This window comes from Mobula hypostoma, chromosome 4, assembly GCF_963921235.1.
Source record: "Mobula hypostoma chromosome 4, sMobHyp1.1, whole genome shotgun sequence".
In the NCBI taxonomy this organism is placed as follows: Eukaryota; Metazoa; Chordata; class Chondrichthyes; order Myliobatiformes; family Myliobatidae; genus Mobula; species Mobula hypostoma.
In genome coordinates, this window is record NC_086100.1 from 86,521,980 (window position 1) to 86,594,068 (window position 72,089).

Sequence of the window (72,089 nt, forward strand, 5' to 3'; positions counted from 1 at the left end):
AATACTTCAAAATTACAAATGATTTCTAAAACACAAAGAGTTTGGAAAACACAGATATATTCCTATGAGCTAAGAAGACTGGAGATGAACAGGTCATCCGTCACAGAAATCAAAGGCAGAGGAATTGTTTCTAGTTCACACCATGTTTCTGTCATTCTTTGTGTTCTTTGACCATTCCTAACAAGCCTCACTGCTCTCCATTATTGCCACTTAGTTGCCTTTACACATGTGATTTTTTTTCACCTTTTTATACAAATGGTCTAAAAGCTTTTGGGGACAGAGTTCCCAAACTCCCAAAATCAATGCTATGAATGCTGACTTCTGAGTACACAAATCTCCCAACTATTGATAAATCAGGTATTTGATGCGTGAAGTGATAGCATCAACCTGGTCTGCAAATATTTAGTTATATAGTTGATAAAGGTCAATTAACATAACCCCGTAGGATTTCTCTGCATCAGTCAGCCCCATATGACATATAACAATTGCAGCACAGAAACAGGCCCTCTCAGCCCTTCTAGTCCATGCCGAGTGCTTACTCTCACCTAGTCCCACCAACCTGCACTCAGCCAATAACCCTCCATTCCCTTCCTGTCCATATAGCTGTCCAATTTAACTTTAAATGACAACATCGAACCTGCCTCAGCCACTTCTGCTTGAAGCTCGTTCCACACAGCCACCACTCTCTGAGTAAAGAAGTTCCCCCTCATGTTACCCCTAAACTTTTGCCCTTTAACTCTCAACTCATGTCCTCTTGTTTGAATCTCCCCCACTCTCAATGGAAAAAGCCTATCCACGTCAACTCTATCTATCCCCCTCATAATTTTAAATACCTCTATCAAGCCTCCCCTCAACCTTCTACGCTCCAAAGAATAAATACCCAACTTGTTCAACCTTTCTCTGTAACTTAGGAGATGAAACCCAGGCAACATTCTAGTAAATCTCCTCTGTACTCTCTCAATTTTATTGACATCTTTCCTATAATTTGGTGACCAGAACTGCACACAATACTCCAAATTTGGCAGTTCTGGTCACTGAACTGTGGGCCAACAGCCTGCGCTCTATAGACTGTTGTTTGTTTGCGAAGCTGTCCTTTTAACTTCAGACTGATTATTACTTGCCAATTATATTAAGAACCAAAGACTGGCTCCTATTTATGACAAGAATTTTGGGTGGAGATTTACTTTACTCAAAAAACAACTCCGGTCTTTAGAAGTGTTAGCTACTGTGTCAGAAAGCTGAGCTTGGCAAAAAATTCCCTGGCACTGGACAGTGAATGTCCATCACAGTACAAACTAATGTGTATTGGGTACTGGGGGAATGCCACATCCTAACTTCTATGGTCTATGCCCCAACCTATACAGACAAGCATGCCACGTGCCTTCTTCACCATTCTATCCACCTGCGCTACCAGTCAGGAAGCTGTGGACTTGAAGCAAAGTACACTCTGTTCAATAACATTTATCAGCACCCTAGTTTTTGGTATATATGTGCTACCATTATCTGACATTACAAGATGCATCACCTTTTACTTGATGGGATTAAATTCCATCTGTCAATGCTCCATCCGATTTTCCAAGTAACCTGTAACTTGCTGTAGACTCAAGTCAACTTTCCTCATCATTCACATGCATGTATTGCTGTACTCTACCAACCACAACACAATCCATAAAGTAACTCTCAATGTATTTTAATTAGCATTGAATCCAATTCACAGCAGAATCCTGCTTAAGAGAAGGCATTAATTCTTGACAAACTTCGTCATTTCCAGATCACATGCTGACTATTCTTTCTTTTCCCAAATGACTGTTTATAGAAATAAAATAATGGTATTGGAAAATCTATACTAAGATTTTCCAGACTTTCTTAATCTTGTATTGTAAGGACACGACCCACCCAGCCAACACACTTTTCGTCCCTCTTCCCTCTGGAAGAAGGCTCAGCAGCTTGAAGACTCATATGGCCAGATTTGGGAACAGCTTCTTTCCATCTGTGATAAGACTGCTGAACGGATCCTAACCCGGATCTGGGCCGTACCCTCCAAATATCCGGACCTGCCTCTCGGTTTTTTTGCACTACCTTACTTTCCATTTTTCTATTTTCTATTTATGATTTATAATTTAAATTTTTAATATTTAGTATCGATTTGTAATCCAGGGAGCGGGAAGTGCAGAATCAAATATCGCTGTGATGATTGTACATTCTAGTATTAATTGTTTGATGACAATAAAGTATAAAGTAAAGTATTGAGCCTTCAGGTAAGCATTACTAAGTTTTGCCTCTTTTGAATCTTTAGTCATCGCTTTCTAAACTCAATGTACCTAAAAGAGTCTTTAGATTTTCGTAACTCAGTGCCTGGGGCAGGGACTGGGTTTTCAAAGACTATTATCTTAAAATGTGCACAAGCACAGTCACAAAATCCTCCAAGAAAAATTAATTAATTGACGTTCACCTAATTTTTCCTCACATTAAATTTTGGGTAGAAATTGGGCTTGCTTCCTTTTGTTTTGGAAAATAAAAAAATATGTTCAGTGTTAATTTGAAAATTTCACATGCTGTGCTATTTGACATCAGCAGGCAAATTCGGAAAATCCCAATAAAAGATCATTGGCTCTACCTCTTTCCTTCTCATAGGTTAATCCCACCTGATTTGGGAGAAAAGTAAATTCACACTGCTTTGTCATTGTAAAATAGCAGTCAGTCTTTGTGACTTCCAATTTACCTTTTAGATTAGGTTAATCTAATGCAGAATCAACAACACCACAATTGCCCCAAAACCAGTTAATTCTGTTTGAATATGTCAAACTTCTGCACCTAGAATTTAGAGATACAGTATTTATCGGAAGAATCAACGGGCATATTGTTATCTGTGGAGAGGGATTGCAAATCATTGAATGACATGTTCTTGTGCATGAAATACTAAAAATTAATACATCACTCAAAACATTTACTGGAGCTATTTAGTACCATTGTGGAAATCATTTCCCTACTTCTTGAAAAATTAATTCAGATCAATGAATTGATTCAGCTGAATATAAAAGGAAGGCAATAAAGACAGAGGAACTGCTGGAGAACAAACCCAATAAACTGTTAGGTTTTTCAACGAATAGAAATAAAACTGAACTGGAAATAGAACTGAGGAAATTTGTCAACAATCATTGATTGCAGGCTTCTTCTCTGCACCCTTCTCATCATTGGAGGGTTTTAAAAGAAGCAGTTGAAGAGATAGGAGAGCCTTAGTAACATGTTAGAAACCTGAGTCCCAAAAATAGAGTGGCAGATTGGAAAACTGCAAATGTGATTCCCTTATTTAAAACAGGGAGAGACGAAAGACAGGTAATTATAGACCAGTTCACTGATGTTGGCAAGATGCTGGAGTCTAAAACCAAGGAAGAAATATATAGCAAGATTAAAAAGTTTAATACAATCAAACCAATTCAACACTGCTTCAAGAAAGAAAAATCAAGTTCAACAGATTTGCTGGATCTTTTTCAGGATGGAGCAGGTAAAATTGACGGAGGGAAATCTGCAGAAGTAATTTTTTTCTAAACTTCCAGAATACAATTGTTGTGAAGTCACATGAAATGTTGGTGCATATGTAACGCTCAGCTATATTGGCTCATATATGTCTAGGGGAAATCCCGCCCAGCACCGGCCTGAATGCTTCCCACTGAGTCGGTTGCTGTACCACTGCCACCCAAATCAATCCTAAACATCAATCATCAGCCAGCACACACAGTACGTTTTACCAAGTACACTTTATAGATATTACTAAGTCTATGAAATTAATATAAATTCGATACAGAAAAGGAAGTAATGGGAAAAAAAAGGCACCAGACTTATCAAAGTCCAAGTTCTTCGTGCACCAGTTGGAGCTCAGGACCTTTCTTCTTCACCCTGCGACCCCTCGGACCACCTCAACCGGCCGCCTGGGACCAACAACGGTGGTCGACCAGACGCTCCACACGAGTCCGTCTCCGTCTCCTCTCCTTGCTGAATGCCCTGCTCGGGGTCCGACCCCATTAGCGGACATCACAGCACCCAGTCCATCCTCTGTCTCTCTCTCCCGCCTTCTGCCCCAAAACCCCGTGCATACAATGTCTTCAAATACACCAAAAACATAACAACTATCTCAATTGGTTCGTAACATATTCTTATCACACTCTAAACCAAAACAAGCTACTAGTGCAAGAACTTTCTCAGCGTTTAACATAACAAAGAAGCATTCCCAAGTATAACATAACAAAGAAGCCATTTTAATTAGCCTACGCAGTAATATAAAGACGAAATCCCCTTACACTCTCCCCCACCAAATAAAGTCATGTCCTCATGACTTCTAAATAACTCGCCAACCAGTCCTGCAGACACCCAACACACACATACACAAATACACACAGTGACAGTGCTCCCCGAACAGTGGACCTTACGCCCGTCCCATGGACGCAACATAGGCCAACCTATCTAGGAGCTTCTTAACCCTCTGAGACCTCCGTACCCCTTCACCTAAACCCAAAAGGCTCAGACACTACTAGGGATACCTCCGGCCTGCTTGCCAACTCCTCTCTCAATCAAGCCACCATTACAGCTCGGAGCCCCCTGTCCCGTGTCCAGGGTCCCGCTTCTTTTCCTTCCTGGTTCTGCCGTAACTCAGACTGCCCACAGCTAGCCCTCCCCACTACACCTGACTCAGTGGGAGAAGGGCCAAAGGTCTCTTCCTCAATCACGGGGAAGGTAGCGAAAGGCAGCATGTACCACATGTGCAGCACATCATCCTTCAAAACCGTATTCTTCCTCATCCCCTCGATCAGTAGCTACTGTTTGAGTTTCTCCACACTGAAACATTTAGCCGGGACTACCCCTTCAGCCTCCTGCAGTCGAGACGTCAGCTTCTTCGGCGACACCTTTAACTCTCGCCACAGTCTCAGCAGTTCTGACTCAGGGTTCTTGGCCATCTCCATCTGGGACGCAGTTACCCCACCAGCTTCTCCCACCCTGACCTGGAAAGCAGCAGTTAAAGGATGTTCAGCCTCCAGTGTTTAATTCCTGATGACGTCTTCCAGGTCAACTTTCAGCTTTTCCACTTCATTTAAACTCGCGATAGTCATTTTCAGGTTCGTTTCAAGTGTCTGCCTCCCTTTTCCGAGATCCGTCCTCCATTTCTTCACCTCCTCAGGAGTGTGATCAAACTCCCCTCCCTGGGCTCTCGGTTTTCTGTTGGCCTTATTCAGAACACTTCCTTGATCTTCCCCAACTTGTAAGTCTTCCAATCTTTTCTGAATCAACGACTTGAGTTTCTGCTGATCCCTTCAAAGCTGGGTCATTGTTTCTTCTCGTTGGATTAATTCATCAGTACATGACTGCAGGGTCGGCTCGGAATTCCGTTGCTCCTTCTCCACGTTGACGAGCGTGAATTCCAAATCTGCAATGGTCGTCCCACAAGTGCGGCACTCAGTCTCCGGCCGGCATTTCTGAGCACTCAGGTCAGCGGTGCAAATCTCTCCCCTGTGTCTCATTCAGCTTGACGACATGCGTTTCCATCCCCAGGTCCACCACCATCTGTTCCAACACCAGGAAGTTCAACTGGGGTGTCGGGTCATTTTTCTCACATTGCACCAAACTCCTCCGGCCAAAAACTCCTCCACATTTGACACTTCGCTTCGGTCGCCCGGGCTCAGCCACTCGCCTCGCTTCATAGTCCCCCCAGGCGAATCCAAGCTCGAGGCGGTCATCCACATACGCCAAAACTCCACACACCTTCACTTCCCCCATGGTCTTCCTCATGCCCCACGGGAAGGATGCAGCGGCTCCAGATATGCCCTTGGCATCTTTTCGGATCGGAAGAATCGGGAACTAATAACGGCCGTCTTCGGCTCGACAGCTGCGCTCCTCGGGATCTGGGAACATCCACTCCTCAGATCCAGCACATTAAACCACGTTGCATAATCCACACACACGCTGCCTCCATCTTCCACAGAGCCAGGGTCCAGTTGCCGCGATCTCTCTGACTGAGGTGTCTTCAGCGGTCAACTCCCCTCCCTCGTGGTAGTCATAAAAAAAGAGCTCAGGGCATTGGAGGAACTGTGTTAATATAGATAGTAAACTGAGCAGCTGACAGGGGTCAGAGGGTTGAAGTATTGGTGCCTTTCAGACTGCAGGGATATATAACTACTCAAGCGCTCTTGACCCTCGTTTATTCACTATCTCTATTGATGACTTGGAGAAAAAGGTATGAGTAAAGTGTTCAAGTTTACTGATAATATCAAGATAGATGGGAGGACATGTTGTGATGAGAATATTCTGATGCCTCAACACGGTAAACATAGACTGAGTGAGTGATGAAAACCAGGCAAATGAAAGTGTAAGGCGGTGCACTTTGATTGGAAGAATCAAAGGGCAGATTGTTATCTGTGGAGAGGGGTTGCAAATCATTGAATAACAGATGCTCTTGTGCATGAAATACTAAAAATTAGCATGTTTGCACTGTAGTTAGGTGCAAATCCTTTATTACTAGATGGGACTTTAAAAATAATAAAGTATCTTTACAATTGTATAGAGAGTTAGCAAAGCCACACTTAGAGAACTGTGTACAGCTGGAGCTCCCTAAAGGAATATACTAGCACTGAAGTGAGTCTAGACAAAATTCCCAAGGCTAATCCCAGGATAAGGTTACACTATTGTCAATGGTTTAAGAGATTAGTTTTGTATTCTTTGGAGTTTAGATAACTTTAGGGTGATCTTACTGAAACATCCTAAGGGAATATGCCAAGCCAGATATTGAGGTATTTCCCTGAATGAGAGAACCTCACATGAGAGGACATGGTTACTAGGTGCTAGGCTATCATTTAAATCAGAGGTGCATAGGAAATTATTCACCCAGAAATGTTGGATTTTTGTATTTCTCTATCTTGGAGCATTATGGGAATAGATCAGTCATTTGAAAAGGGATTGGATAATTTTTCAACAGTCAGGGAATTGAGGACTATATAGAATTGGTACTGGACAGAAATGGGGCCTGGGGTCGATGAGTCGTGATTATATTGACTGGAAGGCAGGTTTAAGGGGCCAAATGGCCTAATTCTGCTTCTACATTTGTGTACACTTAAACCATGTAAGTATTAGGAGCAAGAGAAGACCCTTTGGCCCTTTGAAGCTGTTCTGTCAATCACTAATATAGAAACATAGAAACATAGAAAATAGGTGCAGGAGTAGGCCATTCGGCCCTTCGAGCCTGCACCACCATTTATTATGATCATGGCTGATCATCCAACTCAGAACCCCGCCCCAGCCTTCCCTCCATACCCCCTGACCCCCGTAGCCACAAGAGCCATATCTAACTCCCTCTTAAATATAGCTAATGAACTGGCCTCAACTGTTTCCTGTGGCAGAGAATTCCACAGATTCACCACTCTCTGTGTGAAGAAGTTTTTCCTAATCTCGGTCCTAAAAGGCTTCCCCTCTATCCTCAAACTGTGGCCCCTCGTTCTGGACTTCCCCAACATCGGGAACAACCTTCCTGCATCTAGCCTGTCCAATCCCTTTAGGATCTTATACGTTTCAATCAGATCCCCCCTCAATCTTCTAAATTCCAACGAGTACAAGCCCAGTTCATCCAGTCTTTCTTCATATGAAAGACCTGCCATCCCAGGAATCAATCTGGTGAACCTTCTTTGTACTCCCTCTATGGCAAGGATGTCTTTCCTCAGATTAGGGGACCAAAACTGCACACAATACTCCAGGTGTGGTCTCACCAAGGCCTTGTGCAACTGCAGTAGTACCTCCCTGCTCCTATACTCGAATCCTCTCGCTATAAATGCCAGCATACCATTCGCCTTTTTCACCGCCTGCTGTACCTGCATGCCCACTTTCAATGACTGGTGTATAATGACACCCAGGTCTCGTTGCACCTCCCCTTTTCCTAATCGGCCACCATTCAGATAATAATCTGTTTTCCTATTTTTGCCACCAAAGTGGATAACTTCACATTTATCCACATTAAATTGCATCTACCATGAATTTGCCCACTCACCCAACCTATCCAAGTCACCCTGCATCCTCTTAGCATCCTCCTCACAGCTAACACTGCCACCCAGCTTCGTGTCATCCGCAAACTTGGAGATGCTGCATTTAATTCCCTCATCCAAGTCATTAATATATATTGTAAACAACTGGGGTCCCAGCACTGAGCCTTGCGGTACCCCACTCGTCACCGCCTGCCATTCTGAAAAGGTCCCGTTTATTCCCACTCTTTGCTTCCTGTCTGCTAACCAATTCTCCACCCACACCAATACCTTACCCCCAATACCATGTGCCTTAAGTTTGCACACTAATCTCCTGTGTGGGACTTTGTCAAAAGCCTTTTGAAAATCCAAATATACCACATCCACTGGTTCTCCCCTATCCACTCTACTAGTTACATCCTCAAAAAATTCTATGAGATTCGTCAGACATGATTTTCCTTTCACAAATCCATGCTGACTTTTCCGATGATTTCACCGCTTTCCAAATGTGCTGTTATCACATCTTTGATAACTGACTCCAGCAGTTTCCCCACCACCGACGTTATCCTAACCGGTCTATAATTCCCCGGTTTCTCTCTCCCTCCTTTTTTAAAAAGTGGGGTTACATTAGCCACCCTCCAATCCTCAGGAACTAGTCCAGAATCTAACGAGTTTTGAAAAATTATCACTAATGCATCCACTATTTCTTGGGCTACTTCCTTAAGCACTCTAGGATGCAGACCATCTGGCCCTGGGGATTTATCTGCCTTCAATCCCTTCAATTTACCTAACACCACTTCCCTACTAACATGTATTTCGCTCAGTTCCTCCATCTCACTGGACCCTCTGTCCCCTACTATTTCTGGAAGATTATTTATGTCCTCCTTAGTGAAGACAGAACCAAAGTAAATTGGTCTGCCACGTCCTTGCTCCCATAATCAATTCACCTGTTTCTGTCTGCAGGGGACCTACATTTGTCTTTACCAGTCTTTTCCTTTTTACATATCTATAAAAGCTTTTACAGTCAGTTTTTATGTTCCCTGCCAATTTTCTCTCATCATCTTTTTTCCCCTTCCTAATTAAGCCCTTTGCCCTCCTCTGCTGAACTCTGAATTTCTCCCAGTCCTCAGGTGAGCCACTTTTTCTGGCTAATTTGTATGCTTCTTCTTTGGAATTGATACTATCCCTAATTTCTCTTGTCAGCCACGGGTGCACTACCTTCCTTGATTTATTCTTTTGCCAAACTGGGATGAACAATTGTTGTAGTTCATCCATGCAATCCTTAAATGCTTGCCATTGCATATCCACCGTCAATCCTTTAAGTGTCATTTGCCAGTCTATCTTAGCTAATTCACGTCTCATACCTTCAAAGTTACCCCTCTTTAAGTTCAGAACCTTTGTTTCTGAATTAACTATGTCACTCTCCATCTTAATGAAGAATTCCACCATATTATGGTCACTCTTACCCAAGGGGCCTCTCACGACAAGATTGCTAATTAACCCTTCCTCATTGCTCAAAACCCAGTCCAGAATAGCCTGCTCTCTAGTTGGTTCCTTGACACGTTGGTTCAAAAAACCATCCAGCATACATTCCAAGAAATCCTCTTCCTCAGCACCTTTACCAATTTGGTTCACCCAATCTACATGTAGATTGAAGTCACCCATTATAACTGCTGTTCCTTTATTGCACACAAGTATATCAAGGCTGATCTACTTCAGTTCTTTTTTCCTGCATTATCCCCATGTCCCATAGTTCCTGTATATTCAGAAATCTAGCAATTTCCATTTTGGAGTAACCCAGTGACCAAGTATCTTACAGCCCTTTGTAGAGAGTTCCAAAGACTTGCCGCCCTTGCGTGAAGAAATTTCTCCCCATTTCCATTCTGAGTAGCCTATTCATTATTGAGACAGTGATCTCTGGTTCTCAATCTACATTCAACATACGTTAATCCTGCAAAGAATTATGTAGGTTTTAATCAGATCAGTTTTCATTCTTCTAAACTCTGGAGTACGCATACCCAGTCTGATCAATCTGTGTTCAGTCTGCAAAAGTTCAGAAACTGGTCTTGTGAATCTTTGATACACTCCCTCTGTAGCAAGACTACCCAACTTTTCTGTAGGTATGGAGAGAAAAACCATACAGAATACTTCAGCTACAGGTTCACCAAGGCCTTAGAAAATTATTTAAATTATGTGCAAAATCATCACACCATTAAAAAGTTCCTTATTAAAAATAATTGTATTAATATCTGCAGAAAATATTTATTCTTTTGTGTTTTGGTTAGAATTTTTGTCTCAAAAACTTAAATCCTGAAATATAGAAACATAGAAAATCGGTGCAGGAGTAGGCCATTCGGCCCTTCGAGCCTGCACCGCCATTTATTATGATCATGGCTGATCCTCCAACTCAGAACCCCGCCCCAGCCTTCCCTCCATACCCCCGACCTCCGTAGCCACAAGGGCCATATCTAACTCCCTCTTAAATATAGCCAATGAACTGGCCTCAACTGTTTCCTATGGCAGAGAATTCCACAGATTCACCACTCTCTGTTTGAAGAAGTTTTTCCTAATCTCGGTCCTAAAAGGCTTCCCCTCTATCCTCAAACTGTGGCCCCTCGTTCTGGACTTCCCCAACATCGGGAACAATCTTCCTGCATCTAGCCTGTCCAATCCCTTTAGGATCTTATACGTTTCAATCAGATCCCCCCTCAATCTTCTAAATTCCAACGAGTACAAGCCCAGTTCATCCAGACTTTCTTCATATGAAAGTCCTGCCATCCCAGGAATCAATCTGGTGAACCTTCTTTGTACTCCCTCTATGGCAAGGATGTCTTTCCTCAAATACAGCACATCCCTTCGGACAACTTAGAAACAATGCAATGGTCAGGAGTTCATCATCTGTTAATTTTAATGATAAATTTTTAAATCCTCACTCCAGGAAACATTTGATTCCTTTAAATCACTTGCAGACCAAAACATAATTCATAAATTACAATGGAAACAATGACAGAACTAAACCATCCAATGAGACTGCAAAGGGTTAATAGCTTTCAGCTCTTACCAGACTGTGACTGAAGGCGAACAGAAACAGCAGATACTGTATAAAGATGCTGCCTCAAGAAGGGAATATCTATCATCAATGATCCCTACAATACAGACCATGTCTTATTTTCACAGCAACGATCTGGCAGGAGGTACAAAAGTCTGAAGCCTCACACCACTAGATTTACGATTCAACCACTTGGTTCCTGAACAAACTGGTGAAATCCTGATGACTATACTATCAAACAACACACATAAAAGTTACTGGTGAACACAGCAGGCCAGGCAACACCTCTACGAAGAGGTACAGTCGATGTTTCGGGCCAAGACCCTTCGTCAGGACTAACTGAAAGAGCTAGTAAGAGATTTGAAAATGGGAGGGGGAGGGGGAGGGGGAGGGGGAGATCAAAAATGATAGGAGAAGACAGAGAAAGCAGGATCTCCCAGTGGCCACACATTTTAATTCCACGTTCCATTCCCATTCTGATATGTCTATCCATGGCCTCCTCTACTGTCAAGATGAAGCCACACTCAGGTTGGAGGAACAACATCTTATATTCCGTCTGGGTAGCAGACATCCCACCTCTCCCGGAAGTTCCGGGAGTCTCCCGCATATTAATAGCAGCTCCCTGATGCCTGCAAATTACATACAATATCCCAGAAATGAGAGGGAGAGCAGGAGCGAGAGGGAGCAAGAGAGAGACCACATGTCATGGTCCAGATCGGGGTCCCTTTAAATTTACTTTGTTTACGTTACGATCCGCACCGTTGACTCCCTGTTTCCCTTTGGTTCCCTGATTTCCCGTGTCCCCCGGCTTTGGTATTGGAGGCAATTTACTCTTGACTGAACTGGTAGTTTAGTCTCCGGCTTTCAGCCGTTCGGCGTGAGAGCGTTTGCAAAGTCACCAAAGGTACGGCATGCCAATGTCATCTGGCCGGAGCAAGCCTAGTCTCTGCCCGAAGCGAGTGCCGGTGATTCGCCTTTCCTCACCGGAGCAACCCTGTCAAGTTACCTCGCCGAAGCGAGCCTGCAAAGTTTCCTCACCGAGGTGGGTCCATCAGGTAACCCGCCGGAGGGAATCAAGAACCGCTGTCTACTGTTCCCAGGCCAAGTCGAGAGCTCACCACTACCAGGAGGCTCCAAGTCAAGTCCTGGCTCCGGGGGCATTCAAGTACCAAGTCAAGTCCTGACCCTGGCCGCATCCAAGTTCCAAGTCAAATCCTGGTCCTGGCGGCATCCAAGTTCCAAGTCCAGTCCTGGCCCTGGCGGTTTGTGATTCCTGTCCTACCCCCCCGTCTGAATCCCTTTTCTGCCCCTCTCGTCTGCACCTCGGTCTAGTTCTATTGCCGGAGCTAGATAGGTACTGTCTGGTGTTCTTTCGTGTTGGTCTTGTCTTGTCCTCGCCTCCGTGGGGTAAGTCTGGCCGTCTTGCCGTTGCCCCGCGGGGGGGTCATGTCTTGTCTGGTTCTCGCCTCTGTGGGGTAAGTCTGGTCGTCTTGCCGTTGCCCTGCGGGGGGGTCATGTCTTGTCTTGTCTTGTCCTTGCCTCCGTGGGGTAAGTCAGGCCATCTTGCCGTTGCCCCGTGGGGGGTCATGTCTTGTCTGGTCCTCGCCTCCGTGGGGTAAGTCTGGTCGTCTTGCCGTTGCCCTGCGGGAGGTCATGTCTTGTCGTGTCTTGTCCTCTCCTCCGTGGGGTAAGTCAGGCCGTCTTGCCGTTGCCCCGCGGGGGTCATGAGTCCCGGCCCTATGTCCTGTACCCAAGGAGGGGTCCCGACTCTGTGTTCTGTGTATGTGTCCCTGGTTCCATGTACCTGCTCTCCCAAGACCGAGGCTCTGTTTTTCCATGTTCTTCCTCTCCCTAGCCCATGTCATATCCATGCCTGATGCTGGGGTCCGAGCCCAGGGCAAGACCTAGGTACTGGGTCCTTGCCCAGTCCCTGGCTTGGAGTCCATACCCTAGCCTCTTCATGTTGCCGCTAGTTCTGAGATCCAATTCCAAGTCCTAGCTCAGACCCCTAGTCCCAGCCTAGTCATAGTCCTGAGTCCTTGTCCAGTTCGCTATTCCTGCTTCTACTTTGCTCTCCCGGTATCGAACAATAAACTAAATCTAAGTAACCTCACAAGATGTGTCTTGCATTTGGGTCCACCCTTGCTCCCAAAGCCCACCATTGTGACACCACGAGAGCGAGAGAGCGAGCAAACATGCGAGAGAGAGAGCGACCACGAGAGAGAGAGAGAGAGAGAGAGAGAGAGAGAGAGCGAGCGAGAACACGAGCGCGCGCCCCATGGGAGAGTATTCCAAAAAAAATATAAAACGTACATCACCCCAGACTACACTAAAGTGTATCCCTGCCTAATAGGGGTCAAAAATAATGACAGTGTTTCTTGCTGCACTGTTTGCAACAGTGACTTTTCTATTGTCCATGGTGGGTTAAGACTATAAAAGACATGTTGAGGTGAGTTTAACGGGTGTCATTCGTTCATTAGCATAGCTAACGTTATTTTAACTAGCTGGCTAGCTGCTAAGGAGCTACTCTATTGCAAACATCCCACCTCTCCCGGAAGTTCCGGGAGAATCCTGCAAATTGATGGTGCTACCTCCCTGAAATGAGTTTTTGCGGGGGGGGGGGGATGTCTGGGGTAGCCTCCAACCTGATGGCATGAACACTGACTTCTCTAACTTCCGTTACTGCCCCACCTCCCCCTCGTACCCCATCCATTATTGATTTATTTATTAAAAACTGTCCAGCTCTTGGCTCCATCCCTCCCCCTCCAGTCTTCTCCTATCATTTTGGATCTCCCCCTTCCCCTCCCACTTTCAAATCTCTTTCAGTTAGTCCTGACGAAGGGTCTCAGCCCAAAACTTTGACTGTACCTCTTCCTATGGATGCTGTCTGGCCTGCTGCGTTCACCAGCAATTTTTATGTGTGTTGCTTGAAATTCCAGCATCTGCAGATTTCCTCATGTTTGCATCACTATACTATCATTACTTCTACCATTTCGCACTAAAATTGACTTTTTTTATTCTATGTTCTTTCTGGTTCATAAATTATGTTTAAATTAAGCTTTTCTGCAAATGTTACTTTTAAACGATATGCATGTGATCCTGCTGCCAGGAAGTTTTTCATTGCATCTGTGCATTCATGTATTTTGCACATGACAATATACTCAACTTTGATTTTGACTGTGACTTTGATAAAGATAAACCTTCCACAATTATGTTTGTCAAGTCGGATTTCTGTTTCTTCTTTGAACATGTGCAGCTTCCCCACTTGAAAGAGACTGAATGCGTCTACCCGAAGGTTTTTTTTTAACTGCTCAGGCAGTGGGCTCCATCCACTCAATGACCAAACGACTTATCCATTTTCCTCCTTTTATTTTTCACAAGTGCAACAGTTTGATAGTTCCATCAGCCACTAGTCACTAGTTATTAGACTTAGTCATAAGACACTAGTCATCAGTTGAAAAAAAACTGGCTACCTCTCTGGACTTTGTAGACGGATTCCGACCTGCGGCTCTCCGCTCCCCGATGGACAGTTATGTTCTCAAACCGGGCGCGCCTTCCCGACCTTCCCGAGCTCTTCTTAAACCGCGTGCCATTTCGCAGAAGCGCCTGCGCACGATGTTCCCCATGCCGTGAAGCTGGCGCTAACCCAAAACGCAATGACAGCAGTGCTCTTTTCCATGAAACAGTCTCTCAAGTTATTTAAAGTTCAGCATCTTACCACAAATTCCAACGGTGCTCCCGGACTGCCGCTGTGATGCTGCCGGGCCCCCTCCGATGTTCCGGGCAGAAGCAGCGCTCAGGCAGTGGGTTCCATCCGGTCTATCAGTGGATTCTTCCGATTACTTTTTCCAGAGCCTGCCGGCCCCGACGCTAGCAGGCATGAACTTTCAATTGCGGCGCCTGCCATTGATCTCGGCGGCTCCAACACCTCCGGGCATATTCAAAACCCGGACTCCAGCAACGACCATGGACACATTCGAAATGATTACGCAACCACCAACTGCGACTCCAGCCTTGAACTCCAGGCCGGGTCTTTATGTGCTGCTGTTGTGACTCCCGTCTCCCCTTCCCCCACCACCACTCCGCAGCCCCGTCTTCCTCAGATCCCACCGTCAACTCCTGGGCCCTCAGAGGCTCCATCTTCCTCTCACCCCAACCCTCCCCTCTCCACTGACACCCCCAGCCTCCCCCCTCCCCCCTCTGATCCCAGCCCTCATCCGAGCCGGGTCTTTACCATCCCCTCCGACCTTCAACTGTCGGAGGCAGAGCGCTCTGTTCTCAGTAAGGGCCTCACGTTTGTCCCCCTTCGCCCACACCTCAGCGAGTTCCGTGTTCGCCACGATGCGGAACTTTTCTTCCGCCGTCTCCGTCTCCGAGCCTACTTCTTCGGCAAGGACTCTTCCACCCCCACCGATGACCCCTTCTCCCGTCTTCAACCCTCCTCTTCTTCATGGACACCCCGCTCTGGTCTTCTGCCTGCTCTGGATCTCTTTATTGCCAACTGCCGACGGGACATCAACCGTCTCGACTTCACCGCACCTTGTCCCCATTCCAACCTCACTCCTTCGGAACGCTCTGCTCTCCACTCCCTCCGCACTAATCCTAACCTTATTATTAAACCCGCTGATAAGGGGGGTGCTGTTGTAGTCTGGCGTACTGACCTCTACCTTGCCGAGGCACAGCGACAACTCGCGGATACCTCCTCTTATTTACCCCTCGATCGTGACCCCACCAAGGAGCACCAGGCCATTGTCTCCCACACTATCAACGACTTTATCCGCTCAGGGGATCTCCCATCCACTGCTACCAACCTTATAGTTCCCACACCCCGCACTTCCCGTTTCTACCTCCTACCCAAGATCCACAAACCTGCCTGTCCTGGCCGACCTATTGTCTCAGCTTGCTCCTGCCCCAACGAACTCGTTTCTGCATACCTCGACACTGTTTTATCACCCCTTCAATCCCTTCCGACCTATGTTCGTGACACTTCTCACGCTCTTAAACTTTTCGATGATTTTAAGTTCCCTGGCTCCCACCGCTTTATTTTCACCATGGATGTCCAGTCCTTATATACTTCCATCCCCCATCAGGAAGGTCTCAAAGCTCTACGCTTCTTTTTGGATTCCAGACCTAATCAGTTCCCCTCTACCACCACTCTGCTCCGTCTAGCGGAATTAGTCCTTACTCTTAATAATTTCTCCTTTTGCTCCTCCCATTTCCTCCAAACTAAAGGTGTAGCTATGGGCACCCGTATGGGTCCTAGCTATGCCTGCCTTTTTGTTGGGTTTGTGGAACAATCTATGTTCCGTGCCTATTCTGGTATCTGTCCCCCACTTTTCCTTCGCTATATCGACGACTGCATTGGCGCTGCTTCCTGCACGCATGCAGAACTCGTTGACTTTATTAACTTTGCCTCCAACTTTCACCCTGCCCTCAAGTTTACCTGGTCTATTTCCGACACCTCCCTCCCCTTTCTAGATCTTTCTGTCTCTGTCTCTGGAGACAGCTTATCCACTGATATCTACTATAAGCCTACTGACTCTCACAGCTATCTGGACTATTCCTCTTCTCACCCTGTCTCTTGCAAAAACGCCATCCCCTTCTCGCAATTCCTCCATCTCCGCCGCATCTGCTCTCAGGATGAGGCTTTTCATTCTAGGACGAGGGAGATGTCTTCATTTTTTAAAGAAAGGGGCTTCCCTTCCTCCACTATCAACTCTGCTCTTAAACGCATCTCCTCCATTTCACGTACATCTGCTCTCACTCCATCCTCCCACCACCCCACTAGGAATAGGGTTCCCCTGGTCCTCACCTACCACCCCACCAGCCTCCGGGTCCAACATATTATTCTCCGTAACTTCCGCCACCTCCAACGGGATCCCACCACTAAGCACATCTTTCCCTCCCCCCCTCTCTCTGCATTCCGCAGGGATCGCTCCCTACACAACTCCCTTGTCCATTCGTCCCCCCCATCCCTCCCCACTGATCTCCCTCCTGGCACTTATCCGTGTAAGCGGAACAAGTGCTACACATGCCCTTACACTTCCTCCCTTACCACCATTCAGGGCCCCAAACAGTCCTTCCAGGTGAGGCATCACTTCACCTGTGAGTCGACTGGGGTGATATACTGCGTCCGGTGCTCCCGATGTGGCCTTTTATATATTGGTGAGACCCGACGCAGACTGGGAGACCGCTTTGCTGAACATCTACGCTCTGTCCGCCGGAGAAAGCAGGATCTCCCAGTGGCCACACATTTTAATTCCACATCCCATTCCCATTCTGACATGTCTATCCACGGCCTCCTCTACTGTAAAGATGAAGCCACACTCAGGTTGGAGGAACAACACCTTATATTCCGTCTGGGTAGCCTCCAACCTGATGGCATGAACATTGACTTCTCTAACTTCCGCTAGGCCCCACCTCCCCCTCGTACCCCAGCTGTTACTCCTTTTTATGCACACATTCTTTCTCTCACTCTCCTTTTTCTCCCTCTGTCCCTCTGAATATACCTCTTGCCCATCCTCTGGGTCACCCCCCCCCCCGTCTTTCTCCCTAGGCCTCCTGTCCCATGATCCTCTCGTATCCCCTTTTGCCTATCACCTGTCCAGCTCTCGGCTCTATCCCTCCCCCTCCTGTCTTCTCCTATCATTTTGCATCTCCCCCTCCCCCTCCAGCTTTCAAATCCCTTACTCACTCTTCCTTCAGTTAGTCCTGACGAAGGGTCTCGGCCTGAAACGTCGACTGCGCCTCTTCCTATAGATGCTGCTTGGCCTGCTGCGTTCACCAGCAACTTTGATGTATGTTACTTTTAAATTTTATTTTCTTTTGCCTCTAAGTCCCAATACTTTCTAGAAACATACATCAAAGTTGCTGGTGAACGTAGCAGGCCAAGCAGCATCTGTAGGAAGAGGTGCAGTCGACGTTTCAGGCCAAGACCGTTCGTCAGGACTTTCTAGAAACTCTAGTTTGACTTGACAATGTTCCAGGAAAAGACACACCCATATTTACACATTCTCAATTCATAGATTCCCTTCACTGATCAGTTTTGGTGCCTGTTTTGGTTGTTATTTTAAATTTTGTAGCAAGGGGAAAACACTTGAAGGTCATTCTCTTTGGAACATGGTAACTTTTCTTTCTATTCCACTCATGCAAAGTGGAGTCTCCATTTTCTCTAAAGTGCACAGGCAGCTATTTTAGCATTATACATCTGTGCATTTTAACAATAAAGAATGACATTCAACGGTCCCCTGGTTACATTCTCCCCTGCATAAAGGTAAGCGCCCTTGATTACCCGCTCGCTGTAAAGATACTTTTAACCTCTTTGACGGCTTCTCTGAATAGAACTGAACTTAGACTAGCCAGTATTTGTGACACTGCTGCAGGATTTATGGAGGTTACATCTAAAATGGACCTTGATTTGTGTTGTGGGTTAGAGTGCTGTCTGGTATTTATTCTTTTACTCCTGCAGGGTGCTACAACAGGAAGACTAACAACGTCTGACCCTGTATCAATAGTCACAGGCCCTACTGGCTCAATTCCAGAAGTTTTGCTGTCAAGGCTAGGGTCGAGATTATGTACATCCTGTTCTGACACATCTTCTCCAAATACTTTATACTTTATTGTCGCCAAACAATTGATACTAGAATGTACAATCATCACAACGATATTTGATTCTGTGCTTCGTGCTCCCTGGAGTAATGGATAGTAAAGTGGGGATCAACACCAAACAGTAGGTAACAAGGGGAACATCCAGTGGTTGCGTGAGGTGTCATATTATATGCATTCAGTAATTCGAGTAGATGCTCTGGCCACCTGAGTTTCTTTTCTGGGACAATGCACGCAATAAAATGTGCATCGTCCTGTTTAAAACCTCATACTGAGCATTGCCAGTAGGATGATGGGGTGTAGTACAACTTTTCTTTACCCCATACAGTTTGCAAAGCTCAGTTATGACCTCACTTTTGACGTTTCGGCCCTGGTCAGAATGCAACCTCTCAAGAATACCGTAATTCATAAACCATTCCCTCAAGAGCAGCTTTGCTGTGGTATCCGCCTTTTGATCCCGAGTTGAGAATGCTTGGGTGAATTTTGTAAAACGTCTGTGACTACTAAGACATTCTCATGCCCATCAGCTGCCAGCCCAAGCACAGTGAAATCTACAGTGACAACTTTGAGCAGCCTAGAAGCAAGAAATGATTTCATGGGGGCACAGATCTTAGGGGGTGGCATTTTAGTTAACACACAACGTGGATCAGGGGTCCCCAACCTTTTTTGCACCGTGGACTGGTTTAATATTGACAATATTCTTGTGGACCGGCTGATTTGAGGTTGGGGGAGGGGGGTTCAGGTGGGGTTGCTAACTTTCTCACTCCCAAATAAGGGACAAAAGTAGCAGTCAAATACGGGACACTTGTGTTTACCCCGAGAAAGACTACCATGACCATGAAGCCTTGCCTGGGCACCAGTGCGCATATGCGTGATGTGCGCATGCGTGTACGTGCTGATTTTTTTTCTACAAATCGGTTTTGGCTTAATCTTCCCAATTCTGTTAAGTGAACCTACGCTGTACATACATTACAGGTATTTCTACTTTATATAGGCCGTGTATTTATCATATCATTCCTGCTTTTGCGACATGTTAGTGTTATTTTAGGTTTTATGTGGTAGATGGTATGATTTGGTAGGTTATTTTTTGGGTCTGGGAACGCTCAAAATTTTTTCCCATATAAATTAATGGTAATTGCTTCTTCACTTTATGCCATCTTGGCACGAAAGGTTTCATAGGAACGCTCTACCTTAGCAGGGGAAATAAGGGATAAGGGCGGTCCCATATGGGACAAACCAATTGAGCCCAATATACGGGATGTCCCAGCTAATACGGGACAGTTGGCAACCCTATGTTCAAGTTCAACAGTGCGTGACAGGGAATGAGGAAAGGTGCAGCTGACTGATATCGTTTCATATTGCCAAATCATATCGTTTCCTCGTGGCCGGGTGGTTGGGGACCACTGACATGGACAATTTCTGATCCAACATGCCACATCCTCGTGCATGCCCACCCAAAAACATCTGCTTCTCAACAAATTCAGAGTATGCTCTATGCCTTCATGGCCCAGAGAGTCATGTAATACCCTAATTTTACTCCTCAAGTGGTAGGTAGCAGAAGCCAACAAAACTCCCCATGCTTCTCATCCTCAACACACAATACATTAACCCTTTACACTCCCTGATCCTGTCTCAATGCTTTAACAGAGACAAATCTGGCTTAGGTAGAGCTCTACGTTCCTTGCCATTCAGCTTTCTCTTCCTGTCCCATAAGTTTCTGAAGACACTTAACACAGGGTCTTGCTGCTGAAAAGTGTACAAGTCCCCAGAAGAAAAGTTTGGGGTGTTTCCTTGCATCGGGCCACTTACACCACTGGTACCAGCTTCAAGAGCTCAAATTTGCTTAACATTACAGTTTTTAAGACTGGCTGTTACCAGAGCTGGATCAAGAGTAGAGCCGTGATTGATCAAACTACATATCACCATGGACCCATCAAACCCAGCATCCTCTGAGATAGGCTGAGACACCCCTCCAAATGGCTGCCTAGACACAGCATCAGCCATAGTTAGATTGCTGAGCCTCTGGCTAGGATCTTTATGTCCTTGTTGTCCACGGGAATGGTACCAGAGGATTGGAGGGAGGCGAATGTCGCCCCTTGTTCAAAAAAGGTAGTAGGGATAGTCCAGGTAATTATAGACCAGTGAGCCTTACATCTGTGGTGGGAAAGCTGTTGGAAAAGATTCTTAGAGATAGGATCTATAGGCATTTAGAGAATCATGGTCTGATCAGGGACAGTCAGCATGGCTTTGTGAAGGGCAGATCATGTCTCACAAGCCTGATAGAGTTCTTTGAGGAGGTGACCAGGCATATAGATGAGGGTAGTGCAGTGAATGTGATCTATATGGATTTTAGTAAGGCATTTGACAAGGTTCCACACGGTAGGCTTATTCAGAAAGTTAGAAGGCATGGGATCCAGGGAAGTTTGGCCAGGTGAATTCAGAATTGGCTTGCCTGCAGAAGGCAGAGGGTGGTGGTGGAGGGAGTACATTCAGATTGGAGGATTGTGACTAGTGGTGTCCCACAAGGATCTGTTCTGGGACCTCTACTTTTTGTGATTTTTATTAACGACCTGGATGTGGGGGTAGAAGGGTGGGTTGGCAAGTTTGCAGACGACACAAAGGTTGGTGGTGTTGTAGATAGTGTAGAGGATTGTCAAAGATTGCAGAGACATTGATAGGATACAGAAGTGGGCTGAGAAGTGGCAGATGGAGTTCAACCCAGAGAAGTGTGAGGTGGTACACTTTGGAAGGACAAACTCCAAGGCAGAGTACAAAGTAAATGGCAGGATACTTGGTAGTGTGGAGGAGCAGAGGGATCTGGGGGTACATGTCCATAGATCCCTGAAAGTTGCCTCACAGGTGGATAGGGTAGTTAAGAAAGCTTATGGGGTGTTAGCTTTCATAAGTCGAGGGATAGAGTTTAAGAGTCGCGATGTAATGATGCAGCTCTATAAAACTCTGGTTAGGCCACACTTGGAGTATTGTGTCCAGTTCTGGTCGCCTCACCAGGAAGGATGTGGAAGCATTGGAAAGGGTACAGAGGAGATTTACCAGGATGCTGCCTGGTTTAGGGAGTATGCATTATGATCAGAGATTAAGGGAGCTAGGGCTTTACTCTTTGGAGAGAAGGAGGATGAGAGGAGACATGATAGAGGTGTATAAGATATTAAGAGGAATAGGTAGAGTGGATAGCCAGCACCTCTTCCCCAGGGCAACACAAGAGGACATGGCTTTAAGGTAAGGGGTGGGAAGTTCAAGGGGGATATTAGAGGAAGGTTTTTTACTCAAAGAGTGGTTGGTGCGTGGAATGCACTGCCTGAGTCAGTGGTGGAGGCAGATGCACTAGTGAAGTTTAAGAGACTACTAGATAGGTATATGGAGGAATTTAGGTATATAGGTATATTAAGTATATAGGTATATGCAGGCTTCACAGCTTAACAGGTGAGAAGACACTGAAACATCTCAACCCAAGCAAGGCTGCAGGACCGGATGGTGTCAGTACCAGGGTGCTCAAAGCCTGTGCCCCTCAGCTATGTGGAGTACTTCGTCATGTATTCAACCTGAGCCTGTGGCTCTGGAGGGTTCCTGTACTGTGGAAGATGTCCTGCCTCGTCCCTATGCTGAAGATGCCGCGCCCCAGCGGCCTCAATGACTACAGGCCGGTGACATTGACCTCCCACATCATGAAGACCCTGGAGAGACTTGTTCTGGAGCTGCTCCAGCCTATGGTCAGGCCACACTTAGATCCCCTCCAGTTCGCCTACCAGCCCCGACTAGGAGTTGAGGATGCCATCGTCTACCTGCTGAACCGTGTCTACGCCCACCTGGACAAGCCAGCGAGCACTGTGAGGGTCATGTTTTTTGACTTCTCCAGTGCGTTCAACACCATCCGCCCTGCTCTGCTGAGGGAGAAGCTGACAACGATGCAGGTGGATGCTTTCCTGGTATCATGGATTCTTGATTACCTGACTGGCAGACCACAGTACATGTGCTTGCAACACTGTGTGTCCGACAGAGTGATCAGCAGCACTGGGGCTCCACAGGGGACTGTCTTGTCTCCCTTTCTCGTCATCATTTACACCTCGGACTTCAACTACTGCACAGAGTCTTGTCATCTTCAGAAGTTTTCTGATGACTCTGCCATAGTTGGATGCATCAGCAAGGGAGATGAGGCTGAGTACAGGGCTACGGTAGGAAACCTTGTCACATGGTGTGAGCAGAATTATCTGCAGCTTAATGTGAAAAAGACTAAGGAGCTGGTGGTAGACCTGAGGAGAGCTAAAGTACCGGTGACCCGTTTCCATCCAGGGGGTGAGTGTGGACATGGTGGAGGATACGAATTGACAATAAACTGGACTGGTCAAAGAACACTGAGGCTGTCTACAAGAAGGGTCAGAGCCGTCTCTATTTCCTGAGGAGAATGAGGTCCTTTAACATCTGCCGGATGATGCTGAAGATGTTCTACGAGTCTGTGGTGGCCAGTGCTATCATGTTTGCTGTTGTGTGCTGGGGCAGCAGGCTGAGGGTAGCAGACACCAACAGAATCAACAAACTCATTCATAAGGCCAGTGATGCTGTGGGGATGGAACTGGACTCTCTCACGGTGGTGTCTGAAAAGAGGATGCTGTCAAAGTTGCATGCCATCTTGGTCAATGTCTCCCATCCACTACGTAATGTACTGGATGGGCACAGGAGTACATTCAGCCAGAGACTCATTCCACCGAGACGCAACACAGAGCATCATAGGAAGTCATTCCTGCCTGTGGCCATCAAACTTTACAACTCCTCCCTTGGAGGGTCAGACACCCTGAGCCAATAGGCTGGTCCTGGACTTATTTCATAATTTACTGGCATAATTTACATATTACTATTTAACTATTTATGTTTCTATTACTATTTATTATTTATGGTGCAACTGTAACGAAAACCAATCTCCCCCAGGATTAATAAAGTATGACTATGACTATGACTATGACTGTTAAGGTGGGGGGTTATATGGGAGGCAGGGTTTGAGGGTCGGCACAACATTGTGGGCCGAAGGGCCTGTAATGTGCTGTACTATTCTACAAATGTTTGTATGTTCTATGTTCTATGTTTCTCCAACCTGGATGATACTGAACATCAAAGTCAAACACTGGCAGCTATGAGATCCACCTCTGCTCAATTGCTCCAAATCTGGCAGTTTTCAAGTGGGATAATGGCCTATTGTCAGCAATTACAGTGAATTTGAAACCCAGTAAGTAACTATGAAACTTCTCTACTATGGCCCACTTAAGTGCAAGCAGCTCTAATTTTATGCTGTTATAATTCCTATCATTCTTTTCGGCATTTCTCAATCATTGGCTTGCATATGCAATAACCCTCTTTGTCTCTCTCGATGTTGCTGATATTAACCCTCGTAGTCCACGACTGCGTGCATTGGTCTCCGCTATGAAAGACTGTGTGAAATCGGCAAAGCCAAGGATAGGTGAACTGGTCAGTTTCTCTTTGAGCAAGTCAAAGGCAGTTTGACATTCTTACGTCCAAGACTGTTTTAACAGCTGCTTTGTTTTACTAGGACTCTGTGCACTAAGGCACAAATTCACTACATTACGCAGCGGACCTGCAAACTTTGAGAATCCCTGAATGAACCCCATCTATAATAACTACAAAAGCCAAGAAATGATCTTAAGTCTTTGACTGTAGATGGTACTGGCTATTGCTGAATAGCCGAGACCTCCAGATCTTTGCCTATCCCCTGGTGTCCAAAGAACTTAACCTCTGACTGCAGAAAATGTCATTTTTCCAATGTCACTTTCAGATCAGTCTCCTTGAGATGCTGAAGCACAGTGTCAAGCCTCTCCAAATGTTCCTGGAAAGTCTATGAATACCCCAGAGTATCATCCAGGAACACAAGCATAATTTGGAAGACTAAATCATTCATGGTTGCCTGCATGAGTCTTTGAAAAGTTGCCGGCCCATTGCAGACCCCCAAACAGCATCTGAAGATATCCTTATAGACCAAACGGGGTCAAAAAAGCAGTCTTATGCCTATCACACTCCTCTACCTCCACTTGGTGGTACCACTCGCAAGGTCTATCGTTGAGAAAAACTGCGCTCCCAGCAGAGCATCAAAACTCTCATCAATACATGGGAGCAGGAACATGTCACTTTAGTCTTAAGATTCAGTCTCCGATAATCTACACACAGTCTTATGCTACCATCAGCCTTCCATACCAACACTACAGGTGGGGCATATGCACTATTGCTTTCCTGAATCACATCCTTCTTCAACAACTTTGAGATGTGCTGTTTCCCTTCAGTGTACTGAATGGGTGGAACATGACAGTATAGCTGTGAAATAGGCTCATCATCCATTAGAACATAGAACAAAAAAATCTATAGCACATTACAAGCTCTTCGGCACACAATGTTTTGCGACCATGTAACCTACTCTAGAAACTCCCTAGAATTTCCCTACCACATAGCCCTCTATTTTTGTAAGCTCCATGTACCTATCTAAGAGTCTCTTAAAAGACCCTATTGTATCTGTATCTACCACTGTCACTACCAGTGCATTCCACACTCACCACTCTCTGTGTGAAAAACTTACCCCTGACATCCCCCTTGCACCTACTTCCAAGCACCTTAAAACCATGCCTCGTGTTAGCTGTTTCAGCCCTGGGAAAAAGCCTCTGGCTATCCACATTATCAATGCCTTTCATCATCTTATACACCTCTATCAGGTCACCTCTCATCCTCCATCACTCCAAGGAGAAAAGGCCAAGCTCACTCAACCTCCTCTGCACTCTTACTATAGTATCCACATCCTTCTTGTGGTCAGGTAACCAGAACTGAACACAGTACTCCAAGTGGGGTCTGACCAAGGTCTTATATTACATCACAGCTCTTGAACTCAATCACACAGATGATGAAGGCCAACACACCACACACCTTCTTAACAACACTGTCAACCCGCGCAGCAGCTTTGAGTGTCTTAAAGACATGGATCCCAAGATTTCCCTGGTCTTCCACACTGACCGTTAATATTATATTCTGTATTCAAATTTGACCTACAGAAATGAACCACTTCACACTTTTCTGGGTTGAACTTCATCTGCCACTTCTCAGCCCAGTTCTTCATCCTATTGATGTCCCACTGTAATCCCTGACAACCCTTCGGACTATCCACAACACCCCCAACTTTTGTGTCATCAACAAACTTACCCACCCTTCTACTTCCTCATCCGGAACATTTATAAAAATCACAAAGAGGAGAAGCCCCAGAACAGATCCCTGCGGAACACCATTGGTCACTGTCCTCCATGCGCAATACAAGTCATTTACAACCATCCTTTGCCTTCTCAGGAGAAGCCTATTCTGGATGCACAAAGCAAGGTCTCCCTGGATCCCATGCCTCATTACTTTCAGAACGAGCCTCACATGGGGAACTTTATCAAATGCTTTACTGAAATCTGTATACACTATATCAACTGCTCTACCTTCAACAATGTGTTTTGTTACATCTTCAAAGAATTCAATCAGGTTTGTAAGGCATGACCTGCCCTTGACAAAACCGTGCTGAATATCCCTAATCAGATTGTCTCTCCAAATGATCAAAAATCCTGCCTCTCGGGATCTTCTCCAACAACTTGCTCACTACTGAAGTAAGACTCAAGGATCTATAATTTCCTGGGTTATCTCTGTTCCCTTTCTTGAATGAAGGAACAATGTTTGCTACCTTCCAATCCTCTGGTACTTCTCCCATCCCTATTGATGATGCAAAGATCATTGCCAGAGGTTTGGCAATCTCCTCCTTCAGTTCCCACAGTAGCCTGGGGTACATCATGGAGGTCATTGATCAGTGGTGTTCCACAGAGATTTTCTCTGACATCCCTGTTCTTTGTGATTTTTAAATTGAATGATAGGTTAGTAAGTTTGTAGATAACTCAAAGGTTGGTGGTGATGTGGATAAGGTCAGTTAGTGGGTGCCGTCCCGAATCTGGGGTTGGCGGCTATGCACCTCCATCTTCTTCGATCTTGTGACAGCACCGCGTAGAGCCTCTCCTCCAGTTTGTTCTCGCTGGCCGCCTTGGCACTACCCACCGCCGCCCCCGCTGAACTTGAGCCCGAGGCCGTGTCGGCCTCCAGCCGCGGCCACTTCTTCGAGCTCAGCCCTTCCTCAGGCGGAGGCCTTGGGCAGGTCCAGGCACACGGTGCAGCACCCAAGTTCATCATGTCTCTTCTAACTAGGTGCATAACATACGATTTGTAGATACGTGGTGAGGCTTTAATCTCTTCCACAGAAGATAGCCATTGGCTCACAAGGAGTTCATCCACCCTTTGTCAGGTCTTGTATTTTTTTAGTCCTGCTGGGTGTCCTCACACCCTCCTCACCAGACTAAGTCCAGATAAGGTAGGAGGTTGCTAAAGGTTACAACGAGATAGTGATAGGATGCAGAACTGTGCTTAAAAGTGGCAGATGGAATTCACTCCAGAAAATTGAAAAGTGATTCACTTTGGAAGGTCAAATTTGAAGGCAGAACACTGAGTTAATGTCAGGATTCTTAGCAGTTTGCAGAAACAAAGGGATCTTATAGTCCACATTCATAGAATGCTTAAGGTTGCCATGCTTGTTGATAGTGTGATTAAGAAGGCTTATGGTTGGCCTTCATCAGTCAGAAGATTATCTTCAAGAGCAACAAGGTAATGTTGCAGCTCTATAAAGCCCTGGTTAGACCACACTTGGTATATTGTGCTCAGTTCTCGTTGCCTCATTATAAGAGGGATGTGAAAGCTTTAGAGAGGGTGTAGAGAAGATTTACCATAATATCGCCTGAATCAAGAGAACTTGTCTTTTGAGGATAGGCCGAGTGAGCTGGAGCTTTTCTCTTTGGAGCAAAGGAGGATGAGAGGTAACTTGATAGACCTGTACAGGATGACAAGAGAGATGGGTTGATTGGATAGCCAGAGATTTTTTTTTCTTTCCAGAGTGGAAATGGAAAATTCAAGGGAGCATAATTTTAAGATGATTGGAGGAAATTATAGTGTCAGAGTTAAGTTTCTTTTTTCACACAGAGAGTGGTGGGTGCAATGAATGTGCTGCCAGCAGCAGTGTTAGAGGCAGATATTAGGGATATATTTTTGAGACTTTTTGGTAGGGACATGGATGATAAAAAAAATGGAGGGCTATGTGGGAGGGAAGGGTTAGATTGATATTGGATTAGTTTTAAAGTGACACAGCATTGTGAGCCAAAGAGATTGTATTGTGCTGTCATGTTCGGTATTCTAGGAGAGAATCCCCTGTTGTATTTTGCATTTTCCATAAAATGGTTAGTAGGTACTCCCAGAATACTTGATCTAAAAAAAAAGAAAAATCAAGTAAATTTGGAATGTTTTACTGGGTATTGCTGACTTAAACACATCCATTTGGGGCCTTGGCACTCCTTAGTATTAACCCTTTACGGGGGAGCTCATTTGCTGTTCCTGCTGGATGTGCTACATGAGACTGTGTTTTATAGCTCTCAGTTCTCATTTCCTTCCACTGCATTATTAGCTTTGGTTAGTTTTGACTACAATTTTAAATAAAAATGGTGTATTTTGTTGACATGACAAGTTCAGACAAACCTCTGGTGATTTGTTTTGCACACTCAAGGCAAGTGTTCATATGAGCACTACCGTTGCATATTTAATTAACTGTGCTCCACTTCTGCCTCATTGCCTTTGCTCTGTCCCTATTCAAGAGACATAATCTTAGAGACAGAATTTATGAGTTTTTGGGGAAGCATAGTCTGGTTAGGGGATTATCAATATGGTTTTGTGAGGGGTGTGTCACGCACAAGCCTAATTGAATTCTGTGAGGACATGACAAAACACATTAATGAAGGCACACACCAAAAATCCTGGTGAATGCAGCAGGCCAGGCAGCATCTCTAGGAAGAGGTACAGTCGACGTTTTGGGCCGAGACCCTTCGTCAGGACTAACTGAAAGAAGAGATAGTAAGAGATTTGAAAGTGGGAGGGGGAGATCAGAAATGATAGGAGACAGGAGGGAGAGGGATGGAGCTAAGAGCTGGAAAGTTGATTGGCAAAAGGGATACAAAGCTGGAGAAGGGAGAGGATCATGGGACGGGAAACCTAGGGAGAAAGAAAGGGGAGGGGATCCCAGAGGATGGAGAGCAGGCAAGTAGTCAGAGGGAGAAAAAAGAGAGAGAGAAAAAAATGGGGGAATGAATGAATGAATGAATAAATAAATAAATAAGGGATGGGCTACGAAGGGGAGGAGAGGTATTAATGAAAGTTAGAGAAGTCAATGTTCATGCATCAGGTTGGAGGCTACCCAGATGGAATATAAGGTGTTGTTCCTCCAACCTGAGTGTGGCTTCATCTTGACAGTAGAGGAGGCCGTGGATAGACATATCAGAATGGGAATGGGATGTGGAATTAAAATGTGTGGCCACTGGGAGATCGTTTCTCTGGCGGACAGAGCGTAGGTGTTCAGTGAAACCGTCTCCCAGCCTGCGTCAGTTCTCGCCAATATATAGAAGGCCACACCGGGGGCAGTGGACGCAGTATATCACCTCAGCCGACTCACAGGTGAAGTGTCGCCTCACCTGGAAGGACTGTCAGGGGCCCTGAATGGAGGTGAGGGAGGAAGTGTAAGGGCATGTGTAGCACTTGTTCCGCTTACAGGGATAAGTGCCGGGAGGGAGATCGGTGGGAAGGGATGGGGGGGGGGGGAATGGTCAAGGGAGTCACATAGGGAGCAATCCCTGCGGAAAGCGGGGGGGGGAGGGAAAGATGTGCTTGGTGGTGGGATTCCGTTGGAGGTGGCGGAAGTTACGGAGAATTATATGTTGGACTGGGTGGCTGGTGGGGTGGTAGGTGAGGACAAGAGGAACCCTATTCCTAGTGGGGTGAGAGCAGATGTGCGTGAAATGGGAGAGATGCATTTGAGAGCAGAGTTGATGGTGGCGGAAGGGAAGCCCCATTCTTTAAAAAAGGAAGATTTCTCCTTTGTCCTGAAATGAAAAGCCTCATCCTGAGAGCAGATGCGGCGGAGACGGAGTAATTGCGAGAAGTGGTTGGCATTTTTGCAAGAGACAGGGTGGGAAGAGGAGTAGTCCAGGTAGCTGTGAGAGTCTGTAGGCTTATAGTAGACATCAGTAGATAAGCTGCCTCCAGAGATAGAGACAGAAAGATCAAGAAAGGGGAGGGAGATGTCAGAAATAGACCAGGTAAACTAGAGGGCAGGGTGAAAGTTGGAGGCAAAGTTAGTGAAGTCAACAAGTTCACTATGCATGCAGGAAGCAGTGCCAATGCAGTCATTGATGTAGCGAAGGAAAAGTGGGGGACAGATACCAGTATAGGTTTGGAACATGGATTGTTCTACAAAGCCAACAAAAAGGCAGGCATAGCTGGGACCCATATGGGTGCCCATGGCTACACCTTTAGTTTGGAGGAAGTGGGAAGAGCCAAAGGAGAAATTATTAAGAGTAAGGACTAATTCCGCTAGACGGAGGAGAGTGGTGGTAGAGGGGAACTGGTTGGGTCTGGAATCCAAAAAGAAGTGAAGAGCTTTGAGACCTTCCTGCTGGGGGATGGAGGTATATAGGGACTGGATATCCATAGTGAAAATAAAGTGGTGGGGCCCAGGGAACTTAAAATCATTGAAAAAAATTCAGAGTGTGAGAAGTGTCAAGAACATAGGTGGGAAGGGATTGAACAAGGGGGGATAAAACAGTGTCGAGGTATGCAGAAATGAGTTCGGTGGGGCAGGAACAAGCTGAGACAATGGGTCTACCTGGACAGGCAGGTTTGTTGATCTTGGGTAGGAAGACGAAACGGGAAGTGCGTGGTGTGGGAACTATAAGGTTGGTCGCGGTGGATGGGAGATCCCCGGAGCTGATAAAGTTGATGATGGTCTGGGAGACAATGGCCTGGTTCTCCTAAAGTGGGGTCATGATCGAGGGGTAAATATGAGGAGGTATCCACGAGTTGTCGCTGTGCCTCGGCAAGGCACAGCTGTGGATATATGGAAGGAATATGGAATTTTGTAAGGGAATCGATAAGGTCCCCACTGATAGGCTCATTAAGAAAGTCAGGAGGCATGGGATCCAGGGGAACCTGGCTGTGGATTCAGAATTGGCTTGCCTATAGTAGGCAGAGGGTGATTGCAGGTGGAGTGTATTCTGCATGGAGCTTGGTGAGCAGGGGTATTCTGCAGGGATCTGTTTCAGCACCTCTGCTACTTGTCATTTTTCTAAATATCTTAGATGAGGAAATATAAGGGTGGTAAGTTTGCATAAGACACAAAGATTGATGTGAATAGTGCAAGAATGTTGTTGAGGTTTATAACAAGATAGTAATAGGATACAAAGCTGTGCTGAGAAGTGGCAGATGGAGTTCAAAGATCAAAGAACATTTATTATCAAAGTATTAATGTATTATATTTATATATATTGAGATTTGTCTCCTTACAGACAGCCACGAAACAAAGAAACCTAAAATAACCCATTAAAAAGGTCCCAATGTGCAGAGAGAAAAAAAACAAATTGTGCAAACAGTAAAAGTAAGCAAATAACATTCAGAACAAAAGAGAGTCCACAGACATGAAGCCCAAAGCAGCCAGAGCAGGCCATGGCCTCAGGTTCAGTTCAGCGCAGAGCCAAGTAAATATGAGAGAACAGCAAGCAGAAGCAGCCCGACTCTCACCTTGTCACAACACCCTGCCTTCCCAATCCATCTGGCCATAATTGTCCAAACATCGGGTCGTTCCTTGCACCAGGACCCAGACTCTGTCACATCAATATACTCAGGGCATGGGCCCCACTGCCATGTTTCAGCCCTACCTGAGCTGTATTTTCGATGTACTTAGATGTATTTTTTGTTTTGTTTAGCATCAGCGAGTGACCGCTGGGCTTCTCCGGTGCCATCCTAAACCAGAAACGAATCTAGCAAAGTGATTCACTTTGGAGGGTCGAATTTGAAGGCAGAATAAGGGTTACTGGCAGGTTCCTAGCAGTGTGGTGGAACCGTGTTGTCGGTGTCCACATCCATAGATCCCTCAAAGTTGCAGTGCAAGTTGGTAGAGTGGCTAAGAAAGCACATGGTGTGTTTGTCTTCATTATTTGGGGGGGGGGGAGGTTGAGTTCAAGAGCCATATGGTAATACTGCAGCTCTATAAAATCCTAGTCAAACCACACTTCGAGTATGGTGTTCCGTTCTGGTTGCCTCATTAAAGGAAGGACGTTTAAACTTTAGAGAGGGTGCAGAGGAGATGTACCAGGGTGCTGCCTGGATTGGAGAACATGTCTTGTGAGGATAGGTTGAGCTAGGTAGGGCTTTTCTTTTTGGTGCAAAAGAAGATGAGAGGTGACGTGATAGAACTGTACAGGGTGATAAGAGTGGCTAGCCAGTGATTTTTTTGCCGATTGAAAATGACCAATAGAAAGAGGCATAATTTTAAGGTAATTGGAGGAAAGTATAGGGCAAATGTCAGAGGTGAGTTGTTCTTTTTTTTAAAACGCAGAGTGTGGTGTGTGCACTAAACATGCTTCCAGAGGTAGTGTTAAAGACAACTACATTAGAGACATTTAAGAGACTCTTAGTTAGGCACATGGACAATAGGATAATCAAGGGCTATGTGGGACGGAAGGGTTAGAATGATCTTAAAGTAATTTAAAAGATCAGCACAGTATCGTGGCTGAAGATCCTGTACTGTGCTAGAACGTTCTATATTCTATGAGACGACCCCTGATATGCTCTGCAGTTCCCACAAAATGATCAGAACATTCTCCTGGAACAGTTGATTTAAAAAATAGAAAACCAATTACATTCATAATGTTTTACTGGGTATTATTAGCTTCCTCCTATCCATTTGGTATCTCAGCACTCCTCATTATTAAGCCCTTACTGCAGAGCTCCTTGGCTGTTCCAGTTGGATGTGCTACTTCCAAGAGTTACAAGATATCTATGCCTAGGCAGGAATAGAAGGCAGGGTCATGCCCTTAAGACTGTAAGAGCAGAATTAGGCCATTTATCCCGTCCACTCTGCTCCGCCATTCGATCAGGCCGATCCTTTTTTTCCTTCCTCAGCCTTCTCTCCGTAACATTTGATCAGTTCTGCATTAAGTACACCCAAAAACCTGGCCTCCACAGCTGCCTGTGGTAACAAATTCCATAAGTTCACCACCCTCTGGCTAAAGAAATTTCTCCACCTCTTTATTTTAAATGAATGCACCTCTATCCTGCAGCTGTGCACTCGTCCTAGACTCCCCCACCATGGGAAGTCATGTCCTTCCTTTCTATCTCCATGAGTGTACAGGATCTGTGCACCATCATTCAGTGTTTCATACAGCGGTGGTTTTTCAACAATGATGAAGATCTGTGAGCTTCTGCATATGAGTGACTGGACCACTCTACCCATTTTTATCAATGCTGTATTTCAAAGTCTAGTGTCCACAAAATTATGGAGACACTGATGTTTCAACTCAATGCAAAGAAAAACTCTGACTACATTTTTAAACAGAGGCTCTCGGGTAGGGTGGGAGTGGATTGATGGGAAGCTGGGTGGAAATTTTAGAACCATCGGGAATGCTACGTAGTCTCACAGGTATGTGCAAACTCGATACAAGCAATACTGGAGATGACGATTGAACCAGCATTGTTGGAACTGAAAGGCAGCAGCTCAAGTGCTGCATTCAATTCCACTTGCTCTTTGAGAGATGTGCAGAAAATATTGCCTGCAATATTACAAATTGTAGGAAATGTAAATTCATTGAATCTAAATTGCCCAATAGAAACCAATTCAGTTCATGTTAGTTGACATTACTGATACAAAATCAGATCTTAACATTTGTTGCACCTCTTATTTTTCTGATCCTCAGGATTCTTCTGGGGTTCAAGAATGGTGAGCAGTCTTAATTTTTAATGATCGTTTATTTTAAAGTTTAAACAAACATACAAATACAAAGCAAATTAAGTGAAGAGCTAAAGGATCTTGAATCCATCACCTTTTTTAATCCAGCTTACAGAAAATTATTTAGATATAAATAAACCAATTAATGAATAACCAACAAACTATTCTCGGGCTTCCAGCTGGGTACAGATATTGATTATAACTGATGTTTTGATGACAAACCCTGTCATCTTCATCAGGCATGACTAGTCCAGTGGTACTTATACCCCCGTAGTCTGTCCCTCCTGATTGGTTAGTCCTCATCCAATCAGGTTTCTACTCCCCCACCTTGTTTACAATTAAATTCCTGTTCTTACTTACAGCGCGTCCTTTGTCTTTGTTAAAATTCTTTTCTTCTAATTTTGTTTCAATGGCTTCCTTTACCAGACAGTCTCAAAAGCCACTGGCACGGCACAGTAGTTTTGTGCCAAAGTCAATCCTATGGCCATTGCGAATGCAGTGCTCTGCTACCACCAATTTCTCCAGGTAGTCAAATGGATACTTCTACTGTGCTACTTGATGTGGGTTTCCTCTATGCGTACCACCTGGCTGATATACACTGCTCCGCATTCTCAGGGATTCTTGTAAACACAGCCAACCTGAATCACAAGTCCTCTTTGGCTTGCATAAGCTGTGATTTGAGCTTCCTCAGGGGTTTGTGGATGGTATTAATCCAGTATTTCTTCAGGATACTGGCGATCCTTCCAGAAACTGGAAGCACAGGAGCTGTATCCATTTGTAGCAAAGGGCCCCTATTGTATTTGCCTCCGTCTCCACCCCAGGCAACATATTCTAAACTCTGTGTAAAAATTACTAATCTCACCTTAAATACATAGTCTCTGGTATTAGATAATTCAACCCTGGGAAAAAGACACTTGCTCTCTATCTAGGCCTCTTGTAGCCTCTGTTCGATCTCGCCTCAATCTCAGCCAACCCAGAAAAATAGAAGTTTGTCCAACCTCTCCTTATAGCAAATTCCCTCTAATGCAGGCGGCATCCTGGCAAACCTCTTCTGTACCCTCTCCAAAGCCTCAACATCCTTCCTGCGATGTGGTGAACTGAAATGAATGCAATGCTGAGAATGTTCTTCTGGTGGAAAATATTGAACTAGATGCAGGGAGATAAATAGTGTAATTTCACAATATGGGATTACCATGGAAGCCTGAGAGAGCAGAAGCTAGAATTCTCTGCTCCTGAGAGATGCAGTTGGGCTATTAAAGGCTGAGCCAGACTTGCATTTAGGAAAGTTCAGGATTTTGGCAGTCAGGTAACAATAAGATCATCTGAGAATCTTATTAAATGCTGGTACAGATTTGGGGGAAATCACAGGGCTTTGTGATTTTGTTATATTTTAACTGCAGCTTTCAAAATTAAACCAACATCAGTGCCCTAGGTAAGGGTGAGTCTGTACGAAATGACAAAAGTTGCAAAAGAAACCCAACAACATGCTGCTGGGACTCATAGGAAGCAAATGGTCATATTGGTGTTTAACTGGCTTAAAAAGTTTTTTCTTTAACAGATCACTTGGAGAGTGGAGGTTTATCAGATAAACTCTTTCCCCGGTGCCCACTTTATCTCATGACTATTTAATTAGATGCAATATCTCAGACAAGAAATTCTCCAAACCATTTCTTTAATGAATTAAGTTTCTGTTTGTAGTTGGACAATGCGTCTGAAAAAAGTATTCTATTAATGACCCACTTCCAGTAACCAGTTTTCTTTTCTCGCCAGAATTCATAAAGTTCCAAACATGTACTCCATATGTAGCTGAGAAAGTATGCTCTATATTCTCCTTTTCCCAGGCAACATAGAATCTCTCCCAGCTTGAATATGGTATTGGGTAGAAACGATTCCTGGTCAATAAAGAGATGCCATTGCATGTATTGCCAGCGAAAGCAGCTAGGTCAACAGTGTTGCACCATTTGTTCAGCACCCGAGTTATCAGTCGTGGACCTTGCTGACCCCAAATACCTCCATCGTAACTGGCCACAAAATCTTCCAAGCAATTCCATATAAAACCATGGTGCTTCTGATGGAAACCCAGTGCCGCATTATTGTAATATCCTGTGCTCTCTAAGCATGTGAAGTTAGCAAACAGCAAAGGCGTTAATGATATTATGTCTGTATCCAGGTAGATGCCCCCGTATTTCCAGAGCAGTGCTAATCTGCAGCCATCAGCAAGCACATGGGCCCAATACTTCTCCTCTTCTGGATTGGCCTGTAGGATAAGGGACAGGGTAATATTAATTTTCACATTTAAATAGTGGCTTCCTTATTCTGTAGCCTGATGCAAAAGCTCCAGGTTTCATCTAATCTCATGCTGGACTAATGGATGATCCAAATTCACAGAACTACCAGGGCTAAGCATTCAGTATGAGCTCACAGGTGAGTGACACAGTGGAAAGAATATGGGCTTCTGACCACATTGATTAGAGTCTGAATACTTAACGTGGGGAAACAGAAACAATAGAGAGCCTAGGTTTCTTACCTCATCTCATTTTGAGGATTGGATACAACACTTCAATCAGACTTACTGCCCTTTGTTGTAGTGACAAGCAGTAGCCTTCTCACTTTAGCATCCAAGTTTCTGGAAGATCACAGCAGGGGTATAACAAAACCCATCAGCAAAACCAAATCAGCAATAATACCCAGCAAGTGGTCAGCAGTGAAAGATGACAAGAGCAGCCAGTGAGGACCAGAGTCAGTGAAAAGCAACTCTGAGGGCTCCAGCCAAGAGAGTGAAGATGGTGCTATCACCACCCACAAGTTGCGACAGGAGGATGGCCTTCATGAAGGGCAGAGAATCATGCATTCCACGAACTCAGTGAAGACGCCTATGACTGGTCCCAAATGTAATGCATAGAGAGACACAAGGGAGACGGCAGATGCTAGAAATCTGGATCAACATGTACAGAATGTAGGAGGAACTGATATTGCCTGACATGCTGCAAATTCCTCCAGCATTTTGTGTGTGTTGCAAAGGAATTGGAATTTGTTTATTATTGTCACATGTACCAAGATGCAGCGAAAAGCTCGTCTTACATACTGTTCACACAGATGAAATCATTATACAGTGAAATGAGGTAGAACAAAGCAAAGCAATAACAGAAGGCAGATAAAGTGTAATGACTACAGAGAAAGTGCAATGCAGATAAGATAGTCATAGACGTAGTTGTAGTCATATTTTATTGATCCCGGGGGAAATTGGTTTTTGTTACAGTTGCACCATAAATAATAAATAGTAATAAACCATAAATATTTAAATAGTAATATGTAAATTATGACAGTAAATTATGAAATAAGTCCAGGACCAGCCTATTGGCTCAGGGTGTCTGACCCTCCAAGGGAGGAGTTGTAAAGTTTGATAACCACAGGCAGGAATGACTTCCTATGACGCTCTGTGTTGCATCTCGGAGGAATGAGTCTCTGGCTGAATGTACTCCTGTGCCCACCCAGTACATTATGTAGTGGATGGGAGACGTTGACCAAGATGGCATGCAACTTAGACAGCATGCCAAGCATAAAAAGGTGCAAGATCATAACAACATATTCTATGAGGTTTTAACGCACTAGGGAACCAATCAATATTCCAACAGCAGCAAGGTAGAAGCTGCCCTTGAGCCTGGTACAGGCTTTCTGGATTTTGTATTTTCTACCAGATGGAAGAGTGGAGAAGAGAGAATGTCTGGGGTGGGTGGGGACTTTGATAATGCTGGCTGAGTCACTGAGGCAGTGAACTGTGTAGACAGTACATGGAAAACAGCTTGGTTTCTGTGGTGGGCTGAACTGTGTCAATAAATCTGCAGTTTCTTGCTATCATGTGCAGAGCAGTAGCATATCAATATATTATCTATCCAGAAAGGATGCTTTCTATGATGCATAGATAATGGCAACTTTTTTTGTGTGTACACACACACACACACGTGTGTGAGCGCGCCCCCCCCCCCCAGGTCAGACATCATCTACGGAAATGAACAAACAGTTAACATTTCAGGCCGAAACACTTATTTAGGACTGAAAAGGAAGAAGGAAGATGCAGGAATAAAATGGTGGAGGCGGGGAGGATAGCTAGAAAGTGATAGGTGATGCCAGGTGGGTTGAAAAGTTAAGGGCTTGAAGAGAAGGAATCTGATAGGAGGGGAAACTGCACAATAGGAGAAAGGGAAGGAGGATAGGCAGGTGAGAAGGGATGAAAGTTCAGTGTGGGACACAGAAGAGAAGGGGAGGGAAATATTTTTTACTGGAAGGAGAAATTGATATTGATGCCATCAGACTGGAGGCTACTTAGATGGAATACAAGGTATTATTCTTCCACCCTGAGGGTGGCTTCATCTTGGCACAAGAGGAGGCCATGGACCGACATGTTGGGATGGGAATGGGGATCGGAATTACAAATCTTTTGCCACCGGGAAGTTTCGTTTTTGGGAGATGGAGCGGAGGTGCTCAACAATGCGGTTCCCCAATTTACGACAGGTCTTACCAATGGAGAGGTCGTCACTTTGGAAGCACTAGTCACAATAGATGATCAGTTAAAGATGCAAAGTTGTGTGATGCCTAGTTGTGTATTTGATATTTCAGTAGTATTTAAGTAACATTGTTTGATATTGTTTGACGAGCCTTCAGCCCCCGTGTAGGTGGAGCATGGCCACAACACACTAGGTAGCTCTTAACAGTCCTAGGCAGATGTCCTCTTTGTGTCAAAGGCATTCATAGTCAGATCCACAACCTCTTCATGTCAAAGACTGCAGAGTGAAGTTCCAGCCATCAGGAAGCGGTCAGCATGAAATGTCCTACCAATTCCGCGGGACAGGCACTCTGGAGACTGCCGGGTGACGGTCAAGGATCTTTTTGCTCCCATACATGGAAAGGCTGAGCTGTGTGGGGAGGCATCCCAAACAATGAAAGGATGTATCAACACAGGGTCTACTTGAGTAGTTTGGTGCTACGTTTTCATGTTTTTGTAAGGTTCACACTACTGAATGAACAACCATAATTGTAAAAGTTTGGCATTTATTTTTCTCTTGTGTATAGTTTAAATTATGATTGAAGTCTAGTTTTGTAATAATAAAACAATCTATAGTAGTAGTTACCTTGAATGTTAGGCAGACAGAACAATTTCTGCAGGTATTAGGTTTTTAATTTTACAGCAGAAAACAGAAAACCATGGACAACTCTTCACCACACTTCAGCTTGTTTAGCCCAATCACACCAGGTTACTGAGCAAACCCTACAATTGTCATCAGTTTATTTTTGTTAATATTTTGCAGGTGCTCTACTTTTCAAATAACTTACTTATTGGAATTAATAAATCATAATTTTGGTTACCTTTTGATACCAGCTTTCCAATGGGGTGTCTTCAAATAGCTCAATGGGATTCAAGGGTAGAATGACAACATTCTTCATCGAAGAGAGTAAATGGATGCCTCTATACTCAGTCTCCGGATACTGGCTCAAGTTGCCACTGAACCCCTTCATGAAGTAATAGATTGGTTTGTCTGGGTTTAGACGAGCAGCAGACTCCACTGAACACATCGCCAACGGCATTGGCTTTAAATTGTCAGTTGATTCCAAAAACATAATGCCAGCTTTGAACGTTTTGTTGGGAATCACGGCATCAGGTTCCTTTGTTACCTGAGGTAGTTTCAAGTTGTTGCTGTTAGCAGACTGATAGTATTTGTAGTACATGTACAGAGTACTACAAATCACCAACGCGAGGACGACCAGACAGCCCTTATGCAAGGAAAGCATGATCCGAGTCTGAAATATCTCCTTCAAGGCTCCTGAGAAACAAATTGCAGGATAAGTATTCAAACTGAATCACATTACTTACAGAAACACTTACCTGTTGCATGGAAGACCATTTGGTGCTGGCTTTTTGCAAGAGTAATATGACCTCTCACCATCATCACAGACCCCTGCAAGTTCGTTCTTCTCAGATATTTATCCATCCCTTTCTGCATGCACAATAGAATTGACCTCCATGTTGTAGCCAGTAGTCAACTTCAGACACTAAACACCTACTCTGGGAAAGCATTCTTCGTTCTAAACATAGTTAATAATTGTACTGAAGTTAATAAGAGTTTCTGCATTTCCATTGCAAGAACATGGAAAACTTTTTGCTGATCTCTACAAAACTCATTATTTCCGCAGGGAATAATGAGAAAGAGAAACCAGGAGCCCCTACACCTACTGTCCGTCATACAATTGAAACTAACAGTATTTGAGTTGACATTAAAGTGATATAGGTAAAAACAGAGTCAGCCAACACAGATCATGTTATTGATAGTTCAGATCCAATACATTTGGTGAAGCTTCTGGGAGAACAAACAGCTACAGTCACAGGCTTATATAAGGTTAAGGATTATATTGTTCCTCAAATGGCACTTCATTTCTTAATGAATTCTGTGACATCTTCCACAGCTCTCTGTGGCAGAGAATGCCAAAGACTTACCACCTTCTGAGTGAACGGACAAATATTGATTTGGCTGGGGGCATGGCTCAGGGATGGCTGGTGGAAAATGGGAAAATCATATTGCAGGAACTTCGCTTGCAAAGAACAGGCTGAGACTGCAATAAATTCAGACAACATCACTTTCTGTTGAAAGTACAAACATTGTTTAAATTTTAAATGGCAGCACCATAAAATTATAAAAGAAAAATTGATTTCTGAAGTTGAATGTGCGAACCTGAGGCATGGAGATTCCTTTGCAGCTAAGTCTACAATGATCATCTTCAGTCTGAAAAAATTAACTGCATCTTTCAAATGGTGAAAATGAAGAACAATAGTGAGCATAAGATTTTGAAACTCTGTGCCCTAATCTTTGATTACTTAAAAGTACCAGCAGGAACAAGACATGATCAAAAAAGCTCATGAAATGTTAATCTTCATTTCTCATGATTTAATATACCATGGTGAGATGATTCTCCAAAGCCATTGGGCCCAGGAGGTGCTAAGGAACACTTTTAACAGATTGTTTGCAAGGTTTAAGAACTAAAGATGAGATCATTGAAAATCAACACTAACTGAGTATCAAAGAGACCTGGGTGACCTTATACGTGTCACTGAAGGCCAACATGTACGTGAAACAAAAGGCAGGGAAAGCAAATGGAATGCAAGCTTTTATCACAAGAGGATATGAATACAGCGGTAAATCTTGCTGCAGTTGTACTTGGACTTGGTGATACTGTAACTGGATTTTTGTGTACAGTGTTGAACACAGAGTCATGGGAGAGGTACTGCACAGAAACAGGTTCTCTAGCCTACTGAGTCTATGCCAACCATGATTCCTGCTAAATGATTTGTTCCATTCTCTGCCAATCAATCCTGACAGGATACCAGCAATCACACGCAAGATGCGTTGTGGCGGTATCTGTATTTACACAAGTAAGAACTGGTGTATAGATGCTTTAGCTGTGGCAACCCATTGCTTGCCGAGGACTGAGTTCATTTTACTGAAGTGCAGACTGTTTTATATACCAAGAAAGTTCACTATAATTGTGTTGTAGCCATACATATCCCTCTCTGCTTTGCTGGTGAGGCCTTACATGAGTTCTGCTGCACTATCAGTGACTTTCAAACAAAGCACCTTCATTGTGTTACGTACCCCGTAACTGGGTTGCCAAACCAGCAGAAGTGGATCACTCAGTTGGAGTCTGGAGTACTAGAACTAAGAAAGTTTTATTAAAGAAACAAGCAACACAGTAATCGAAAGGATAATAAATGCAACAGTTCAGCGATGATAAACACACATGTGCACAGAATTAAGATAACAGCATCAATCAAGCTCTATCGTTGTCTAGGGGTAAATGACCAAATTTCAAAGTGACTCAAAGTTCAGTCCAGTTTAGTAGTTCAGTTCGCAGTAATCGTTGCCATGGCGATGGACAACGTGGGGGGAGAGAGAGAGAGAACAGGAACAACTGATCATTCAGAACGGCTTCACTCACAGACCGGCGAAATGGCTCACAAGCAGCTTTTGGGCAGGTCCTTGGTGATGTCACCTGAGGTCACCGACTGTGACCCCTCCTCCAGATGCGGTCGATCCTCTGCAGTGAACCCGGCACCGAAGCGAGGGTGGACACACACCGGGTTCCCGCTGATCGTACCTTTCCACCCTGGCTGTTGTCTGATACTTCCCACCGACTCGTGAGAGGCGTACCGCTTTCAGGGTCTCGTTACCTCGGGTGGCGTGTGTGTCCTGCCTTAGCGAACCGGTCCCTTTTTATCCCCCTGCTGGGGTATCGCCTGTCCATCACTTCAAACAGTTCAAGGTTCAAAGGGGGGAGCCGCTCCAGACAGCTCTCTCTCTCCCCTGTCCCTTCATTACACATCTCCAGACGCTGCTCCATTGTTCCTTATCTCTCCTAACCTGAGGGCAGGTGGCAGACCACTTGCTGATGTCACTGATGCTAACCCAGGCCAGCAAACATCTTAATTTTATGTGTATTCTCGTCACAATTGTCAGTGGTGACCTTAACCATGTGAACCTAAAAACAGTCCTGCCTGAATTCCACCAGCATGATTGCTTTGCTACCAGAGGTGAAAACACACTAGACCAAGTTTATACCAAAATACAGGTGTATATAAAGCAGTTCCCCAACACCACATTGGGCTCTCGATGTGTTATGCTAATTCCAGCATACAAATCACTGATTAAATGGGCCAAATCAGCTCTAAAAGGTGGTGAAAATCCTGGCCTGAGGGGCCAATCTTACCATTGCAGAACTGCTTTGTGAACACAAACTGGAGAATGTTCAGGGAGGGTGCTACCTATGGCAAACACGTTAACATTGAGGAATACGTGGATTCTGAGATAGCTACATGGAGAAGTGTACGGAGGTCTCTACCCACATGAAACACATCCATGTGAGGGGAAATCAGGAGCTATGACTTGTTGTAGAGGTCCATGCATAGCTGAGGGATTGTGATGCTGCCTTTTAATCGGGGGACGTGATCACTCTCAGGGAAGCAAGAACTGTGCTTTCTATTGTGTCTTTAATACTTCAATAATATTCGAGTAATCGTGTATATATGTTTGATTAAGCATTCTTGTTAGTTTGGATAATTAAGCATATATTAAAATTTATTAATTGTATATGTCATCACACTACCGAGATATCTGAGTGCCTCACTTAAAGTAAACTCGAAGTTACATCCATATTTTCAAACTGCCATGAGTTTCTTCGATTTTGTTTAATGTTTTTAAGTTATAAAACATAATATTAGTGATGAGACATTTTTAAAATGAACCTGACATGGCTAATAACCTGTTAAAGCGAGTGAGATGTTCAAAATAAAATAAAACATAGCGTGAGCAACATTGAAACAGTTTAGCATGGTCCATCACATGGAGAGAGAGTCTTCAGGAAGGAAGAGACAATAGAGTTTATTTTTAAAGAAAACTCAGAAAACTGAAGAATTCAGGATTGATAAAGAGTGAATATCAGGTGATAATAATCATTAAAAAAATCAAAAATGGCTGGATACATCAACGATTTTGATTACAGAATGGATACTAAACTATTGGAACAGTATTTTGAAGCAAATGAAATAGACAGTGAGTAGCGAGTGGCAATTTGCTGAGTGCATTAGGTTTAGAGGCATACAGTATGGCTTGAAGTTTAACTGTTCCAAACAAACTATCAGGAATGATCTTTGGTACTATTGTAAATGTGATGTAGGAACATTTGGAACTGAAGCCATTGCTGCTTGCAGAATGCTTTAAGTTTCATAAGTGAATTCAAAAGGAAGGGGAGTCCACGTCAGTGTAGGTGACTGAATTGAAGTGATTGGCTGAGCATTGTCACTCTGCAAGTCAGTGTGCTCAGTCCTCTGCTGTTCACACTGTCACACATGAATGCATCACCATATTCAGCTCAAACCAGATCATCAAGTTTGCGGTTGACACAACGATGATTGGCATCATCAACAATGCTGATAGGCCGGAGTATAGAGAGGAAGTGGAGCAGCTGGTGGTCTGGTAGGAGAGCAGCAACACGAGTCTAAATGTGGAGAAGACCAAGGAAATGATTGTGGACTTTAGGAAGCTGCAGATGAACCATCTCTCTCTGCACATACATGGCTCCACCATAGAGAGAGTTAAGTGTACCAGGTTCCTAGGAGTTCACATCGTGCATGACTTTATCTGTTCCCTCAAAATCATCTCCCTGAATTATGTGGCCTCCACTTTGAGAGGAGACCGAGGCAAGCGAGCGAGGCTCCTTCAATTTTAACTGAATTTTACAGAAGCACCATTGACATAGTCCTAGCAAGCTGCATCTCCTTCTGGTACGGGAGCAGCAGAACATTAGACCAGCAGTCCCTACAAAGGACTGTGAGGTCAGCCGAGAGGATCAACAGGATATAGGGGTCTTCCTACCAACCATTGGGGATATTTGTCAGGAGTGCTGCGCATGCAGGGCCTTTGGTATTATCAGGGATCCCATCCATCCAGCATCCTCTCTGACATTCTACCATCAGGCAGCAGACTCCAATGCATATAGACAAAAATGGTCAGGATGGGAAATAGTTTCTTCTGTCAGGCCATTAGGCTTTTGAACTCCCTGCTGCATCGCATTCAAAGAGTCACCAGATAATTTGTACCGTACCATACAATATTTATGTACTTTATCTATAAACAATGTATGCATAATTCATTTGTAGTGTTGGCCAGAAAGAACTACAGTTTACCAATCAGTGAATTCAAGTGTATCAAGGGCAGTGGAAGCAGACAGACCAATTGTCTTTGTTCTTGCCATGAGGAAAGAGATGGAGGCTGCCATTTTATGAAGAGACTGTGTTCTCCACTTTGTGAGATGAAGTCGCTTGATCAGTGTTTTAAAGTCAACACAATGATGCTCCAGATAACCTGCTGGACTAGAGGTCATTTCCAAATAAGAAGCTTTAGTGAGGTGTTCTTTGGTTGGATATATTCTGCAGGTTTGTGACTGTTGGTGTTTGGACCTGCCACAAGAGATGATTTGGTTGCTGATTGAGAACAAAAAGTCATAAATTACCAGTTGTCACTTGCTGGAAAGAGGGCAATAAATGGATACTGGCTTGGAGCAGAGCCAATAAAAATGTGCTATAGATCAATCAGGTGACTCACAGCCAATGGCACTGAAATACAATATTTGAATTGGCAAGAAATGAATACAAAAGCAGCCACTTCAAGTGTGCTGGCAGATATTCACCATCATAGATGTGAGATGCCCCACAGACCGCGGGACTATGAGGAACATGTGGTGAGCAGCAAAAACTCCTTTTTAAAAACTGGTATTACCTTTTCTATTCTTTGATTGTTCATGGAAATTCAGGAAAACATAGAAGGTGTGCACATGGGTATTTGATTGTATAAGTCCTATGTTCTTCCATTGAGACAAGAAAGACACTTGTCGGTAATTACAGATTCTTTCTGTGCCTCCCTGATCCATTTTACAAGGGGTGAATCTTGTAACAGTAGATTAAATTTGTATTGTATGTTATATGTGTGTTATGGGCACTACTGTGCTTTACACCCCTTTGGGAGAAACCTCTCATTTGACAGTATACTTGTATAGAGTTAAATGACAATAAACTTGACTTGACTGAGCCATTCTCATAGCCAAATCATTATTTGTCCAAATTCCATGAGCTATTCACTCAGAGGGTAGCAGTTTTTGGCATAGAGAGTTCATTTATTTAAACAAATCTTTCACTATTCCAAGCAACACAGACAAAATGCTGGAGGAACTCAGCAAGTCAGGCAGCATCTATGGAAAAGAGTACAGATGATGTTTTGGGCCGAGACCCTTCATCAGGACTGGAGGAAAAAAAGATGAGGAGTCAGAGCAAGAAGGTGGGGGGAGAATAAAGAAACACAAAGTGATAGATGAAACTGGGAGGGAGGAGGGGTGAAATAAGAGCTGGTAACTTGATTGGTGAAAGAGATACAGGGCTGGAGCACAGGGAATCAAATAGAAGAGGACAGAAGGCCATGGAAGAAAGGAGGAGGAGAACCAGAGGGAGGCAATGGGCAGATAAGGAGATACGGTAAGAGACAGAAATGGAAATAGAAAATGGTGGGGGGGGGGGCGACATTACCACAGTTCGAGAAGTCGATCTTCATGCCATCAGCTTGGAGGCTATCGAGACGTAATGCAAGGTATTCCCATTCCTCCAACCTGAATGTGGCCCCTTCGCGATAGGCAGAGGAGGCCATGAACTGACATGTCGGAGTTCGAATGGGAAGTGGAACTAAAATGGGTGGCCACTGGGAGATTCCGCATTTTTTGGTGGGCAGAATGTAGGTGCTCGGTGAGGCAGTCTCCCGATCTACTTCGGGTCTCACCGATATACAAGAGACCACACTGGGAACTCAGTATATGACCCCAACAGACTCACATGTGAGGTGTCACCTCACCTGGAAGGACTGTTTAGGGCCCTGAATGGTGGTGAGGGAGGAGGTGTAGGGGCAGGTGTAGCATGTGTTCTGCTTGCGAGGTTAAGTGCCAGGAAGGAGATCAGCGTAGAGGGACGAATGGACATGGGAGTCACATAGGGAGCGATCCGTGCGGAAAGCAGAAAATGGAGGTGGTGGGGAAGGAAGATGTGCCTGGTGGTGGTTGCTCCTCTAACTTCATGGCACGAACATAGATTTCTCCCACTTTCTATTCCGTCTTGGTAGCCTCCAGCCTGGTGGCATGAACATCAAATTTTCCCATTTGACACTCGCCAGTGATCTCACTACAGGCACTTATTCTTGCAAGCAGAACACATGCTACACCTGCTCCTACACCACCTCCCTCACTAACATTCGGGGCCCCAAACAGTCCTTCCAGGTAAGGTGACCCTTCACCCGTGAGTCTGTACGGGTTATCTAATGTATCCAGTGCTCCCGGTGTGGCCTCCTGTATATTGGCGAGACCCGATGTAGATTGGGAGACCACCTCACCGAGCACCTACGCATCACCAAAAAAAGTGGTATCTCCCAGTAGTCACCCATTTTAACTCCACTTCCCACTCCAACATGTCAATCCATGGCCACCTCTACTGTCATGATGAGGTCACACTCAGGTTGGAGAAGCAGCACCTTATATTCTGTTTGGGTAGCCTCCAGCCTGATGGCATGAACATTCGTTTCTTGAACTTCCAGTAAGGCCCATCCCCTTCCTTTTTCCATGTCCCTCTCTCACCTGATCTCCTTACCTGCCCATCACCTCCCTCTGGTGCTCCTCCCCCTTTACCTTCTGTCCTCTCCTATCAGATTTCCCTTTTACAGCTCTATCTCTTTCCCAGCTCTTTACTTCACCCCTCCCCATTTTATCAATCACCTTGTATTTCTTCCTCCCACCTTCTAACTGTGACTCCTCATCTTTTTTTCCCCTCCAGTCCTGATGAATGGTCTCAGCCCAAAACGTTGACTGTACTCTTTCCCATAGATGCTCCCTAGCCTGCTGAGTTCCTCCAGCATTTCATTATTCCAGTTTATTTTCCCCACATTCCCATCATCTAACATTCCGATTCCATCATTCACCTGCACTGAGTGGCTATTTAACCAACCAACCCATGCATCCTTGGAACTTAGGTAGAAATTGGAGCTCCCTAAAGGATCGATCGATATCTGACAGCGCAAGAAAATGGCACTGAGGCAGATGTTTAGTCATGACTTGGATGTATAGTTGAACTGTTTCAAATGATTGAATGGTCAGTCTCTTCTTTCTTATGATCCAACATTATAAATTGCTTAAAAATCCTGTTGAATTGGAGTACAATTTAGCATTAGATGATAAATTGGAACAAGTTGCATTTATTCATTTTTATTCACAAAGCAGAACAATCACTAATGGCTACAAAACTATTTCTGCTCTTCTGCATTAGAAAGAAGGAAGTGATGCCAGGAAATGCGACATGTTTGTGTAACCCGATTAAAAATTTAGCTTGAATGCAGTGACTACAGTGTATTATGCATTACCACAGCAACATCTCAGAAGCAGACTAGCACTTTATATGATAGAATCACAAAATAATTATGATAGAGGAAGATGCCATTAGTTAATTGCATCTGAGAGATCGACAATCAGTGTTGCTTTACATTCCAGAAGACTCTGCGGTTCTGCAACACACAACTCAACAAGTACACAACTACTTCCGTTTTTAAATGGATGGTAGAGAGTGTGGGGTGGAGGGAGGGGAAGGTGTGAGGCAGGCAAAGTTCTACCCCTCTCATTTTCAGGGTGGGGTAAAAATTTCCTCATTCCCTTCAAATACTGAACATACACTAAATGCTTACCCATTTACACAATCTAGACCCCACAATTTCAAACATCTGCTATACCTCACCCAGTTGTTCTCCATAGTGAACCACTGCAGCCCACCAAATCTCTTCATTGCTACAATTTTGAGTTTGGATAACATCCTCAGAAATCTTCCCCCCCCACCCCACCCAGTAAGTCATGTTTGTGTAACGCTGTGTAACGCAGTACCGAAGCTGTGGTAATAGTGGTGATGTATAATAGTTCCCACATTTGGTGGTCTCTACCTTGTCTAGTAAAGGAAAGCCTCCTACATGCCATCTTACATTTTATTCATCTGTCCTATAGTGTATAAAGATTTGTAGATATACATTCCAATTCTATTTGTTCAATTCTTTCAGAGTGCTATCATTATTCACAAAATGCTGGAGGAACTCTGCAGGTCAGGCAGCATCTGTGGAAATAAATAAACCCTTCATCTGCAGACTTTCTTGTGTTTTGATTTAGTATCATTATTGTTGCACCTCCTCCAACACATTCCCTCATACTTATCTGGTTTATTCCAATTGCCACTTATTTGCTCAAATGATCTCCCCATCAATACTTCAGATATCAGGCCTTCTTGCTTCATGTCAACCATACAGCCAATGCTTTGCATCTCTTGCAAACCTCAGTACTGTGCCCCCAGTATTAATTTCTGCATCACTAAGTACTGTGATAAAAAGCATGAGATTAAACATGACCCCTTTAGTACCCTGTTGGTAACAGCCTTCTAGTCAGTAAAACAGAGCAACCATTACCCCCTTATGCCCTCCATTGATCTAATTTGCTACTCTCCCTCAGATCCGGGGGAGTTTTTGATTAGCCTGCCCTTGCTAAGATCAATGAAAGTGACTATAAGGAAAGAGTTAATTTGATTCCACCTTGGTATATGCTAAAATGGGTAATAGGAAATGGAAGTTTGTAAAAGAAAATGATGTTAGTCTGGGATGAGGGAGCGCCTTGAGAAAGTACAGGGGAGCAAGTCTACAGTCATTTTCTGAGAACTTAGTGAGAGTACCAGTTTACAGACTTGAGGGAAGATAATGGTGAAAAACACATTTGTCTGGAAAATACTGGGTAAATTTTATGTAGATTTTTGAAGGGATCTTGAACAATAAAAGTAGGTAAATTTTTTGTGCAAGTTTGAATCATCTCTTAGACTGGGTCACAGAGCGAGAAAAGCAGTCAGGCATCTGCGTTTCCCTCCCAACAGTATTGTGGAGTGGATTACTGGTTGACAAGTATAATCTTGTCTCTTTCATTAACCATTTTCTTTCTGTATTTTATCTTTCTTTATATAATCTTAGAGTAATTTCTTATCACCTTTAGTTAAGTGGATACTTCTTGCTGTTGAATCAGAAAAGAATAAGGCATGAATTTTAAAATTTTTCAATAAAGTGACCTAATTGACATTGTTCAACACATTCATATAGTTCAGTCAATACTTTCATGTATCATCGATGCTGATTAGTCCTGATCAATCTGTAAATGAAGTTTTCACAAAGGCTCTAACAGTTTGTCCTCACTGGGGTTAAACTACAGTAACTATCCTGTAATTATTCACTTAATTATTTACTCCATTTTAAAAATTAAAATGAGCAATCCTCTAATGCTTCTGGCACCATGGCTGAAACTAGGCAGGACCGGACGGAGTTCCTGGAATTGTTTCACTTCCATTAAAAGCTTGAGATACATTATACATCTTACTGGCAATTTAAGTAGTTTCAAAGTCACTAAATGCCTTGATGTTTTCCATCTTACCATGTTTGTCCACTCCAATCGTTCACCCTTATTCACCTTAATAACACATTCAGCATTCTCCCCCTTCCGCCCATATGCTCTACCACCATAAAGTTACCTCCGTGCCTTCTAATAGGCCCCACTATTTCCTCAGTTACTTTCCCGCTATTTGTAAAGTTGTTTTGCATTTCACTCACCAACTTGCCCCTCTTTGCTTTCTCAATTGTCCTTTTAATTTCAACCCGTGTCTGACATTAACTCCGTTTCTGACATAGGCTTCCTTTTCCCTTTCCATTTCCATGAAGCCTCTCTCCACGTTGTTCCTGATCTGGCATACCCCGCCATTCTCTTTGGGACTGTGTCGCAGCTGAACCTTTGAGCCCCCTGGAATGTCACCTATTGCCCTTACAATGACCTTCAAACTGTTGTTTCCAGTCCTCAAAGGTCAGGATATTTTCTGTAATTTAAGCTGCATTTTCCGTTCTCCCACCGCCCCTCGGGAGAAAAAAAAAACTGCCTTCTTACTTTGTCAAGTAACACAGTGACGAGACCGCGAATATAATTCCACTGTAATTCTACCTGCACAGCTTGGCTGTAATTTTCTAAACTGAGTCCACAGTTCGTGGACAGACTTTGTAACAAAAAGCAACGTTGCATTATGTTCTGGCCTATTTTCCACTGTTTTGTTTCTGTTTCTTCCGTTGCCCACACCCTTTTTTGCGTTTTCCAGCTCTGCCCTTCTCGCATTGAAGCTAAACTCAGTTTTCCAACAGTATTAGAAATTAGTATTGGCTAGAGAATATCTGGTGAACTACCTACCGGCTTCCTCCAACTGCGCTGTTTCAAACTGACCAGCGCCTTCGCCACAGTTTCCTGTCCACAGAACGGTCTTCGCTACAGAAGCAGCTCAGTGACAACAGCCATTTCTCAAGCTTCAAAACGCACTTCTTCCAGCTGGGGATACCTCCTGTGTTTGCCCAGGACACGGAAACATCCCAGAATTTCCACTGTCACAGTATATTCGGTGGCTGGAGGAGGTTGTTCATTACATTAACGCATCTTAAGGAAATGAATCTTTTAAAATGCTCTCAACAACCCACCAATCAACAACTTCCCTTGTATTGACATCATCCACACCCCCGTTTTGTTTGGCTCTCAACTCTTAAATTTTCTGTTCCTCCCCCACTTTTCCTTTATTACTCTCGCTATCGCTCTCTCTTATCTTTCTTCCTCTCACTCTAGCGAGTTAACTGTAAACAACACTGGCAAGCATTAATCGTGTGAGAGAAACAAGGCGAAAATTAATTAAATGAGATCAGCCTTAACTCTTTCAAACCTTCTGTTTCTACCGATGTATCGAATTGTGGAGCCAATGCTACGCAGAACCTGACGCATTTTGGGCATTGACAAATACTTCCCGATGCAATACTAGGAAAGCTTGCAAAAACCTGATTAATAGATATCTACCGATAAGTGCCAGTCAAAGCAGGCTGTCTATCTAGATAACTTAGTATGTAGCAGATTTATACTGGGTAAGGGTACCCATGAAGGGATTTTCAATTTGCGAATGATTGTGGAACGAGGCATAGAAAAAAAAAGACATTTACATGTGCTTCCTGGATTACGAAAAAGCTTTTGACCAAGTCAATCATGAACTGCTGGATAATTGCCTGAACTCATTGGGGCTGGATGGGAAAGATGTTCGACTGATTGTGAGCCAGTACTGGCATCAGAGGGCAGTAATAAGAACTAGTGGTGGGAATTCACCGGAAGTTGAGATCCAAAAAGGGGTTCGCCAGGGCTACATTATCTCCCCTTTATTATTTAACATTTACTCAGAGGTAATCTTCAGGGTCTTGAACAATGAAGCTGGTGTCCAAATTGGTGGAGTGATGGTGAACAACTTGAGGTATGCAGATGATTCAGTGTTGTTAGCCAAGACTGAGGATGAGTTACTCAGAATAGTAGATAAGATAAATGCTGAAGATGAACGATTTGGAATGAAAACAAATGCTGCAAAGACGAAGATGATGGTAGTATCACGGAAGAAAGAAGTCCCCAAAATCTGTATCAAAATTAACAGCGTAGGCATAGAGCAAATCAAGAAGTTTGTGTACTTGGGACAGAAGGTCACAGAGGATAGGAAATGTGATACAGAAATTAGACGAAGAATTGAGATTGCAAGATCAATGTTCTGGAGCCTGAGTGACGTGCTGTGTGGCAAGAAGTTGGACTTTGGGCTGCATTGTAGAATTTGGAAATGCTACGTCTGGAGCAGTCTGTTGTATGGAGTCGAATCGTGGACCTTATGCAAGGAAGCGCAACGACGACTGGAGGTATTTGAAATGTGGTGTTTAAGGAGAATGCAGAAAATTAGATGGGTGATGAAGGTCAGTAAAATGGAAGTGTTGAAGAGAGCAAGGAGAGAAAAGGAGTTGCTGAAGAATGTGCAGAAAAGGAAGCTGGAATATGCCGGGCACTTGTTAAGAGGTGGTGGACTGCAGAAATGGTTATTGGAAGGGAAGACAGAAGGAAAGAGGGAAAGAGGAAGGCAGCGAACCACTTGGTACGATAATATGAGGCAATGGACTGGGTTGAGTTATGCTGAGGCCAGAAAAACAGCGCAAGATCGAAGAAGATGGAGGTGCACAGCCGCCAACCCCGGATTCGGGACGGCACCCACTGACTGACTGATAACCTGAGCATGATTTACAAGAATGCCACCAGCAAACATTTACAAGAATGCCACTAGAAAGTAGTGGAATAACAAGTTTGATAGGAATTTCAGAGGCTGGAGATTCATAGATATTGTTGCAAATCATGCTTAATGGAAAAATAATTTGAAATATGATAGGAAAATTATAGCAGGTTAGAAATTAAGGATTTAAAAATCACCACCTCCACCTGCCAAAACCTGGCTGTGATCAAGGCAGCTAACAGTCTGTCTATGAATAGAGTATGTGAGAAATTTAAGACAGAGAATGGCCATGTCTGTAGACAAGGAGCAATAATTTAATATGCCACAGGTGAAGCCCAGCGACTATTTGCCAGCCATAAACTAAACAAAGTAAACAACTAAGTACTTCATTAATAACACTTTTTCTGGTAAACAATCACTGCAAACAATAGCCTGTAACTTCTCTTCTAGAAGCTGAGCTTTTGAACTGCCTGGCATTTTTGCAGTGGGAACTGAGGGCACTAGAGTGGGAAATGAGCCAATGTTTGGCCATTCCTGGAGCAGACTTGGAGACGATTCAATACAGCAGAGCTGAGGTGAGGCAGAGCAGAAGTGGAGCCCGGGCCCCAGAGCACAGAACGGCCTAAGATTTGATTGATTTCTGCACTGAGCCAAATTGGAAAGGTCAGGTTCAGGCCGAATCTTGGCGATGGGGCCCAGGGCCCAAGGCCCAGACCCAAGGGCATAGAGAAGGGGCAGGGCACAAGTCTGTGAGTGAGGAATGACCCATGGTTTGAATGATTAGAACGTCAGGCCAGATTGAAAACGTCGGAGTGCCAGGGCCGTAGGGAGGGACAGGCTGGTTTAGCTCGTTATTCCGTGAGGTTCACTCGTCTTTGCACTGAACTGAGGCTATGGCCTGCAACTAACGGGCTCATGACACATAAAATTCCGGGGGAATTCAGCAGGTCAGGCAGCATCGATGGAAATGAATGAACAGTCAACGCTTTGGGCCAAGACCCTTCATCAGGACTGAAAGGGTCTCAACCTGAAACATTGACTGTTTATTCATTTACCCGATCTGCTGAGTTTTTTCAGAATTTTGTGTGTTTTGCCTTGGATTTCCAGCATCTGCAGATTTTCTCATGTTTGTAACAGGCTCATGCATTGTCTCCAGTGATGCTTGGCAACATCTGTTTTTTTTTCTCTTTGCATATTAGGTGTACACTGGTTTTTTGTTTAATGGGTTCCATTGAACTTTCTTTGTTTTGTGGCTGCTTGTAAGAAATTCAATCTTTGTTAATAACTGTACTTTGAATGTCCATACTGTTGTGTTCTTTACACGTACTGTGGGTTACTAAGAACAAACCATAATCTGGAAGAATTAAAACTAGAACGTTTATTTACAACAGCAAACAGCAAGCATGTCTTTAACATACAGTTTCTAGATCACGCTGTCATTTCTGCACATGCTCAGAACTCTGTCCAATCACGTTCTTACACATCACACATGATATCACCACACATACATACTTTGATAACTGTACTGTGATCTTTGAACGTCCAACATCATGCGTGTTTGTAGTAGGAACACAAATGAAATTGTGATTACAGTATTACCTTTAGGGGATGGCCATTGGCACTCAGTTTGGAAGGTGGTTGAAATTGGTGTTGAGCACAGTAGCTGGGTTAAGAAAACATCTTCAGTTAAACGTGTCGGCTCAATATCATTTAATTAAACTTTCTTACAACTGCTATAAACAGCTGGAAGGAAGCTGTTAATATGCTTTGCTAAATCTTGCTGTTAACCTCCAGGATGTCATCAGCTGTCTGATATAAAAACTGCAAATGCTGGAAAAAAAATCACCAGGCCAGGCAGCATGTACGCACAGAGAAACAGTTAACTTTTCAGGTAAAAGATATTTTGTCAGAAGTGAGAAAGAGGAGAAACAAGCAAGTCTAGGTAACAGAAAAGATGGTGGCAGGCAAAGAGTAGTACAAAGTGAATTTCTGTGACAGGTTGAAACACAGTGGCTGTTAAGGGGCTGTTAGGGTCCTTTTGTCTGCGTGGTGAATAGTTAAGATTGGAATGTCTAGGTTATATTGAGCATATAGTCTATTTTATTGGTAGATGCACAGCAGGATAGAATGTACAAAATAAAGAAAAAGGGAGAGAGTGAGGTGCTAGGCAAAATGACTTTTCCTAATACATACAGAAAGAGTGACTTATCTACAGCTACAAAATTCAATTGAATTTTGTAGTCTGCAGTGTGTCCATCTGGAAGATGAGGTGTGTTGGTGTGTTCTTCCTGTGTTAGGCCATATTGTCACAGTGAAGGCGGCCACAGGCGGAGAAGTCAGAATGGAAGTTTCTTGGAGAATTAAGGTGCAGCCAACTTAAGGTGAAGCTTAGGGTCAGTTATTTGGTCTTTTAGTCATCCAATCTGTACTGTACTACAGAGGAATCCACACTGTGAACATGACTGCATTACACTAGATTTGAGGAAGCAGTGAAATAAATTTCAAACTTAACTAGAAAGACTGTTCAGTTCTATGGCTGGAAGTTGAAGAGGTGAAAGAAGAAGTATTGTATGACTTTCTGTTGCATGGAATTGTCCCACATGATGATGGGGATAGAGAAGAGGACCAGGGACACATAAGTACCTAAAAATCCTGAAAATAGAGTCGAAGGGATTACATATCTGGCGGTGAATCCTGTGACTCAAATATCATATTTTATGACCTATAGTAATTCCGTTGATAACCAGACTATCTGAGGTTTTAGTTTTCCAAAGTACTTGGATCAAGAACTGTTTCATGAAGAAATGATGTTGACCGTAATTATCACAGCAAAGCACATCACAAATGGCAGTGTGTTTAGTTACAGTGGCTTCTATTGGCTCAATAAAAGGTGCTACTGTCCTATTTAAATATATCTTTAATGATTGCAAGACCCTGTTGAACATTAAGAACTTAGAAGTACTGCAGGTCTACCCTATTAGTAAGTTGCTCGTTGGCAGAAAAAAATGAAGGAGCTGTGAATCGTTCTGCTGCCTAAGACTAAGGAGGTGTACAGTCTAGTAGTGAGTGACCGTCTTGGTCACTTTTCTTGTGATTGCAAGACCCTGTTCGACATTGTTAATGCGTAATGCTACAAGTTCGATTTACTGATTTATTGGCTGAGAGTGGGGCGGACGGTGGTGGTGGGGCTGTGTGGTCTTGGTCGTAGTGGGGACTAGGCCCCAAGCCAGGGTGTCACCTGTTTACAGCACCAGGAGAGAGCCATTGAAGCCGGTGCACTCAACCGGGTCAGTGTGGTTGCAGAAGCCAGGCTGGAGTCAGTGCTGCCCCCCTCTCCCCCCCCCCACCCCAGTGTTTGCTCAGCAGAAGTCAAGCTCTATTGTGGTCGACTGAAGAATTCTACAGCAGTCAATGGACTCAGGGCCTCAAGCCACGGTGTTGCCTGTTTACAGCCACCAGGAGAGACCAGGGGATGGTATGGCACAATGTCTGGGCTGGATTTGGTGCAGCAACCCATTGACCAACAGCGCCCCCCCCAAGTGTTCGCTTGACAGAAGCCACCATCAAGGTAATCTTCAAAAGACAATGACTCAAAAAGGCAGTATCCATTATAAATGACCTCCAAGTACAAGGACATACTTCTCATTGATACTATCAGGAAGAAGGTACAGGAACCTAAAGACACACTCAGCATTTTAGAAACAGCTTCTACTCCTCCATCATCAAGTTTCTGAATGGTTCATAAACCCAAGGACACTACCTCAACATTTTGCTCTCTTTTGGCATTACTTGTTTATTTTTTGTACATGGTTATATATTGCTTATTGTAACATAATATTTTTATGTATTGTATTGTTCTGCTGCCACAAAACAACACATTCAATGACATAAACCTGATTCTGATTATGATAATCATTATCTCAGCACCCATTGTGGAAAACATTGGTATTCCTCTCAATTTGCTTTTGCATCTAGGTCTTCAACTTTTCAAGTAAATCAATATGTTATACCAAGGCTAATGTGAAGCAATAGACGATATCTGTTAGTTTGTGCACAGACTTTAATACCCTATTTCAAGAGATGGCCAAAATGTCCCTCCCTACGATAATTATCCCATGATATTCATGAACCAATTACAAATCAACACCTCATCTAACTCCTCCTTAATTACTTTTAAATATACTTCTTCTGAACTATTGTTACTACAGTATGTAGCCTGTATTATTCATCACACATCTATAGATGTGTGACTTTCAGATGATACACTGAATCTTTGCAAACTTCTATGAAAGTAGAAGTTTCTTCATAATGACACTTATATGCTGGACCCAGGACATATCCACTGAAATGATAGTACCGAAGAATTTCAATGTGCTGACCCTCTCCACTTCTGATTCTCCCCAGTGAGTACTGGCTCATGACTCTCTGGTTTCTTCCTCCTGAAGTTCATAATCAGCTCCTTTGTCTTGTTGATCTTGACTAAGCGTTTTTTTTTGTTCTGGCACCACTCAGATTTCTAATCTCCCTCCTACATGCTGAGTTTGTCATCACCTTTGATTCAGCCAGCGACAGTGGTGTCATCAGCAGTCTTATTACGGCATTGTAGTGGTGCTTGGCCTCAGAGTCATTAATTATAAAGCGAGTAGAGCAGGGCTAAGCACACATCTGAAAGTCACACATCTATAAATGTGTGGTGGATAATATATGAATGGCTTGCATACCCTTTACCTTTCCCACCCATCTGGCTTCACCTATCACCTTCTAGCTAGTCCTCCCCTTCTCACAACTTTTTTATTTTAGCATCTTCTTTCCTTTCCAATCCAGAAGAAGGGTCTCAACCCAAAGCATCAAAGGTTATTCATTTCCATAGATGCTGCCTGTCCTGCTGAGTTCCTCCAACATTCTGTGTGTGTTGCTCTGGATTTCCCTCCTGGCACTTACCCGTTGCAAGCACACCAAGTGCCTCACTTGCCCCTACACCTCCTCTAGCACTACCATTCAAGGCCCAGGTGAGGCGACACTTCACCTGTGAGTCTGTTGGGGGTCATAAACTGCATCCAGTACTCCTATTGTAGCCTCCTGTATATTGGTAAAACCTGTCATAGATTGGGAGATGGCTTTGCTGAGCACCTACACTCCATCCACCAGAAAAAGCGGAATCTGCCAGTGGCCACCCATTTCAATTCTACTTCCCATTCCCATTCCGATGTGTCATTCCATGGCCTTCTCTACTGCCATGACGAGACCGCACCTTATATTTTGTCTGGATAACCTCCATCCTGATGGCATGAACATTTATTTCTCAAACTTCTGGTAATTGCACCCCACCCCCTTCACCATTCCCCATTCCAACTTCCCTCCCTCACATTATCTCCTCACCTGCCCATCACCTCTCTCTACTGCTCATCCTCCTTCACTTTTTTTCTATGTCCTTCTGTCCTGTCCTATCAGATTTCCCCTTTTCCAGCCCTTTATTGCTTTCCCAGCTCTTTACTTTACCCTTCCCCCTCTCCCGGTTTCACCCATCACCCACTGCCTTATACTTATTCCTCCCCTCCCCTCCACCTTCGAATCTCTTTTTTTTCAGTCTTGATTGAGGGTCTGAACCAAAATGTCTGCTGTTTACTCTCTTTCATAGATACTGCCTGGCCTGCTGAGTCCCTTCGGCATTTTGTGTGTATTGCTGGAATTTCCAGCATCCGCAGATTTTCTTTTGCTTGTAACCTCATTCCAACCTCAGCTATAGAGCTGTCGTAAGCAGACACTTGCATGTGTATCCACACCTGGGCCAGTGAGGCTCATCTTTTGGCCAAGCTTTCTAAGCACAACAGCTGCCACTTGTAAAGACTAGACAGTGTAAGTTAAACTTCTAAATAATATCCCTCGTTTAGGTTCTGGTCATAAACGGGAGCCAGTCTTCAGTTCTTAAAATGTAAATCGGCATCTTTTATAAACCGACCGATGCTCCTGGTTATCTTAACTATACCTCCTGGGGGAGTCACGTGGGCACCAGGCAAGGTGGCCACACGTTAGCAGAGCTCCGACAACCCACCATGAAATTCTATTAATTAGAGCATATTTATCCCGCCTTCTCCGGATACAGCTGTCCCACAGTTAGAAACTGTTTGTTTTCTTCACTAAAAGTGCTAATAACAACTTTGTGAGCTAACTCTGTACGATGTCAAAACCTTCTAAGAGCGCTACAATGAGCTGCGTGGCTACAAGACAGAGCCCACAATCCGAAGTTCAAGCCACACTAACGACACAGACAGACCAATGTTCCAACATGGAAAATTTAGTGGCTGACATTAGTTGTATGAGTTCCACTCTATTTGTGGTGGCTGCTGATGTATCTACGATTAAGGAAACGACAACAGAGCTGAAGAACTCCATCAATGCCATTCAAGAGAGGCTGACAGAAGCTGAGGGCCGCTTCTCTAGTGTGGAGGACACCACTGTGCAACTGCTGGGTGCCAGCGAGCAGAATAATAAACACTTGGACCTGCTGTGGAACTGTGTCGAGGAGCTGGAGAACAGGAGCAGACACAACAATGTCAGGCTGATCGGTCTAAAGGAGGGTGCGGAAACGGGCGGTCTGATTAAGTGTGTGCAAAGAATCATGTCCAAAGGATTTGGCATCAAACTGAGTTTGAGATTGAGAGGGCATATCGGGCCTCGGCTCCTAGGCCAGGCGAGAATCACCTTCCCAAGCTGGTCCTAATATGATTCTTGCGCTCTTTGGCCAGAGAGAAAGTGCTGCAAGCAGCCAAAGCAAAGAGAGGAGTTGAGTGGGAGAGCTGCAAATTTTTCTTCTTTCCAGATACGTCCAGAGAATTGGCTGAAAAGCGGAGGGCATTTACTACAGCGCGGAAAATGCTGCAAAAAGTCAGCGTGAGGTACACACTCGCTTATCCAGCAGTTCTACGCTTCACGTGGAAAGGAAAAAATAAGTTCTTTACTACTGCAGCAGAAGCAGAGAAATTCAATCAGGAAAACTGTGGCGCTGGCACTGACTGAGAGACAGGATATGAATTAAAGTAATAGGTGGAGACAACTTTTTAGGTATAACAAGGTGGGTGGGGAGCTGGTTAAAGCAGTCTGATTAGGGCTAGGCTTATTAGCTGGCATGGCACTTTGCGGACCATATCATGTGTATTTTTCTTTTCTGTTTCTTTGTGGAGTTTATCCTGCCTGTTTGTTTTTATTTGTTAGTTAATCTGGCAGGAATATAGCATTTCTATGTTTTTGGGTTATGTTGGTTGTTTACTTGTTGTTTGAGAGCGCAGCATTTGCAGTGTTTGTTGTTAATAATTAAGCATGGGGATGAAGTACAAGTTTTTTTTTGGAGTTTTCAATTTATTGCATTCCAGACTCAGCCATCCAGCTCAATGTATATTTTTGCACGTGTGCATGAAGTTTAGGACATGAAGATGGTAAATTTCATATCAAGGAACATTAATGGGTGTGGAAATCCAATGAAGAGGAAAAAGATTTTATCATACCTTAAAGGTAAACAAATTGATGTTGCATTTGTCCAGGAAACACATTTTAAAGATTTTGAAGCACTGAAATTTAGAAGAGATTGGGTGGGCTAAGTATTCTATTCATCATTTAATAGAAAACAAAATGGGACAATAATTTTAGTTAACAAAAAATTTAGTTTTGTATTGCTTGGGGAATTTAAAGACAAGAAAGGCACGATAATTTGTATAGATGCACTTATTAATGGGGTGAAAATAGTACTCTGTAACATATATGCACCCAATAAGGAAGACCCAGACTTTCTTAACAAGGTGAATGAAATTTTAGGTACCAAGGAAGGAAAAATAATTTTAGCAGGAGACTTTAACCAAGTAATGGACCCTGTTATCAATAAAAGCAAATTTCAGAAATCACCAGTACCTAGGGACAGGGCTGCCTTACATCAACTTATTGAGGATATCGGTCTGGTGGATATATGGCAATTGGTGAATTCATCCGGAAAAGAATATACATTTTTCTCTCATCAACTTAAATCCTACTCTAGAATAGATTTTTTCTAATATTCAACTCCATTGTAGAACAGGTGATAGACAGTAAAATTGGCCCAGTAGCATTATCAGACCGTGAACCAGATGAAATTCAAATTGATTTAAGTACTGAAAGGGGAAGGAGGGGTAGATGGCGAATGAATACTATGCTGTTAAAAGATGAGGATTTTAGTGATAAGTTGGCTGAGGATCTGACTTCGTTTTTTGAATTGAATGTAGGGATCACAGTAAAGCGATCCTCAGTATGGGAGGCATCCAAGGCGTATAAAGAGGAAAATTAATAGCACAAACATCAAAAAGGAAGAAAGTATAGAGCAAATAAAAAATCTGGAAGCAGAAATAACCACATTGGAAAAGGTCTTATCAAGACAATATACCAATGACTTATACAAAGATCTGTGCAATTTGAAATTACAGCTAAATAATATATATATATAACAAAGAAGCAGAATATTCATTAGTTAGATTAAAAACAAGTTTCTACGAAGGTGGTGATAAAGCTGGTAAGCTGCTGGCACGATATTTAAAGCAGCAGAATATGAACAGTGTCATACCTGTAATTAAGAAAAGGAATACATTAGTGTCATCATCTAAAGAAATAACCGGTCTTTCAACAGTTCTATGACCATTTACATGCATCACCATTTAACCACGACCAGAAGGAGCTGAATCAGTTTTCTGCTAACATAAAATTGCCTACATTATCCCCACAACAAGCTGAGTCCTTGGATGCCCCAATTACTGAGGATGAGGTCAGACGGGCTATTGCAGCTATGAAAATGGGGAAACCTCCAGGTATGGGTGGCTTCCCGGTTGAATATTATAAAACATTTCAGGACATATTGGCTCCTATTCTAACAAAACTCTATTCAGAAGCATTTAATTTGGAATCTTTACCTAATACATTTACTGAAGCATTAATATCGTTGATCCCAAAAAAAGACAGGGATGCAATAGATCCTTCCAATTATAGGCCTATAAGTTTAATTAATGTGGACTGAAAGATACTGACTAAAATACTGGCTTCACGATTAGAGATCTGTAATTAATACTGACCAGGTTGGCTTCATTAAAGGCAGATCCCCAACTGACAATTTAAGGAGATGACTGCATTTAACATGGCTGAACTCCTCAAGTAGTATCCCAGTTACTGCCATCTCCCTAGATGCCGAAAAGGCCTTTGACAGGGTTGAGTGGAGATTTTTAACCACAGCCTTGTCATTCTTTGGGTTTGGCTCTATCTTTAAATCATGGATTAGAATTTTGTATAAAAACCTTAAGGCTGCAGTTGTTACAGATGGTATCATATCCCCATTTTTCGACATTTCAAGGGGTACACGCCAAGGCTGCCCCCCCCCCCACTGTTATTTATGATTTTTTTGGAACCGTTGGCAATCATGATTAGAGCAGATCCAAATATTAGAGGGGTGAAGGGAGGCAGAAAAGAGCATAAGCTGATGCTATAAGCTGACGATATTTTATTACTGATTAGTGACCCTCCTAATTCCTTACCTCCACTAATGAAAACAATTCAATTATATTCTGAGGTATCTGGTTATAAAATCAACTGTAGTAAATCTGAGGCTATGCCAATGTTAAAATTGTGTTATTCAAATTCAGTATCTCAGTTTAATTTCAGATGGGTGCCAGTTGGAATGAAGTATCTAGGGGTCAAACTCAGTCAGAATTTGGATGAAATAATCACTTTAAATTATGATCCATTATTGAGTAGGATAAGAAATAATCTGGATAAGTGGGGGGCACTGAGACTGTCACTCTGGGGTAAAGTCAATGTAGTTAAAATGGTCATAGCACCTCAGTTTAGCTATCTTTCTACGATGCTTCCTTTAAATATATCAGATTTGAACTACAAGCAATACAACAAAATTATCAGTGAGAAGAAGATGGAATAAGAAGAAGCCCAGAATTAAATGAGTAAGACGTATCTGTCCAGGGACATGGGTGGGCTCAGTCTACCAGACGTCAGGGCATATAAATTATCCTGTGAAATGACCAAGTTAGCTAAACATTGGGACAGGGCTGATGTTGATTTAGATTGGGTAATTATAGAACGAAGCCTGGCTGCACCACACTCACCCCTTAACATCCTCTCACAACATGTGGAAAACAAGACTAATCTAAATCCTGTACTATTTCACTCAAGGAGTGTGTGGAGTACAATTCATAAAGCCTGTAGAATGTCACATTTAAACCAGTTATACTCCTTGCTCTGGAGTAACCCTGAGATATGCATTGGGAAAAGAATGGTGTACTGGAAAGAATGGAAGATTAAAAGTGTAAATACAATAGGTGATCTCTATGAGAATGGGATTTTATGTCATACATGGATTTGCAGAGGAAATATAACTCTGTAGATAAAGGGAATTTTTGTAAGTATTTACAAATAAGACATTGTATTAGTAGCATATTTAAGAACAGTGACCCACAAACTAACTCTTTAACGGAATACTTCACATTACCACAGTAAGTTCATAAAGCATCAGTGTTTTATAAAATGTTCAAGCACTCTGCAGGTGAATCGTGGAGCAATCTCAAAGCAGCATGGCAGAAGGTCTTCGAAGCGATATTGAAGATAATGAGTGGTCAAATATTTTATCAAATGTGGGTAGACATATTAGGGAAGCGAGAGGGAAATTTATCCAGTATAAGATAGTATACAGATATTACCGGACACCAACTAGACTCTACAAAATGGGGATTGTTGATAATAATTTATGCTGGAAATGTAAAAATGAAGTGGGCACATATTTTCACATGAGTTGGGAGCATTCCATGGTTTGTCCATTTTGGTGTAAAGTTCTTGATTTGTTGGGGAATTGGTCGGGTTCCACACTGCCCTTGTGCCCATGGCTTTGTCTCCTGGGTGATAGGACAATGATACCTAATGGAAACAATGACAAATTTACTATTTTAAAGGTGGGTCTTATCACAGTTGCAAGAATTATATTGCAAAACTGGAAAAAACACAGATGTCCCACTGTGGACTGAGGAAATGATTAAGATTTCATCATATGAACACATGTTGGGAAGAATTAACAGTGAGGGAAAAGTGCAAGACACGTGGGATCAATTTTGGTTGTATGTTAATTTAAGTTTAAATTAGAACTTCTTTCTGTCTCTAAGTTTTATGTGTTTTCCTGTCATGGGATGGCTGTGTAAATATGCTGTACTGTATGTGCTCTGTGATATGCTGTGCTGCTTTGTAAAATAAGACGAAATAATAATGCTATTCCCTGTTCTCAGTTTCTTCACCTCTGTCACATCTGTTCCCAGGATGCGGTTTTCCTTTCCAGGATGTCTGCAATGCACTCCTTCTTCATCAAACAGGATTTCCCTCCCTCCACTATTGACGTTGCTCAAACCCGCATCTGCCCAATTTCATGAACGTCCATGCTCACCCCATCTTCCCGCCGCCTTAACAGTGATAAAGTTCTCTTCTCCTTACCTACCACTCCATGAGCGTCTGCATCCAAAACATCATTCTTCACAACTTCTGCCATCTCCAAAGGGATCCTACCACTAAACATTTCTTTACCTTCTACCCCCTTGCTTTCAGCAGTGATTGCTCGCTCCATGATTCCCTTGTCCATTCATCCCTCCCCATAAAACTCCCTTCCAGCATTTATCTCTGCAAGCGGCACCAGTTCACCTTCTCCCTAACCTCTATACTGGGCCCCAGTTGGTCTTTCCAGGTGAGGCAACATTTCACCTCTGAATCTGCTGGGGTTATCTATTTTGTCCGGTGCTCCCAATGTGGCCTCCTCTACATTGGTAAGATCTGTCATAAATTGGGCGGTGGTTTCATCAAGCACCTCTACCACAAAATTGTAACTTCCCAGTGGCCAAACAAATTTTATTCTGATTCCCATTCCCACATCTCGGGCCATGCCAAGGTGAAGGAGCAACACTTTATATTCTGACTGGGTAGCCTCCAACCTGATGGAATGAATATCGATTTCTCCTTCTGGTAAAAAAAATTACCTCCATCTCCTCTCCTCTATTCCCCACTCTGCCTCCCGCCTCTTCTCTTATGCCTATTACTCCTTTCCTTTCTCCTATGGTCTACTCTCCTCCCCTATCAGACTGCTTCCTCTCCAGCCCTTTATCTTTCTAACCCACCTTGCTTCACCTATCACCTTCTAGCTATCCTCCTTCCCCATTCCAACTGTTTTATTCTGGCATCTTCCCCCTTTTTTCCAGTTCTGATGAAGGATCTTGACCTGAAGTGTTGACAGTTTATTCATTTCCATAGCTGCTGCCTGACCGCGCAGAATTCTCCAGAATTTTGCATGTGTTGGTGTTTAAATGGGAAGCAATAATCAGTTTGAAGTTAAAACAAGCACTACAGAGCAGCTTTGCAAATAAGCTCTGCCCTAAAGACAGCAGGACATTGGGTCACTGCATCTGGTTTATTCCTGCTCAAGATGTGCACTATAAGAGAATGAGTTATTTAATTTGGCTTATTTCAACACATACAATGCTGGCTGACTTACTTAGTCCAAGGAAGCTTGGAGTTACCTTCACAAAATTAATTGTGGATAGTTGGGAACCTAAGAAGCTTTTAGACCATTTTTGTGAAAACGGATATCTGAGGAAAAATCATATGGGTGTGAAGTAGTCCATGTGGCAGCAAAAGGATATAAATGTAGAGAGTAGTTTAGGATTATTAGGAATGGGGTAAAGGGCATCAAGGAACATGAAAGAAACGCAGAGTGAACTAAAATCTATTCCTCTGGTTTCAATTTTTGGATGGACAATTCATTCATCTGCAACATCTTTTTAGCTTATAGGAATTGTATCTGTGTTTTCTGAAGTCTTTTATATTTTACAAATGACTTGTAGTTTAAAAATAAGTTAAGAATCTTTGGTGAGTTTTAAATAAGTTTTAAGAATGTTGTTTGGATTTAAATGCATCTCACTGAAAATAAAGGAACTGTGTTTTAAAATACTTTGTTAGCTGGGAATATCATCTCCTTGGTAGGGAAAGGGGATCCACCACTCAAACAGTGGCTAAACATGCCATGGAGAATAAACAAGGGAGTAAACTAGTTTTTGAGTAGTTACAGTATAATCTTCTTTTATTGGAAGTACTTGTGGCTATTTACTGTATAAGATAGGGCTTAAGGTCTTTGTTTGAGTTTAGAACTTCATGTTCAGCAAACCCAATACCACCACACACATTCATCCACCCAATACATCCACACACATGTACATACCGATACATAGCACCCATCCCCTCCCAAAAATCACACATATACACTCTGTCCCCAGAATGTATTCACTAGAACTGAAAGTAGGATCAGTCTTAAGGTTAGGATTTCTGAAACAAAAATACTCTACCAAGCTTGCTTGCATTGCTTTAATAAAATCCTGTGAAAACATCCTGAAAACAGGGAAGCCCCTCTCAGTGAAGATAGATATTGACAATACAATCATGGACATCTGATGAAAAGAGTGTCACGACCACGGATTCTGGCGCTGGGTCTATGCATACTGGTGGGCTGCTGCATCAGCTTCAGCAATTGCACTCATGAATATGCCTGTCCCAATTGATTTCTATTTCATTACGGCCATATTTATTCCCTTCTTTTCATTGTAACCTTGCCGAGATGAGCAAACGCACAACAATGTTGTGCTCCCTGCTTACCTTTGTCCTTGCCTGAGAAAAGGACTACAGTTTCGCCCGGAAAGGAGAAGTATTTGTTTCATATTTAGATATTGCTTTCAGCCATGGTGTTGGCATTTTTACTTTCAATTTGAGAGTTTTAGTTTACACTCTTGCTGATCTAGCATTTATTGTTTTCTTTTCCTTTAAAATTCTGCAAAGTTCATTAAAGCCAATTAACTGTTGACCTGCTTCAGTTTCTCTCTCTCTCCATATCCAAATGTACTAGCAAATAGTGTTTGTGAAAACTGCCCTTCTTATAAGGACACACATTGTGCTGAAGAGCTGCTGTCAGTGCCAATAAGCAAATCACCTTCAGCACTTCTACAATGCCAACAATCCCATCAATGAGGATATACTGTAACTACTCTCCTTTAGTGCTGATGGGTAAGCCACACTAATTGAATCCCTGACCCCAAACTCCACAGGTGGGTAGAGCAAAAGGTCCAAGAATGTTCTGAAGCCTTGTGCAAACGTTGTAGCTAAAGTGGGAATCTATAGCACATAATTACTCAGAAAGAAAGGGGTTAAAAGCCTCAAATATGTTCACTGAGGAGTGAAATATATTTCACTTTTCAGTAATAATTGAGTAATATTGCTAAATAAATTGTTTAAGTATTATTTGTTTGCATAATTCATTGGGGGTTATATGTATGAAATATATGAATCGTAAATTTCATTACACGAACATGTTATACGTGAACACCTCACTAAAGCAAAATTAAGTACACATGTATTCTGGGCTCCCATGCTTTTCTTTCAATAGGTTTTGTAACTTTAAAATATAAACAATGGTGACCAGGAAGTTGTGAAATGAGCCTGAGATGACTACCTACTTGATGAAGCACAGCACTTTTTTCTCTTCGCAAGGGGAGAGAAACATTAGAGTTTAAAAAAAAACAGCATATCACGTGTTTCTTCAGAAGGGGAGAGAGATGGTTGAGTCTTAAAAATTCAGAAAATGGACAAAATTTACAAGCAACCCAAATGGCCACAGTTTTACAAAAAATGAGTACCGGGTGATGATGATAATAATAAATAATAATAAAAAGGAGGAACGGCTGGCTACATCAGAAAGATAGAAGTGTTTGATTGCACAACAGATAACTGGCTGAGGTACACTGATATAACTGAGTAGTATTTTGAAGCAATTGAAATAGCCAATGAGAAATGACTATCTGTATTGCTGAGTGCAATAGGTAGAAAAGCATACGGTTTGCTTAGATTAACTGCTCCAGTCAAACCAGCAAAAATATATTGTGAATATAATGCAGGAACATTTGGAATGAAAAACACTGTTGCTTGCAGAATACTTCAGGTTTCATAAGTGGAATCAAAAGGAAGGTGAATCCATTTCAGTTTACTTGGCTGAACTGAAGAAATTGTCTGATCATTGTCAGTCCAGTGATGGTAAGTTTAATGATGCACTGAGATACTGTTTATTTTGTGTAATCTTAAAACATTCAAAAATAGCTCTTAACTGAAGCACAACTCACATTTAAGAGAGCAGTTGAAATCACTGTGTCAATGGAAACAGCAGCCAGAGACACAATTGAGTTGCAGTCAGAAATGAAAGTGGATGTGAACAAAATTGCAATGTCTAAACTGAGACCTGCCTGGCTGAACAAATTGTGTTAATGTTGTGGCAGGGTCTCACATACACCAGATCAAAGTAGGTTTAGAGAAGAAACCTGCAGAAAATGCCACTAAGTAGGACATAATCAAAGAGCATGCTGGGTAGATAAGTATAAATAGACTGCACAGGGAAGAGAACAAGATAGAAAGTCAAGTTGCATTTTCAAAAAGAACACTAATCTGCATGCTGTTGATGAAAATTATGATAATAATGAGAGTGACACAGGACTGTGCAGCCTGATGATTTACAATGTGAAAACTAACAATAGAAAAGCAATATGGTTTACGCCTGAAGTGAATGGCAAAATAATTAAAATAGAATTGGACACTGGCTCAGCTATCTCAGACATTTTATAAAATGAGTTTGAACTGCATTTAAAAACTACTGAACTGAAGCCTGAAGATATCCAACTAAGAACTTATAGTGGAGAAAAGATAAGTCCTATGGGAATTATATTTGTAACAGTGAAAAAAAAACAACAAGCCACTTTGAGTTTGTATGTGGGAAAAAAATGAAAGGACCAGGACTATGACTGGCTGAGACAACTGCAACTTGATTGGAGATTTATCCACCATTTGCATGCCACATCCTCTGCAACAAGGTCAACTAAAAGCAAATTAAAGTGATAATGCCACAGCCAAGTCTTGCAAAACCCATCCAGTTCCTTCTACCATCTGTGTTATAGTAGCCAGTGAGCTGAATTGAATCAAGGAGGAAGGAATTCTTTCCAAGGTTGTGGGGAGCCTATTGCAATGCCAGTGCTCCCAGTACCCAAAAAGAAAGGGTCAGTCAGGATCTGTGGTGATTTTAAATTCATCATCAACCCTGTGCTGGAAGTTGATCAATACCCTCTGCCCAAGATAGAGAATATCTTTGCAAACCTTTCTGGATGGATACACTTCAGCAATGTAGATTTAGCTGAGCCCTACTTATAGAGGGAGATAGAAGAAGAGTCCAAAATGTTTCTCACCATAAATAGCTACAACAGGCTTTAACGTTATAATAAGAGTATTTTGGGGTAGCACACCTGAATCTGGTGCTGCAAGCCTCCCCAGGTACTCAGTGTTACCTGGGTGACATCATTATTACTGGAGAGGATGATAAGGCACATCTCCAAGATTTCAAGATAGTGTTAAAGAGATTAGAATATTATGGGCTCATTGCACAATGTGACAAATGTGAATTCTTTAAACTAAGCATCACTGACTGTGATCACACTATTGACACACAAGGATTACACAAGTGTGCTGAGAAAATTCAAGCAACTGTGGATGACTCAAGGCCAAAGGGTATGTCATGATTGTGGCCTTTTTAGGATTTGTAAATTACTATGACAAGTTCTTACCAAACCTGGCTACTGGGCTCCGTCCCTTGAACTCATTACTATAGATTGGGAAGTAATGGTAACGGACAAAGCAGTGTGAGGTGACTTTCCAAAAGGCAGAGGCAAACGGTTAGACACTGTACTCACACATTATGATCCACATCATCCAGTAAAGCCTTATGGTATACGTGCAGTCATGTCGCATGTTATGGTTAATGGAAGTGAATGCCCCATCGCCTTTGCATCATCTTACAGAGAAAAATTGCACATAGATTGACAGAGGGCCTTGAGTGTAGTTTGGTGTACAACATTTCAACCAGTAATTTTATGGGAAAGATGAGGAGTAGATTTAAAAGGTGGGGGGAGGGGAGGGAAAAATACAAGGTTATAGGTGAAACCGGGAGGGAGGGGTGAAGTAAAGAGTTGGGAAGTAGATTAGTGAAAGGGATACAGGGCTGGAGAAGGGGGAATCTAATAGGAGAGGACAAATGGCCACAAAAGAAAGAAAAGGGGGAAGGAGCACCAGAGGGAGGAGACAGGCAGGCAAAGAGATAAGGTGAGAGATAGAAAAGAGGATGGGATATGGTGAAGGGGGGAGGCATTACCGGAAGTTTGAGAAATCGACGTTCATGTCATCAGGCTGGAGGCTACCCAGACAGAATATAAGGTGTTGTTCCTCCAACGTGAGTGTGGTCTCATTGCGACAGTAGAGGAGGCCATAGATTGACATATCAGAATGGAAACGGGAAATGGAATTAAAATGGGTGGCCGCTGGGCGATCTTCTGGCTGATGGGGCATAGGTGCTCGGCAAAGGAGTCTCCCAATCTACGTCAGGTCTCACCGATATATAGGAAGTCACACTGGCAGCACCAGAGACAGTACCTGGAAAGGACGTCCTAAAAAGAAGTTTAAAGACTTAGGTTGAACTTCAACGAATTAAGAATATATATAAATTGCAACCATATGATGGCATTCAAATTTAATTTCCACGCCAACAACTCAGCAAATAAACCAGTTGATACGGCAAGTTGAAGATCGTATAGGAGAGGATAAACAGGACTTATCAGCTGGTTGGGAAGTAATTAAGGCATGGTTGGAGGGACAAGCCCAAAACAGATTGATTGCAAGAAAGTGGTTGATTGGGAAAAAAAGCCTTCAGAGGATCTTTCTGAATATGAAGACGGCTATAGGACAGTTTGGCTCAGTTACTCAGGAGTTCAAGAAATAAACAAAGATAATAGCAGAAATGCTATATGTGGCCTTCTCAAGTTGACTTTCATGGATGGTTTGAAAGCCAATGTTGCCAAAATGGTAAAGCTAACAAAAGCAAATTAGAGTTGGACTGCTGTTTCCAATAGTGGGCTGGTACAAGCTGCCAAAGAAGTGGAGCAGATATCGACATCTGAATAAGATTGGTACAGGCAGGTCAATGGTCTCCATCTGCTAACCAACAGAACAAGCAGATTACATATGCAAATTATGTGGTAGAAGAAGACATTGGACTAGTTCTTGTTGGTATAAGAAATCAACTTCACCACAAGATCAACAACAACCTTAACAGCAGGCTCAATCCCCTACCTCACAAGGGAAGGAAAGCATTGATCAGACATCACAACTTCAGGTACAATTGCAGATGTAATGGAAACAAGGTCATTTGCAAAAATGACTAGGCCTGGCCCTACAGCCTCTGACTGCAGTGCAAGAGCAAATATTGGATGACTTATATGCACTGTTGTCAGTGGACATGGAAGACCATGATGCCAAGGAAATGTAAATTATCATAAAGAAATGTCTCTGTTGAACTCAGATCTGATTTTGTACACTGATGGCTCCTCAACTATTGAGAGAAGAATTTGAATGGTTCTTTGGGCTGCTGTCACAAAAAGATGAAGTGATAGCCTCAGGAAAGCTGGCTCCTGATACCTCTGCACAAAAGGCAGAACAGAAAGCTTTGATTGAAACTTGTAAGTAGCAGAAAAAAGATCAGCTAATATGTACATGAATTTTCAATATGTTTTCAGAGTCGTCATGACTTCAGAAACTTATGGGAACTCCAATCAAGAATGGTGAACTAGAACAAGAACTTGTCGAAGTCATACAACGACCATCAGAAGTTGCAGAATTAAGAGGTAAAGGTGACTCTAAATGACCACAATGGAAAGCCGTGGAAGTTTGCAGACAAAACTGTAAAAAGATTAATGAAAGAAAGAATAAAGAAAATTGAAAGTACAGAAGAAAAAGAGATGAACATTCAAGCTATTCAAGAAATGCAAGATCAGAGCTCAAATGGAGAAACTTGTGGGTTATTAAATGACAATGGACTATGGAGATACAGCACTAGACAATGACTGGTAGCCCCAGATGAGCTGCTTTCATATCTGGCACAGCAGATACACTCCCTAGGACACATTGGAAAACAAAAGATAGTAAACAGATTTTCCCAATAGTGGTGGGATCCAAAATTGAGGAGGCAAGCTTGACAAACAATTGAGAGATGTATGACATGCTAGGAGACAAACACCAGATCAACAGAGAAGCTACCTCAACTATGTACTCATGATCCACATGGTCCATTTTTATATTTACAAGTGGACTGCATTTCTTTACGGAAATGCCAAGGATATTCAGACGTATTAGTATTAGTGGACAAACTTTCAAGATGAGTGGAAACCATCCCACAAGAAAAGCTACTGACACACACACACACACACAAACGCAGAAACCAAAACAGGACTATATCCCTAGGTGGGGTTTGCCATGTCGCATTGACTCTGACCAAGGAATACATCTCATTGGAGATGTTTGTCAAGGATTATGCTGAATGAGAAACATCGAATGGTCTTTTCATTTTCCATGTCATCCAGAGTCATTAGGACATGTTGAAAGAGTGAATGACATCATCAAACAACAGCTGACCAAATGCAATGAGAAAGGCATACCATAGCCCACAGCTCTTCCTTTGGTTTTATGCAGCACCAGGGCAACCACAAGCAAGAAAACAAAATTTAATCCGCTGCCAGGAGCTCTCGATCTCAGGGAGGCTGATTATTGTGCAAATCTTACACAAGCTGTTCAGTCTGCTTCTCAACAGGTTTCTGCTGCTTGCAGTAG

At 43.3% G+C, this 72,089-nt stretch overlaps 1 pseudogene; it reads right to left on the minus strand.

The window, feature by feature from the left end:
• Window positions 1–33,567: 33,567 nt before the first annotated feature.
• Window positions 33,568–50,914, minus strand: LOC134345448 (alpha-1,4-N-acetylglucosaminyltransferase-like; annotated as a pseudogene).
• Between the last annotated feature and the right edge of the window lie 21,175 nt (window positions 50,915–72,089).